Consider the following 72,089-nt stretch of genomic DNA (forward strand, 5'->3'; position numbering starts at 1 on the left):
GAAGACCATGATTGTCTGAAATAGCTACTTAGCCAAAAAGCTTACCTTGTGCATGAATAAATTATCCCTTGCACCCATGTTGAGTTGAAAGTCCGATTGATTGACTTGAACCCTGAGCCTATAATTGTAATCTCCATCTACCTTGTCTTAGGTTGTAGGAGAGCATCTTAGTTCAAGCCAAATTTGTCCCAAATTTGGGGGAGTTTGTTGGGTGACAACAATTGTGGTAAGAAGATGACAGCACACACAGCAAAATCAATAAGCAGCAAGTAAAAGCTGCTAAAAAAAGTAAAAAAAATATATATAAAGAAGAAGAAGAAGAAGAAAGAAAGAAATTCCAAAAATAAAAGCTAAGTGTGTGTTGTTGTCAAAGCTAAGTGCCTTAAATGAAAAAGGCAAGTAATTGAAGCTAGAATAAAAGAGAAAAAGGGTTGATCTAAGGACGGATGCTCTCCTAGAACTTAAGATTTTTGCATCCTAGAAAAACTACATTTTGTTTGCAGCCCATCCTCATTACAAGCCAAGAAAAGCCCTTCGGATTCAATTTGTGTGTTTGTGACTGTATGGCATGAGATGAATTGCAAAGATTGAGACTTGTGTTGGTTGTTGATTGAGAAATAGCCTTAAACACTTGTGCTAGAGAGAAACAGTGACCGTGAGGCATTGGCTTGTGAAATCTTCCTTGATATTTGTCTTGCCTGCTAGCTTACTTCATCTGTGTGCCTAATTATCATGTTGATATCTTTGAAAAGCTTCATATCTTGTGAAAAGCTGTTGATTGAAGCATTGTATGCCACTTGTGTCATATCACTGAATGCTTGGAAACAAACACAATTTTGAATAACCATTGTGATTTTGTCACTTGAGGACAAGTAAATTGTTCTTTCTTTGTTTGAGGACGAGCAAAACTATAAATTTGGAGGAGTTTGTTAGTCGTCATCTATGACTAACTTTTGTATAGAAAAGTGTTATAAAATGTTTGCCTTTTCCCCAATTTATGGTTATTTTTGTAGGTTTGTACATATTTTTAGGTTTAGCTTAATTTTGTTCAATAGAAATGCCCAACATTGTGAATTTAATGTGTTTCAACTTCAATTACAGGTAAAAAGGATGAAATTTGTGAAGGGTAGCAGCTGGTGTCTCGCTAAGCGAGGCCTATGCGCTTAGCGAGAGTCATGTGCTAAGCGAGGTACTCAGCCCGCTTAGCGAGTTGGGAGAATTTGGAGGAGAATCTGAGAAGCACATGCGTGCTCAGCTCGCTCAGCGAGGCGTTGGTCTCTTCATGTGCTAAGCGCGCCCAGCTCGCTTAGCGGATATTCACTAATTCGCGCTAAGCGTGAAAATGGCGCTAAGCGAGCCTTCGAGGTCAGAAAGCCTTTTTTAAGGCTGAAGTTGGAAAAATCAAGAGCGTGAGAAGAATAAGAGAGAGCATAACAATGGCGCAAAACAGAGCAAGGAAGCCTAAAATCTCAGCTTTCAAGAGGATTTTAGGTTTAGGAGTAATTTCTAGGTTCCTAGAGGTGGAGGGGACATCCCCACCACTGTGTAATCTGTTATTTTCTTCTTAAACCCTCATCTTGTAGCTGAAAAGTGTTGCCTTGTGATGGAAGGCTAAGTATCTTTGTTGGGAAATTCTACTGGAACTTGATGTAAATTCTTAACTATCTATTTAAAGTTGTTTTATGTGTTCATTGCTTCTATCTGCACTTAATTATTGCATATTTTTTGTCTGATCACCCATTGGTGTGTAAAGTTAGGATTTTTAGCATTGGAAAATGTATTAATCCTTAGAACTGGATAAAGCAAGGCTAAATAACTGCATTGCTAGACATAGAGTGTAGGGTTTTAGTTTTTGTTATGTTGTGATCGTAATATTGTTCAATTAGGCTAAGTTCGATGAGACATCCGAGAACGAGGTTTAATTAGAATTAGTCCATTCACGCGAGGAATCGGTGATTGGTATTTTATTCCTCAACATAGAACACAGAAATAACATTAAATAGAGAAAAATATTTTAGTTACATCAAGCGCTGAGTAGAAGGACCCAATGTTTTAACCATTTGTTTTCTCTCTCGTTTTGATAAGCGTATTTGTAGTTCTTCTAGATTACAGCACATACATTTTTTATTTAATTTTGTTTACATGGCTTTATATCAATGTCTGCTGATTGAATGAGAGTTCACCAAATGAAACAAGTTCCCTGAGATCGATACTCGATTCTTACCGTTTTATTATTACTTGCACGACTCGGTACACTTGCCGGTTAGATTTACGCACCCATAATAACAAGCAACACCGAGGCGTGAACACTATCCTTCACCAATTCCAATAATTTAAATTCTGCATTATCACCATAAATATGTCTACCTATCTTATCACCACCAATATCTGTCCCTATCCAATCATGCCATCTTCACATACCAACCAACTTAATCACTTTATATCCAAATAACCAACTCATTCTTGCACCTTTTGAACCCAACAACTTCATTTTATCTCTAAATCCAATCACGCACACTCGCACCCACACACCAATCCCACTTCCATCGACCAATGCATCAAAATCACCTCATCCAACTTCACCTAATCACCAACACCTACTCACCTTACCCCAACATCACTTATCACCGCCAACCTCTAGCCAAAACCACTCACCAAATTCAAACTCAAATATTTCCTTATCCCCACCAATAAACATCAACATTGAAATCCAACCTTCTAATATTCCACCACCCTTAAATGAAATCCCATCACCTTCAGTTCATCCTTCCATCGAACCAACTCCACACCAAATTCCATTGCAACCAATTTTAAACATATCATTTGCGCAAACACCAAGCCCAATTCAAACCCAAATTGAAATACCTCAATCCATTTCTAGCATACAGTACACATGTTTGTTCATCACTCCCTGCCAATGCAAATGCTACTCCCGCATGCTCCAAGGCTCCACTCTCGACTCACCCCATGGTGACTCCCTTTAAGAATGGAATCTTCAAACCCATACAAGTTCACCTAGCCACTGAATTGCCCCTTCCTTCTTCTGTTTAGGCAACATGTGTTACACAGGCCATGAAACACCCTGAGTGGAAAGACACCATGTCGAAAGAATTCAATGAACTCATTGCCAATGGAACTTAGACACTGGTCCCTCCACAACCAAATCATGATGTCATTGGGAACAAATGGGTCTTCCAACTTAAACGCAACATTGATGGTTCTATTTCTCGGTATAAAGCTTGTCTTGTTGCCAAAGACTTCCATCAACAGTATGCCATTGATTATCATCAAACCTTTAGTCTAGTGGTAAAGCCGCAAACTATCAAACTGGTCCTGTGTCTTGCATTATCCAAGGAGTGGTCCCTCAACTAGACGGATGTCAATAATGTATTTCTTCATGGCACCATCTCTGAGGACATCTATATGTTTCATCCCCCTGGTTTTATTCATCCACAACTCCTAAATCCTGTTAGCAAGCTTTGCAAGGCCCTTTATTGTCTCAAACAAGCACTGAGAGCATGGTATCAAGCATTCAAGAGTTTCCTCCTTCACTACAGATTCATCAACTCTAAATCTGACACCTCATTGTTCATCTACAATCAAGGTTCCATCTTGACTTATTTTCTTGTCTATGGTGATGATTTACTACTTATAGGTAACGAAAAATGATAGATTGTTCATTAAGAAATTCTAAGATGCACTAGCTTCACAATTCTCCCTAAAGGACCTTGGCACACCCACACACTTTTTGGGTGTTGAAATTGTTCTCACATTTTATGGACTATTTCTAAGTCAACATCATTATATTTGTGATCTTCTCCAAGCCCGCAACATGCATGATGCTCGACCAGTCAACACCCCTCTATTGACCACATGCAATCTCTCATCAAGTAATGTCTCCTCTTGAGATGACACTGTCTACCGTCAGCTTGTCGATTCATTGTAGTACCTCTCTCTCACATGCCCTAATATAGCATTCCTTGTCAACAAGCTCTCTCAGTACATGAAGGTCCCTACTGAAATTCACATCCAAGCAACCAAGCGAGTCCTAGGTATCTCAAAGGAACAATAGATTTTGGGCTTCAATTGTGATTGTCTCTATATCAACATCTTTGTGCCTTTTGTTATGCTGATTAGGTGGGTGATGCCTCTGACATGAAGACCATAGGTGCTTATGTAGTCTACTTTTCCCCGAATGTCATTTCATGGAGCTGCAAGAAGAAATCCATTGTTGCCTAATCCTCCACATAAGTTGAATACCGCATTATAGCTACAATGATCACTGAATTACTTTGGCTACAACGAGTACTCAAAGAACTTCACATTCCACCTAATCCCTCCCAAACAGTGTATTCTTATAACATTAGAGCAACATAACTTTATGTTAAGCCATTATTTCACTCGCATATCAAACATCTCACAATTGACTATAACTTTTTGTGGGATCTAGTAACCAACAAGCAACTCCAAGTTTCACAAGTTCCATCAAGTCTTGCATCAGAAATTATTGATGGACAAGATTGGAGTTGTCTCTGCCACCACCATCTTGCAAGGGCATATTGGACTCTTGAAATGATAATTCAAATTTTTCTTTAAGTTTGTTGCCATTTAAATTCAAACTTAATTTAAGTTAAAGATAATTTTGTAGATAATCTAGGGTTTTATTATTCTCTTGTACTCTATATATACATCTCTTATACACATACTGTGCAATTGAATAAAACCCTACTCTATCTTTTCTATAACCACAACAGGGTTCCTCAAATATTTCCTAGCAAGCCTCTCCAAAGCAGATGGCATGGTGGCGCTAAACATACCAGTGGTCCGATAAAAATTTCTTTTAAAATTTATTTAAGGCCTCACTTATCGTTGGACCGGTCTTGCCCCATCACTTGAGGCTCAAGCCCCATGTCAATCATATGATTTGTCTTGTCAAGAACAACATAATTGCATTGGTTAAGCACAACATAGCCCCGTTCTAAACATTCAATCACTTAGGACTATATAAATGTATTTATCCTTAATCAACAAATGAAATATATGAGTTTTATCGCATTCTCCTTAGTCTATTTACCTTTAGTAGTCTTTTAGGTTATTTCTAGTAGATAGAAAATAACTTTCTATGAAAAACACACACTCAATTTGGCAAGCTACATTGAACTTTACTACTCCCCTAAAATGGTTCACAACAATCATCAAGAAAAAAAAAACATAGAACCATAAAAATATACAACATTCTGGTTTGTTCAAGAAACAAACAAACAAGGAATGCAATTAAACTACCTATGTATTAGTGCATTTGTAGTAGTTAGCTACTTCAAATCATATTTTGCACCACAAACATTTACACTTGAAGAGCAACATTGAAATTTGTCATCGTGAGCTAGATTAATTTGTAACAGCAACACCTAAGATAAGGAATCTAATGAAACATTTTTATCCAAATGAAATTAATGATGTAGAAATTGAAGAAAAATAAATAAATTCAGAATAATTCAGCATTTAACAATAATTGAATTTACTAGGTCATTAAGGGGAGGGGCAATACCTTAATTCTATTGTTGTATTACTTGCAAGACTAAACAAACTGATTAAATCATAGATAGGATAAGGAGAATAATTTTAACAATGGTGGCAACAATTTGATAAGGACTTCTACAATAATTAAGCTTGAGAGTCGACTTCAAATGATACCTCAAATTTGTGTAAAAAGCATTCCAGTCTTGGCAAACATTAAAGTAATAAGAATGGACATTTGATTCGGAAATATTTTGCAAAAGACCATTAAACAGTTTAGCCACTGATAGGTCCAATAACAGAAATGGGGCTAGAAACAAAGAAAAGCCCAAAAGAGAGAGAAAAGAACCAGCCAAATTTAAGGATTTTATGATGAAAAGAAATTTGTTTGTCTTGTTACCATTGCTTACAATTGTGTCTCTATGTAGGACAACTGGTTTTAGACCGTTCAGAAAAAGCTCTTGTTTTGTCCTCTTGTATATATGGATTGTTCTATAAAAGCCACTTTTGGGCCCAATAAATAATACAAATGAATATTTTTTAAATAGAGGAATTTTCTATAATAGCTTGAGTAGTTGCTATGCAAAATCATAGAGTTACAGTCGTCAGTGATAGCATCACACTACCATTGGTGCTTTCATCATGCTACCATGCCTCCCAGACCTGAGATACTCTAGAAAATCTTGTAGGCCTTTAATGATCATTTTGGGGCCCTGCAACTACAAAATGATCAATGATTTTGGATCAACTCAAGACTTAAATGAACACTCGTTGTGGGGCTATCAGTCATTCATACTTTAATGGCAAAGTGGGGTTTGTTCCCCCACATTTTTCACCACAACCACTGCTTGGAGTGGACGATTCTGGTAACAACGGTCAACCAGGTCAACCTCCTTCTATGTTTTACATCTCTTCTGACATCACCATCCATAATATCATGCCTATACCAACCCCTCGACCTGCTTATACACCAATGCCAACCCTTCATTTCCATTCCGCATGACGACACCCAAATTTCCATGCCAACACCTCTTTTCCACCTGCCAATGATGCTAATTTCCCCATCCAGAACCATATTCGCCTTCCCAAACTACAACTTCCATTTGAGGGCCAGGATCCCTTGGAATGGATCTTTCAAGATGACCAATTCTTTGGATTTTATCAGGTACCTTATGACCAGCATTTGGCTATATTAACGTTTTACATGAAGGGGGAAGCCCTTAGTTGATTAATTCAAATGAATGCATTTGAACAACCAGTTCATGGATTGTTTGTGTGTTGGAAGTTTGTTTTGGTCCTATGTCAGACAAGAACCATTAAGTTGAACTCTTTAAGCTACAACAAATGGGGACAATTGTGGAATATCTACACCGCTTTGAACAACTCTTTAATAGGGAGTTGGGGCTTAATGGTGACACTCTGCTAAATTGTTTCATTTTTGGCTTATTTGTGGATATTCGCCACGAGATTGCTATCCATCGACCATACTTAGTTCATCAAGCGATCATTTTGGCCCATTTAATTGAATCCACAATTTGTCCGCTTCCAGCAAGTGCACCAGATCGCGCAAGTAGTATAAAATGGTAAGAATCGAGTATCGAACTCTCGAGGAACTTGTGTTACTTGGTAAAGCAATTTCAATGAATAGGTGTCTAATGTGAAAAGAGATGTGTTTACTATGAACAGGTGTGTAAACTAACTATTAAAAGGAAAAATCACGTGAGAAATGATGCATAAAAACAAGTAGATGACACGTTGGTCTTCCTAATAGGTGCCTGATGTTAGAAGGATATTCTCTACTTAACAATGCTCATGCGTTCTATGGTGCCTCCTGAAATGCTAAACTCCGATTCCTCATGATAGTCTAGCCTAATGTTGATCAAGCATCATCCGCGGATTCCTCTTGTTGGACTAAACTCGGCCAGGACCGCATTAAGACAAACATACAACAACTAGGTTACCATACCCTGATTCCTCGTGAAAATATGACAAACTAGCCCTGTTCTATCAAGTTCTAAGAATCAGACCAGTTTCCACTATTGAATGATCCTAAAAACACATGCATCTATGTGATCAAGGCAAAATCATGGTAGAATGAAGTTTTGATAGCACAGTGAACACACAAAACATCATTAAATAGATAAAAAGATATTTACATCAAGTACCTACAAGGAAGATCCAACAGAAGATTTAGCTTTCCATAACTGGGAAGCTTCCTTACAACGAAGAGAAGAGAAAGATGAAAGATTGCAGAAATACAAGTAGTGGGGATGTCTCTTCCACCTCTAGGACCTCACAATCACTCACAAACTCATCTCAAGCTCTTAGGACGGCTTCCTCTTCCAACTTTGGTCTCTACAGATCTTCACACAACAAATTCTCTCAAACTCTCCGGAACTTGGACCTTTCTCTCTCTAAAACTCTCCAATTATGCAGAAGCTTCAATAAAAGGCCAAACTCCCCTCAAAAATCTGATTTTAGGCTTAAATAGGTGGCTTTGTTTGTGCTCGTGCGCTTAGTGCACTTCTTAATCGCTTTGCGCACATTAGTGAATTTTGGCTTAGCGCGGCTTTTCTCACTCAGCGGATGAACTGAAGCGGTGTGCTTAGCGGGATGGCCCTTCGCTTAGCGAACAAGCACAACTCATCCTTCTTCCAGATTCTTCCTCGTGCTTAGCCGAGGAATGTTGCGCTCAGCGGATGGCTTGCTAAGCCAGCAGATTGGCTTAGCGAGAGGGTGAAAATTAGCACTTCAAAACTTGTCTAATTAACCTGAAATTGAGAGAAAAATGATTATTAAACACACAAAATGGAAGTACCAAATATTTATTACCTATCTTTAACAAAAAGTAATTACAACACTACAAAATAACCATAAATTGGAGGAGTTTGATACAAGTTACACAGGTTTTACACATAAAAGTTAGTCGTATTCATCGACTAACAAGATTCGCGACACTAAGCCGTGATTTCCTCCCCGACAACCCATGAACCCGAGACCAATTTCAGCTTCTTCTCGTAACATTTTACTTCCCAGCTTGGCTAAAAATCTAAACCTCGTTACCACGCCTACTCCTTCTTTTCCAATTATGGTAGGGAATAGGGACCATATTTTTTGTTCTTGGTTATGTTCAAATGTGCCTTTGATTATTCAATCTCATGCTTTTAAAGTTCTTGTTTATTTATTTCTCATTCTGGGGGCTGAACTCATTTTTGGGAATTGTTTGGTTATGATCTTTAGGACCCGTCACTTTTGATTTTTCTGTTCCATGTATGACACTGGCATTGGATAACCAACTAGACACTATCACAGGCAAAAGAGCCTTATTACCAACATATGCCTCATTTCAGCAATTTTGTTCCATGGTAAGTCGTGACACCATCGCTGCCTTCCATTTGCTTTCTTTTGAATCCCCTTTACATTCTGCAGAAAAGACCATCTCAGATAGTTTTTCCCATGTCAACCACTCTGTTCAATCCCTCTTACACCAGTTTTCTTCCATTTTTGACAAACCTCATGGTTTACCCCCACCTCGGGCTCATGACCATAAAATACCTTTACTAGTAAATTCTCAACCACTCAAGGTTAAACCTTATAGATACCCACATGTGTAAAAAGATGCTATAACCCAATTGATTCAAGAAATTTTAAGGGAGGGTCTTATTACTCCTAGCCATAGTCCCTTTTCATCTCTAGTGCTTTTAGTGCAAAAAAAGATGTCACTTGGCACTTTTATGCCGATTATAGAGCCCTCAATGCCATTACTATCAAGGACTACTTCCTTATTCCAGCAGTGGATGAACTATTGGATGAGCTCTGTTGGGCCTCTTATTTTTCGAAGATTGATCTCAAATCAGGTTATCATCAAATTTGTTCAGCACCAAAAGATACTCATAAAACGGTTTTTTCGCACCTTTGAAGGTCACTACGAATTGTTGGTGATGCCCTTTGGTCTCATAAAGGCACCTGCCACTTTTCAAGCAACAATGAACGATTTACTTAGGTCATTCTTAAGGCAATTTGTTTTAGTTTTCTATGATGACATTTTAATTTATAGCAAGACTTTAACTAATCACTTAACTGAAATTTTTAAGTTATTGCAAGAGCATAAATTTTATGCAAAGTAGGTTAAATGTGTGTTTGTAGTTAACAACATTGCTTATTTGAGCCACGTTATTTACCAGCATGGTGTCCAGCCTAACCCAGAAAAGATTGAGGTCATCATTGTGCGGGCCACACCAACAAACATCACTGAATTGCATGGTTTTTTAGGCTTAACCGGATTCTACAAGTGGTTCGTCCAACACCATCCTCACCTTGTCGTGCCTCTCACTAACTTATTATAAGGAACTTCTTTTAATGGACTTCAAAGGCCCAACAAGCATTCATAGCATTAAAGCAAACTATGACTACTACATCGGTTTTACATTGCCCAATTTTACATTGCCTTTCGACTTAGAGACAGAGGCTTCTTCTTTTGTTGTTGGGGTAGTTTTGTCACAACAGGGTCATCCCATTGCCTACTTCAGCAAAAAGCTCTGCTTAAAATGAAAACTACGTCAACTTATGCTCAGGAGATGTTGGCAATCACGGACTTCGTAAAGAAATGGAGACACTACTTAATTGGTAATAAATTCAGAATCAGTACTTATCAAAAGAGTCTCAAACACTTACTTTCACAGGTGTTTCATACATTGGAGCAACTCCGATGGGCCACTAAGCTTTACGGTTTCAACTATGAAATCTTTTATCGACCAGGGAATGAGAACCATGTAGCATATGCACTCTCCCAATGTCATTATGAACCATTGGAGACTCCAGAGCTGCACTTACTCTTTATGGTTTCTTTTTCAATTCTTGTCATCATCACAAAATTAAGGCAATACTTTCACGCTGGTACAAAAGGACAAGCAAAAGTCACCAAGTTGACAACAAATGCAGATAATATACATCATTTCAAATTCATCAATGATTTAATTATGTTCCAAAACAGAATTTTCATAACTGATAAAAATGGTTGGCACTCCAAATTGCTCCAAGAATAGCATTCTTCCCATACTAGTGGCCACTCCAAACCTAAACCAACCTTAGCTCGCATTGCATCATCTTTTACTTGCCCAGGGTTATCCATATATGTAAAGAAAATGGTTAAAAGTTGTACCTTATGCCAACAGTTCAAATATAATCTGACAAAACCTCAAGGGTTATGATAACCCTTACCTATTCCTTCACGAGTTTGGTCTGATATCAGTATGGACTTCATCACCAACCTTTTGTTGTCCCGAGGTCACACTGTCATTTGATTCGTCATAAACTGTTTCACAAAATCTACCCATTTTATAGTATTGCCAACCAAAATTTATGCTACCACCCTGGCTACTCGATTTGCGGTGGAGATTTGTAGACTGCATGTAACCCCAAAAACAATAGTCTCGAATAGAGATAGTCTTTTCTTCAGCCGTTTATGGCATGAACTGTTTAGACTCCAGGGCACTTCCCTTAATTTCTCTACCTCCTATCATCCACAGTTGGATGGCCAAACTGAAGTGGTAACTCATCCCCTCTTTGACTACTTGCAGTGTTTTGGGGGAGACTTTTTGTCAAAATGGTTCTTTTTCCTACATTGGGTTGAACTTTGGTACAACATATCAGAGCACTCTGCCATCAACATGTCTCTGTTCCAAGCCTTGTATTGCCAAAAACTTCCATCGCTTTTGGAATATGTTAGCAACCCCGACGACTCACCAAATGTAGCCAAATACCTGTAACAACGCACTCAAATATTGAACATCATCAAGGAAAATCTAGTTGCACTCGTTAACGCATGCGTGAACAAGCTAACAAACATAGAAGGGGCATCACCTTTCTCATTGGGGATTGGGCATGGTTGAAACTTCAACACTATTGCCAAACAACTCTCAAGACGCAAAGGGACTCAATTGTGCAGACAATACCATGGAACTTTTCAAATCCTTTGAAAAATAGGACATGTCGCTTATGAACAACAATTACCAGCCACCTAAACTTCCCACGATATCTTTACCAGAGGAAGTCTTAACTTCTCTTAACTCCTCTAATATATTTTGGCGAGGGAGAGGGAGGGGATACATTTTGTTTTGTGGCACAAAATAATTAAAATTTAATGGTTATGCATCAAAACTTTTTCACTATCAACTAATTAAAAATCACTATTAGTATGATTTTAAAGTAATTATTGCAATAGTTGATAAGCTTATTATATAGGGTTTAGGGTTTATGGTACTATTAGTATGAAAACATTTGCATTTGCATTTGCATTCTAATGTGGGTTAGGTCATTCCATCATGAACAATCTTATGTTTCACTAACATATTATTCTTGACCTACATATAAGCAATAAAAAATAAATGATTTTTAAATATAAGTAAATTCTAACTATTTTTATCTTATTTAATGATACTATCATAAAAATATCCTTCAATTAGTTCAGTATTTATTTTCAATGATTTTTTTATTCATAATATTAAATTCCAATGAAGAGTATGTTATGGAAAAAAATTCTAAAATAAAAAGAATTAAATATAAATTTTACAGTTATTTATTTTGTTGATAAATTTTGAACGTGGAGTTTCGGCCTGCAAACACTATCCATTACTCATTAGATTCCTAATCCATAATGAATAAATATTCGAAAGGCTTAGACTTGTATCTTCTGCCAGCTAGGAGATGCTACTTAGTAGTTAGTACTTACTACTTAGTAGTTACAAAGTTTTTTTTTTTTTTTTTGGGTGGGAAAGCTACAAAAAAGTTTAAGGAAAAACAAATAAACAGTAGTTCCAAAGTTGTGTCCGCTATATATTATTTGGGAAAAAAAATACACAACAACACATTTTAATTTTTTATTAGTTAAAAAATCCATTTAACTGTTTGATAAATAATTTTTTTAGTAAATTTTTTAATAATTTTTAACATTTTTTGGAATACTACTTAAAGTAATATTTTTTAAAACGTTAACTTTCAATTTTTAGCTTTTTATATTCTTTTTCCTTTTTATCCTTAATATATTTATCAAATTTTCTGTTTAACATTTTTAAATAAATCATGATTTTATTATTTTTCATTCATTTTACACTTTTCAGATACTTCAGTAATTAGTTTTATCAAACATTTATAATTTAATAAGTTAGTTTTTCAATTATAAGTTTTCAACTTCTAACTACTTTTTTCAAAACGTAACCTTAATTATTCATTTGGGCCTATATTTATTTATATTTTTTATTTCTTTATATTTAAATTCTATATTTTAGTTCTTATATACGTATTTTTTATATATTTTAATCTCTATCGGTGTTAGCTTTAGATTCTACAAAGTTGTTACAAAATTGAAAAGACAATAAATTTTGTGTAAAACTACCACAAAAATTAACCATAAAAGATGACATAAGTAATAGCGATTTATATCCCTTAATTAAGATTATGTTTGACAAAATTAGCTGAAAAGCTAGCTCTAAGCTCGAAAACTAACTCGTAGTTGAAAGCTAAAAAACTAACTTATTGTGTTTAGTACAACTAGTTATTGAAGTAATTGAAAAGTATAAAATAATTAGAAAATAATAAAATCACAATTTATTTAAAAAGAGTAAATATGAAATTTGATAAATATGCTAAGGATAAAAAGGGAAGAAAATATAAAAAAAACTATAAGTTAGAAGCTAACATTTTGAAAAAACGTTACTTTCAGTGGCATTTCAAAAAAACACTAAAAATTATTAAAAAACTATTAAAAAACTTGTTTACCGAACAACCAAACGAGTTTTTCAATTAGTAAAAAAACTTAAAAGTTAATTAAAATATCTTGTCGAACATAGCTCAAGTGATTTAGGGTTTGAATTATGATCTTGGATATATAATAGATCGTGTTGGGAGAAACACACACACCTCATATGCGCTCACGAGTCATCAACAAAGATTGGTCACCGTGCAGTTTGGTGCGATTTCGACTTAAAATTAGTTCAAACCAAACAAAAAAAAATTAAGTGTGGGGTGGTTTGATTTGATTTAGATTATTTATGAAATCCAAACCAAACAAAACCAATCTTTTGTGGTTTGGTTTTTGCAGTTTGAAAATTCTACAAATGGGTATTAAAAAAATGCTTAAAAGTAATCATTCAACAACATACCATTAAACTTGAAAGTAAAAACAACAGGTAATACTTGAATAACAACTAGTTCAATGATCAACAATATACATGGCCAACTTAAAGTTTCAACTTGAATAATAATCATTCAACTTAAATAATAAATCATTAAACTTAAAAGTAAAAAGAACACTTAATACTTGCTTTCAAGTTTCAATGACTAAACTTAAAAAAAAAAAACATTAAAACAACATTCATAGTACTTGCTTCCAATCATGAAAACTTAAAAAAGTAGACATCCGACAACAAAACAATAATTACAACAATAGTCTAAAAGCATAGAAACTTGAAAAGTAGATCTCCAACAACAAAATATTAGATCTCCAACAGCAACAATGTCGTACCACAAGGGAGGAGAGAGTGAGAGACTCACTGTTAAGTGTTTTAGTCTTAGATTTAGATTGAGTGTAAGTGTTGTCATTTCACATAAGTTTAAAGGTACATTATCGTATATGTATATGACTAATATGAGTCCTATATTAAACTAATAAGTGTGATTTTGTTTGGGTTTATTTGGTTTATGTGTGTCAAATCGTAAATCGAACCCAACCGCACGGTTTGGAAAAAAACACATAAAACAAATCAAACTGATATCCTTCAATTTTCTTGAGGTTTGCAATTTTTTGAGTCAATTTTCAATTTTATGCCGGGTTCAGTGCGATTGTAAACCCTCCTAATCAATACCATCATCAATAAAAAAAAAACCACAAAATGAATAAACTTTTTAAATTTTGTTGCCAATTTTAAAAAGGTTCATTGTTTTTACAATAGTTTAACACAAATTTTGGGGATAGAAAACCAAGAGTTAAAAGGGTTACTTACAACAACAACAAATTATTTAAAATGTCATTAAAACTTACATTGACCCTAGTGGTTCTTTATTCTGATCCTCTCTATATAAATTAAAATAACTATTTAATAAAAGTCTTTTTAGGAGTTATTATTCAATCCTTTTAAAAAAAAGAGATATTATTCAATGAGAGTGTTTTTATTAATTTTCTTTCAATGAGAGTGTTAATAGAATTTTTTTCTTAACATCTTATTTCTATTAATAAATTAAATTTTAATAATTTTTTAAAATTAACAATAATCATAAATAACCTTGTATCCCAATATAAATTATTTATCATATATCTAAAATAAAAATTATATGTTAAAAAAATTATCTATCACAAATTGTAATTACAATATACTTTTACATTTAAAATTATTTATTTATTAAAAAATATAATTATATAAAATAAATATTTATCTTGTATATTACACAAGATAAGCTATTAGTTATTTTTAGATATATTTCATGTTTTTATATGAATAAATATATTATATTTTATGGAGGTTATTTAATATATATTTACTTTAATTATATTATATGGATAATTTTCTACTTTTATAACAAACAATTATAATAATAAAATTTACATATCAGTTTCATTCCGTGTAATTCATAGACTAAAATATAGTAATGAAATTAAGGTCAAACACATTAATAGCATAGTATTTTTTTTATCAGTGAAGGAAAGAAAAAACAACAACAAAAGTGAAAGCTAATATCTAACAAAATAGATGACTAGGGCAACAAAACAATAAGAAAAAGTTGAGTTGGATAAGAGCCCCAAACTCGCGCAAATAGCAGAAGGAGTCACCATGTTTGGCCAATCAATTCGCACATTAGTTGGTTTCTCGGTAATTATTTTAAAAATATTACACTATGCATCTCTATAAGAAAATGTTACTATAAATGTAAAAAAAAAATATGAATTTACGTAATTTCACAAGAAGACTTTAAGGATTTACTAATAAAATGTACTAAAATAATATTATATATTTAAAGTATTCAATTAATCTATAATTTGTAATCTACAACAATTTTAATGAATATTTTATTTCTTGTCTTCACATTTTTTAATTATTTTATTATGTATCTAATAAATTATACTATTACTGTAGTTTTTATATCAGGACATTATTATAATATTTTAATTGAATATAAAAATCACTCAACTAACTATATATAAAATTCAGTTTCATCCTAAAAAAAAAAAATTCAAACACGTATATACATTTATTTATAATTTGCATCCCACTCTTTACCTTTTTAATTTTTGTGATGGAATATACAGATCAAGAACGCCTCTCTTTCTCTTAATAATAGTAAAAGAAGTATTAAATTACAAAGGCATGTTTAATATCTTAAAAATATAACAATTACATGCTTTTCTTTAGTAAAAGATTATGAATGTCTCATAATTTATTGGGCTATAGATCAATTTTGTTAATAATATGTGATTTCAACTAATTCAAAAGTTTTTACATAGGGGTGATAGTTAAACATGTGTTCTTCTATTAAATAGATTGATAATTCTTATTTATGTGAACATATTGAAATATTATTCATCAATCCATTGTATCCTAATCAAGTGATATAAAATTTAAATCGTGATTGATTGAATGAAATAAATTTTATAAGAAGAAAAATACTCAACTTACTCATATATACCACTTTCTATGAAGCTAAAAAGAAAGAGTACATACTTTACAATAAAATAGACATTTGGTGGTTTTTAAATTTATTTAACACTTAACACAAGTACTTAACGACTAGAAAAGACTTGTCCTAATAATTTAAAGGTAAAATTACATTTTTGTCCCCCTAGTTGTTTTTAATTTCGATTTTGGTTCCCATCTAAAATTATTGACGAATTTTATTCTCTTATTTTATCTAATTACGCAATCTTGGTCCCCTAGTCTAGAATTGAGAATTGGATATTGACGAGTACAATGGATGTTGACTGCCACGTGTCACGTTCTTATTAGATGATGACTATCACATGTCATGTTTTGATTGACTAATAACAACAACAATGCATTTCATCTTCCATGGAGTTGACATCCAATCAGAACATGATATTGATTATCACATGTCATTTTCTGATTGACCAATGACAACAACAATGCATTTCATCTCCCATGAAATTGATATACAATCAGAACATGACACGCAACAGTTATCCAATAAGAACGTGACACCTGACAGTCAACATTTCTTTATAACAGTTTATTCAACTATGTACTAAACCAAGATTGCGTGATTAGATAAAATAGGAGAATAATATTTGTCAATAATAATTTTTAAGGGAGATCAAAATCAAATTTAGAATTTTATCTAATTTAAATTTATTGATCCATTAAACAAATATCAATTTCTTGATTAACAGCACTCAAAATGTGTCTCCACGCATTCACTTTTTCGTAAATGACGTGTGTGCATAAACGGTTCATATATCAAATCCCGGTTTTCCGTCAAATTCACAAGATAAAACTAGAACCGTTTTTATTTTCATTAACGAGTATGATTCTCCGATTGCACAAAGAGATAAAAGCACTGACCATAGAAAACCAAACCCAGCAAACAGCACCGTCTCTTTCCATTTCAAGCCTCCACCGTCGTCCACTGCTTCATCTTCAGTTTTTCTGCCTAAAAATACATAAATTGCACCAAACTAAAAAACTGAACTCATAACATTCATCTTCAGTTTTTCTGCTTCATTTCTAACTAATTATTGTGATTATTATTATTATTGAGAAGAAAAAAAAATGGCAAAGTTAATAAAATTCTTTGAGTTGAACACAGGGGCCAAGATTCCTTCTGTTGGGTTAGGCACTTGGCAAGCTGAACCTGGTGTTGTAGCCAAAGCTGTCACCATAGCCATTCAGGTAAAACCCACATTTTTTTATATTTTTTTATTTCAATTTTTTTTTTACCTTTCTCATTTTCTCAATAGAGTACTAATTCACTCGAAGAAAATTTCAATTTCTCCACTGGTTTTAGTTTTTCTTATGATTTGAGTTTAAGTCTAATTCAACCCTAATCCTATTGTATATTTAGAGTCCCTTCCACTTATATACTTTAATTTTAATTTTGTCCTATTACTAGTTGATGTGGAATCTCCAATAATTTTTATTGCTATGTAAATAAAATTAAATTATAGTTTTTGTTGTTTATGTTTGGGCAAACATTTTTGTAGTTTTGATTTTTCCTTGGTGGAATTGATAACTAAATTTGGTGTCGGGTTACCGTTGTTCAGGTTGGATACAGGCATATTGACTGTGCTCAAGCGTATAACAATCAAGCAGAGGTAACAATGATTCAACTTCATAACTCTTGTGTAATTCAGGGATTTTTTTCCCCTCTTTTTTTATTCATACTTGCCTTGGCACTGCTATAATAATTAAAATTTGTTAATTGTGAGTTGTTTCAGCTGGTGCTATTTTATCTATTGGAGTTGCTAGTGTGTGATGTAATCTTGTTTAGAAAAATGAGGAGAAGCTCAGTTATTTTTGCAAGCAAATTGACATTTTATTTTTGCTTTTGGTTTTAATAGATTGGTTCTGCTCTAAAGAAGCTTTTTGATGAAGGTGTGGTGAAGCGTGAGGACTTATGGATCACTTCCAAACTCTGGTTTGTTTTCATTAATTGTGTGTGTTTGGTTGCTGAGTGAAAGATCCTTTGATTTGTTGGCTATATATTCAGGTGTTCAGATCATGTTCCAGAAGATGTGCCCAAAGCATTGGATAAAACATTGCAGGATTTGAAACTTGACTACCTTGATCTCTATCTGGTATGAATGTATTATCTTTACTGATCTGTGAATTCTTGTTGGCAATTTGGAGGAAGGTTAAGTGCTCTAGATTCAAATTAGAGAGTTGTAGCAAACTAGCAAGACACCTTTTTAACATTTTCATTTCCACACACTCTTATTAGTTGAAATTCATGTGAGTCCTACTAGATTGGGAATTGAGACCTACCAATGAGAAATGAGACCTATATATATAGTGGGACTCATGATTTCACCCAATAGGAGAGTCTGTGTCACTAAAATAGTCCTAGGAACCCAGTAGGAGATTGTGTGTCTCTAAAAGAGTATTAGAGGGTAGTATATTGTTAGCATTTATGGTTTCTGAATTGAATAAAGTTCACATTGGTTTTTACACATTCATATAATGCTTAGTTTAGTTACCAAGGGGCAAGGGTTTATTTCATTTTCATCCATTGCTCTCTTGAGTCTCTTCCTTCTAACAAACTAAATTGATTTGTGTTGTAGATCCACTGGCCAGTCCGCATGAAAAGTGGATCAGTTGGATTCAAGAAAGAATATCTTGATCAACCGGATATTCCCAGCACATGGAAAGCAATGGAAGCACTCTATGACTCAGGCAAGGCAAGAGCCATAGGAGTTAGCAATTTCTCTTCAAAGAAGCTTCAAGATTTGTTGGATATAGCAAGAGTGCCTCCTGCTGTTAACCAAGTGGAATTGCAGCCAGGATGGCAGCAGCAAAAGTTGCATGCATTCTGTGAATCTAAAGGAATTCATCTAACTGTAAGTATGGCATACATAATATATAATTTCACTTAAAATACATAGTATTCCTTTTAAATTATCATTTGGAAAGAAAAATATCACTTTTGGTGAAATTGTCTAGAGCTAGTTGAAAATGAATTTGGTGACTCAAATTAAATTGATGGTGCCTCAACAACCACTCTTTATTCTTCTGATATCTGTATTGTTACTATTTATATGATGAATTTCTTTTCAGGGATATTCTCCACTAGGCTCCCCAGGAGTTCTCAAAAGTGACATTCTTAAGAATCCTGTTGTGATAGAGATTGCAGAGAAATTGGGTAAGACACCAGCACAAGTTGCCCTTAGGTGGGGATTGCAAACAGGCCATAGTGTGCTGCCTAAGAGCACTAATGAGTCCAGAATCAAGGGAAACTTTGATGTCTTTGACTGGTCTATTCCAGAAGAATTGTTAGCAAAATTCTCTGAAATTAAGCAGGCAAGTAGTTAGTTACTTAGGGCATGTTTAGTTTTCTATTTTCAAAATCTGTTTTTAGTTTTCATAGTACAATTACTTGGACAGTTGGTGGAGGGTATAAAGTGGTACAAGACAGACCAGAGAGTAGAATTGAGGAAGATGTTGAATAAGATAAGAAAATGTGATTTTCAAAACTTAATAGATTTTGGATGAGAAATTAATTGTTGATCAGTAGTATCAAATTGATTTAGAAAACAGTTTTTTTTTTTTTAAAGTGCCCTTTGTATTATCTAGTTATTTTGCATTTTTTTCTCTTGATATGCATTTCCTCTACTTTTTTTTACTACACTGTATTTTGCTTTTGTGTGGCATAACAATAAAATGCAGGATAGGCTACTCATGCAGTATACTTTTTTGTTGAAAGCTTCATTGTTTGAATTAACACATGGAATTTACTCATGCAGGATAGACTAATTAAGGGTACTGCTTTTGTTGACGAGACCTGTGGTGCCTTTAAGACCATTGAAGAGCTTTGGGATGGTGAACTCTGAGCAATATGCTTCATAGAGATGTTGACAAATTCACTGGTCCTCAAGCAGATTAGTTCTGCCTTTTACCTGTTAGCATCTTAAAGCCACCAGATATAGTGATTCAAGTATGTTTGAGATTTTGAGAAGTGTTACCGTTGATAATCAGGTAACCAAGACTTATTTTTCATCTATAACTAGCATGTGTACGCACTTATCGTTCGACTGGGTGCGTGTGCATTCGGTAATGTATTAACAGTATGCAATTTAATAAAAGAAATATTTTATATCACAGAATTTTTAAGTTTAATTTGTTTTTCATTCGTAATATTGTAACACATAATTAACTCTCCTTGAGCTAGGATGGTATAAGAAACTAGGATGGTATAAGAAATGATAGAATATGAGAGCATGATAAGATAAAAGTAGAGTATGATAAGCTTTAATTCTGATGAATTTCAAAGTAAAAATAAGCATTCTAGAGTCTTTTATATGCAACTAGTTGGTAACCCGTGCATACGCACGGGTCACTTGTAATTTATTTTGTATGAATATTTATTTATTCTATAATAAAGTATTAAAATGAAAAATAATACGAAAATAAAAATATATGTAACATTAATAATAATTAGATTGTTTGCATAAAAAAAAAAGCAAGATTACTCATTGACCAAGGTAATGTTAATAAATAAAACAAACAACATAAACTTAATTTAGTCACTATCACTGACGTCCTAATCCTTTTGACTTCTAATAATAATTTCCCAAATTTGTTCATGACGCCTGTAGTAGAATGAGATTTCATCACCATGAGAAAAATTACTTTCTTTAAGGAATTTATACCAAGGTTGCACAACATATTTTTTCCCAATTTTAATATCAAGAACGATAACATTTCACTGTAACGGAGGACCTAATCTTCTAAGGATTGTCATATGTTGATCGCAGTCATTTAGATGTCTAGTTACACAGCTTGGAAGATTCTGTAAAGAGGATAAATAATAACCAAAGCCTCAAGCGGAAATGCCCAAAAAACCAATAAATTACTACTAATTAATTGATTGTTACCATTCCCATATGATGCCATAGTGAGAGGTCAGGAAATAATCTTGTGAGAAATTTTAGTGATATCATTCAAAGTGATTCCATCTAGTGCAATAGGTTTTGTTTATTGTTTGTTAAGTTACTTTGCAAGCTTTTCTTAATTGCAATATAGACTTAAAATTAAATTCACAAGTGAATTATGAAGAAAGTTAATTAATATTTATAATTAACTAATTACTATGATGGATGCAAAAAGATGGCACAACAATAATTCTCAATTGCAGGTCATCAAAAATAATAATAATAATAATAATAATAATAATAATAATTATTATTATTATTATTATTATTATTATTATTATTATTATTATTATTGAAGTGAAAAATCTGATTTATTCTGAAATTTCTTGTGCATGTGTCTGCCGAATCCCCAAAACAAAAAAGACAATTGTGGATCAATACGCACCGAGTGTAACAGAGCATGGAAAATTAAAATAAAATAAAATTGAAATGAAAAATTAGCCTTATTCTGGAATTTCTTGTGCATGTACATGCCGAATCCCCAAAACAAAAAAGACCAATAATAATAATAATAATAATAATAATAATAATAATAATAATAATAATAATAATAATCCTAGGCAACCACGCTTTGGCTTAGTACATGGACAATTTTATCTTGTAATTAAGATTTCTCAAAATATATTAGTAGAACAGCTGCACAGGTAAGCATACATGACTAATTTTATACAGGAGGCATACTTATGACAAAAACAAAAAACCTATATGGCCACGAGGGCTTCAAATTGGTTAGCTGGTCTCACTAATCAAACCACATTTCATAAACAAAATACAATAATACTGATTACTGCAGGCTTATAATAAATATTAAGATAACATTTCATATTGGATTCAACTTCTGCTATATTTTTAATTCCATTACACTATTTAAATTCCCTTTGGCGACATAGTACATTAGTTTTTGCAAACATAAGGGAACAAATTAAAGCAACATGTAGAGTCAATAAATCAAGATTCAAGAACCACAATATTTAATTCTATTTTTTAATTTCCCTTTAGCGTAAGAAGCCAAGCAAAAGAAAAGGCAGCCTCTTGTCACTAATTCTATTATTATGAAGAAGAAGACAACAACTTCATGCCTCAGCTTTGACCTTTTGTAAGTTCTCCCATGCATTAATCTTGGATATATAAAAATGTTGGAATTTCAGAAACTATGTAAAGTTCACGCAAAGATTTATTTGGAATGAGCATGAGACAATAATCATGCAGTATACCTCTGCCATAAAAGAAACATTCAGTCAAAAGAGGAGAAAGAGCTATATATGTAAGACATGGATATAAAAATTGAAACTACTTTGCCAAAAGAGTGACCATGATAGCATAGCAATGCCTGAGGTACAAACAGCAGTTACAAGTACAGAGCAAACAAAGCCATACGAAGGTGAGGTGTGAATAGCAAGTGATAGTAAGAGAAGGGTTTCTAGGCCCAAGTACCTGAAAGACTACGTTTGAAGCTGAAGACTCGTGAAGATGATGCTGCAGGATCGTGTCCAACGGTCTTGATATTTTCCATTACCTTGATATTCCAATTTTGCATAAAAAGAAAAATTCGGTTATTGTAGAATATCACTATAAATATCCTTATGTAAATAACAACATCATCAATAAGAATTTCACCTTCTTCTCAATCTGGTTGTGGAGGTTTCCCTGATCCTCGAATTCCAGGGATTTCCTAAGCTGTGTGTGTATCAATTTGGTGCTCTCGTTGAGAGGTAGGAGTAGCTTGGATGGAAGGGGGCTCTGGTAAAATGGCAACATGGAAGTATAAACTGGTTGGTTGGTGTCGTCGAAGACGATGGAATTAGGTGGAGGAAATGAAGTTTAAAGTGGTCTCAGTGTGATGCAATCCTACCCCGCAAGGGCATTGGATAGAAAACTCCAAGTAGATTGGGCCAGAGATGCAAGAGAAGGCCCTAGGGTTCTTATGAGCCTTAGGGTAGATTTCGGGCCCATGGGCTAAGTACGAGCCCGCTTATCTTTGTAAATATTAGATTAAGGTTTCATTATTTTTGGGCCTTGTATTTAGGGCTCCATAATGTAGGTAGGGTACCCTAGAAATATAGGATTTTTCAGCCCTTGTATTTTAGGGCACCTAGACTAGTTTTTGTATTAGGGGTTGTTTTGTAATTTCACATGCACTAAGTGGATATTTGATGTGTGTGGTTGGAAATAAATTTAATTGAATTGGTAGAAGCCCAATCCAATTAAATTTTAGAGGGGGAGGTGAGCATTTGCTTACTACACCCCATTGCCACATCATATAGTCACACTTTGTGCATGTCCTTCATGCTTTTCATGCCTCATGACACCTAAGCACACTTAGTGGAGAATCTTGGAATTGATCTTGGATTAGTGGGCTGAACCATAACTAAAATTCACTAATCATAATTAGTGAAATTTTGGCTCCAAAGTTTGGCTCCACAAATTCAATTTCAAATTCAAGTGAAATTTGAATTTCCCTCCAATTTTGTGTGACACTTAGGCTATAAATAGAGGTCATGTGTGTGCATTTTTTTCAACTTTGATCATTTGAATATTAACTTCAGATTTCAGAGCTCCTTTTGAGCACAAAATTTCGTGCTCTTCTCTCCCTCTCCCTTCATTCATCTCCTTCTTCCTCCAAGCTCTTATCCATGGCCTCCTATGGTGGTGAGCTTCTTCTAGACTCATCTTCTCCTTGAAGTGGCGTCTCCTCTCTCTCTTCCTTCTCCATTCCGCTGCCATTTATCTTCCAAGAAGCAAAGGAATCCATTGATGAAGAAGATCCTAGGCCTACAAGCTCCAATGGAGCTTGCATCACAGTGTCTCCTTTTAATTCGACCAAATTGCCGGCATGAAAGAACTTCATACATAGCGTGTTATAGTCGGTGAGGACTGGCCCGAGGGACTTCAACCATTGCACCCCCAGAACTACGTTTGCACTGGCAATGGGCAGCACATGCAAGTCAACAGTGAATTGAGTGCTCTGAATAACCACCGAGACATCTTCGCAGACGCGCGTGCATTCCAATTGCTGTCCGTTGCCAACCATGACACGCAGGGGACTCGTGTCACGTGTGGAGAGACCCAACTCTGAAACCAGCTGCAGTTGGATGAAGTAGAGAAAACTGTTTTGAAAAAAATTAAAATACAAAAGGATGGCAAAATCCCATCATTACAAATTTATCATCATAAAAGTGCAGTACATCAGGGTATATCTAAAGCAAAGTTTACTTGAAAGCTTGCTCATAACTGAAGAACTGGACAGCAGAATTTGGGACAATTATTAGTACCATTCCCTTTGAACAGCCCATGAAAACCTTAAGTTCTCCATATATATTTTAGACCTTGAATTGTTCCATTGTATTTAATTCTATGTAGATTCTGAACCTGTAAATGGCAAAGGCACATCACATGTATGATATTGATACATCCAAGCACAAAAGAAGCAACAAAAAAGGTAGCCTGTCAGATAAATGATCAGTATAATATGTGACTTGTAAAAAGATAGACATCTATACAAACAGTTGTCCTAAATATTTCTGGACTGTTTCTAGATCTGCAGTTAGTAATGCAAGAAATACTTTGAGCAATTTGATTAAAGTAACTAAATCAAGCTTTCCAAGAAAAAAGTAAACAAATTCTAAGTTTTAGAATTTTTAAAAACATATTTTTGTGATTTGAAGATTTTTAATGATTAGGTTCAAGGTACACAAAAAGGTTAGCTGCCAGTTAGAAAATTTTAAGTTTGAATTTATGGCAGAGAATCAAAATAACGAGAGCTTAATTTATATGCTAACAAAGGGTAAACGAAGAGCAACGATAAAGATATAGTAGTTGGTCTTCTGCACAATATAAATTTAAATAACAAAAATATGTTGAATGTTCTACTGCCAAGAGCAGTAACCAAAACATAATGCTCCCACAGATCGTTCTACTCCCCTCTTCTCCAATTGTATCTCAGCAGTGGAAAGATTCTCAACAGGCTTGGCAAGTAGTTCAAGAAAATATGTGTGTCAGACTATAAATCGTTGGTTATATTTTCTTTATTAGCTAAGTTTTTTTATGTTCCCTCCCTTTGCATTTTCATTTGAGATGATCAAGTACCACAACTCATGGATAAATACCTTGTAAAGAGGAACTTTCAGGATAGCAGCACCAGCTTTTTAGACTGCAAGAGACACTGCCAATATGGCATTTGCTCCAAGCTAAAACAACAAAAAGTTTGCATTAGAATAATATGAACCACATTCAAAATTCAAATTTCCAAACATAAAGCAAATATTGATTGTAGAATAACAGTTCCATCAGTCTTCTAAATCATAGATGCAGAATTACATGTTACTCTCTATAGCTACATTGTTCAAACACACAGCCGTTAAAACCAGGAAATACTCATACAAATGTTTACAAATCTGAGAGGAACACTTACTTCTTCAAATCCTGTGGTTGCCCTGACCTGTTCATGGTGACAAATTTGAATCACGAGAATATCCTAGGCAACACCCTAGCATAATCATGGTCACTTGACTTGAGTAATAATAATAATAATAATAATAATAATAATAATAATAATAATAATAATAATAATAATAATAATAATAATAATTGAAGTGAAAAATCAGACTTACTCTGAAATTTCTTGTGCATGTGCCTGCCGAATCCCCAAAACAAAAAAGACAATTGCAGATCAATACGCAGCGAGTGTAATAGAGCATGAAAAATTAAAATAAAATAAAATTGAAGTGAAAAATCAGGTTTGCATGAAAAATTACAATAAAATAAAATTGAAGCAAAAAATCATACTTACTCTGAAATTTCTTGTGCATGTACTTGCCGAATCCCCAAAACAAAAAAGACCAGCTAGTGTAATAGAGCATGGAAAATTCAAATAAAATAAAATTGAAGTGAAAAATGAGAGGAACACTTACTTCTTCAAATCCCGTGGTTGCCTTGCTCATGGTGACAAATTTAAATCATAGAAATATCCTAGGCAACACCCTAGCATAGTCATGGTCACTTGACTTGAGTAATAATAATAATAATCATAATAATGATAATAATAATAATCATAATAATAACACGCACAGATACATGGTTGAAAAAAAAAACTCAGCTAATACAGAAGTAAGTGTCCCTCTCATTATATTGGGCATAACTAAATAATAATAATAATAATAATATTACATTATATATAAAATATGTTAGTCTTGTCGGTATAAAGTTGATTTAGATAAATATATTTGATTTTTGAAACCTATAATTGTTTATTTAGCTTATGAGTTTATTGGAATGAGATTGGTTTTTTTAGTGAGACTTCAACGTATTTTTACAGGTTTTGATCTTATAGGTTGATTTTGAGATTAATCATTAATTAAATTTAGATTTAATAATATTTAAAACAGAGATAGCACAAAGATTTTCATTAAATAAGGACTTGAGGAAAGTAGGATGCAAAATGGTGTCAAATAATTACCTTCAAAAGCGAATTTATAACAGCACGCATCTCACTTCTAACAGATTTAGAGTTTTCAATCTCTACATCAAATACCTCAAATTTTTCATGCAATTGTGCTGAAACACCAGGATGAAGATTAGGTTTTACCGTGTTCATCCAATCATCATGCTTAAGTCTGAATTCATGCCTGCACAAATAGATTCAGAAAATAGTTACTATATAATTGAAGACTTCCATAGTCACTATATAATTATGCAAATCCACAATGAGGAATAATATTTGAAAATAGAAGTTATGACATGGCTAAGTTGTGGTTAGATCAAACATTAGAAGCAAAGTTGTTGTGTATGTAAAATAATTCCAAAGAAAAGACAACTGATAGATTGAAAAGAGCGGTATTCTTTCCAAACCAATGTTAACAACAATTGCAAATTATGATAGTATTTCCATATCACAAAGAATCTGACTAACCTTTGTAGAAATTGCATAATGTGGGCAAGTAATTTTAATGAGGAAGCTTTCACTTCGCCGTTTGGTTTCTGTCCAGAGCACCGCTTTAAGCTTGGAACTCTAGAACTTAAATAGTCCCCAAGATTTATATGCTTCAATACTTGCCCTAAAGACAATTGATGTTGAACAAAAATTAACGGAGTGCAATTTCATGAATAAAGTAGTAGTTCAAAAAAAGAAGGATCATATTAAAAGAGCAAAAGAAGAAGAAAAAAACATAGAAATTGGACATACTTCCAAACCAATATTTACAAAGAACCAACCTTCATTCTTACAACACCAAGAAATATATTGTAAACAATATTGTCTTTCTCGTTTTTGGTAACCAAACCAAATTCTTATAGCAATAAGCTCAATTTTAAAAATGATATATTTTCAAGAGAGTAAGCAAAAAAAAGAAAGATTCATGGCAAGTTCATATCTATCAAGGCATAACAATCTCAACATATGCAGTGAGCTTAAACACATTTAGAATGTTTACACATACATATAGTAATTTTCTTGGTAACACCCTCAAGTTTCCTTTTTCATACTTGACCACCTTTTAACATTAGCATCAAGAGGTTTTGCTACCATGTGCATCATTTCTATTTTTCATCCGATCAGCCTATACCAACCACACTAAAAAACATTATGAGGAATTAACACAAAAATGTGATATCCTCCCCAAGCGAATCATGGATAAAGAAGAAGATAAAAGTCACACATGAATATCAGCTAGGAAAAATTAAATCTCTGTTGTGCCAACAAACAGAAACAGAGGAAAAGCAAGCATGCATAAATATCCAACACCATCACTGGAAAAAGATTATCTTACTCTTGTCACAACCAAATGGAACACTTGACAAAATGCAAACTGAAAGACAAAGCGAGCTCAGCAAAGCCAGCAAAGAAGCAAAAACAAATTAAAAAAAATAGTCGAAAAAAGGCACACTCAACAATAACAAAACATCAATCAACTGCAAGTCTCCGAACAACAAATATAAGAAGTGAAACACAAGCATGCATAATTGACATTCACATCCAATTGGATGATACTATATCATACCGATATTGTCAAGATGGAAAATTGACATTCACATTCAGATTAAGATGTCAAAAGGGGAATGCTTGCACATATATCTAATCCACCTTCCTGCAACAACAATACATTTTAAAATGTAAAATTGCAGTATGATATAAACAGTATAAATAACAACATACTTTTGGAGGCTCCAATAATTGTGTCCTCAGTTTTGCTATTTTTGCACATAATAATAATAATAATAATAATAATAATAATAATAATAATAATAATAATAATAATAATAATAATAATAATAATAATAATAATAATAATAATTAAACAAAACAAAAAAATAACAGAAACTAAGAGAGAGTAGAAAGAAGACATGTGCTTGTTTAAAACTTCATTTTTTTGCCCCACTCAACAAACCAACAATTGATTTTCTACCTCTTTGGGTTTTGCATGCTAATACTCTCATAAGCAGTTTTAGAGTGAGCAGAGGAAGTGTGTGACACCTATTCAAAATAAATAAGATTTATAATCAATGTCCAATTTCTGAAAAAAGTGTATGACACCTATTCAAAATAAATAAGATTTATAATCAAATTGTGACACAAAGGCATTGAATACCAAATAGGAATTGCTACTACTTTGTAATGCAATTTATAAAAGAAGCATTAGTTGATGACTTCAATTACCTGGTGATATTATGCAGAATGATATCAAAGTACCAACTGCACCAAAGAGAATTATAGTCATAAAATTACAGGAAAATTGCTTCTTCTTCACCCGGAACCTAGAATGGTAAAAGAATAAATTGAAATTGAAGGCGGTCAAAGAGAAGCAACACAATCATTCAATTAAATTCATTCTGATTGAAGTATCAATTCAGTGAATACAACTATTGATTTTCCTAAACTGTTTGAATCATTGTTTCCAACAAATCATAATGTAACTTAAATTATGCAGTTCAACATGTAAATGAAAGCTGAATAAGGAAAATAATTAAAAAAAAAACAAGAGTAGTGAACTAACTCGACATTGAAGATGATGGGTGGAAGAAAGTAAATAAAGAAAAGATCTTCAATGAAGACAAGTATATGAAAGTTTTTTCCTCCTGTAGGACATCTTTGGGGGACTACAAAATAGACCAACATGAACAATATCGTAATAATCTCAAGCTGCCAAAGCCAAACAAATATTACTTAAAATAACATATTATCATTACTCTAAAATCTAAAAATTACTTCAGGGGTCAATCTAGAATAGAGCACAACAACAAATTAAATGGACAATCAATCCACTTAAGGAGAAAATTATTTTTTAAATAGAGATCTATAAAAATATTAGTGATCATGTTATTGGCAGAGACAAAAACATAACTATGAAAGATGATATTATGTGATACAACAATAATGAAAAATGGAAGATATTGACTAACATTTTAAGGAGAATGATTGCAAAAAACAAAATAAAATTAAGGAGAATGGAGTGTCTAAAAAAGATAATGATATCAAAGTACCAACTGTAAAGAGAATTATAGTCATAAAAGTGCAGGAAAATTGTTTCTTCTTCACCTGAAACCTGGAATGGTTAAAGAATAAATTGAAATTGAAGTCAGTCTAAGAGAAGCAGGCACAATCATTCAATTAAATGCATTCTGATTGAAGTATCAGTTCAACGAATACAACTATTGATTTCCCTAAACGGCTGGAATCATTGATTCCACCAAATCATAATGCAACTTACATTATGCAGTTCAACATGTAAATGAAAGCTGAATAAGAAAAATAATAAAAAAGAAGCAAGAGTAGTGAACTAACCCAGCATTGAAGATGATGGGTGGAAGAAGGTAAATGAAGAGAAGATCTTCACTGAAGACAGGTATATGAGAGTTTTTTCCTCCAGTAGAACATCTTTGGGGGACTACAAAATAGACCAACATGAACAATATCACTAATAATCTCAATCTACCAAAGTCAAACAAATATTACTTGAAATAACATATTATCAGTACTCTAAAATCTAAAAATTACTTCAGGGGTCAATCTAGAACATAGGACAACAACAAATTAAATGGACAATCAATCCACTTCAGGAGAAAATTATTGTTTAAATAGAACAATATTAGTGATCATGTTATTGACAGAGACAAAAACATAACTATGAAAGATGATATTATGTGATAAAGCAATAATGAAAAATGAAAGATATTAACTAGCATCTTAAGGAGAATGATTGTAGAAAACAAAATAAAATTAAGGAGAATGGAGTGTCTAAAAATCATGACTGTTAAAAAATAATAAATTCGAGACAGGGAATATATCACCTAAGAAAAAGAAAAGAGAGATATTATTGAAAAAGTAAAGCATGCATAGTTCCATTCTTAAATACCATATCAAACAGGATCAATGTCACAATCGGGAAAAATAACTATTAGCTAAGAAGAAAACATTCATAAGAACAAACAAAATTAAAACCTTGCAAATAGAGACAAATAGTAATGAAAAACAACAAGCATAACAACCAAAGGGAAAAAAACTTGCCTGCTAGATGCTTCTTCATCGATAGCCTGGTAAGCGGGAAAATAAAAAAGGAATAAAAAACAAATCGGAAAAATCAGTAAGAAAAAATAACTATTAGTTAAGAAGAAAACATGCATAAAAACAAACAAAATTAAAACCTTGCAAATAGAGACAAACAATATTGAAACAAACATGTACAACAGTAAAAGGGAAAATAACTTGCTTGCAGTCTTAAATACCATACCAGGCTGTCAAGATCAATGCCACAACTGGAAAAAATAACTATTAGTTAAGAAGAAAACATGCATAACAACAAAAAAAAACCTTGCAAATAAAAATAAATAGTAATAAAACAAACATGCATGACAACAAAAGGGGAAAAAACTTGCGTGTTGGATGCTTCTTGGTCAATAGCCCGGGAAAATAAAAAAGAACCAAAGATAGAGATGAAAAATCAGTAAGAAAAAAGAACTATTATTAAGAAGAAAACATGCATAACAACAAACAAAATTAAAACCTTACAAATAGAGACAAATAGTACCGAAACAAACATGCACAACAACAAAAGCAAAAAAACTCATCAGATGGTAAATTGGTAATCTTAAGTGCACTAATACAATTAAAGGCATAAAGAGAAAATGACTATGAAAACTACATAACGGAAATGAAACCTGTGTAACGAAAACACATTATCAATGCAGATTAAAAAATTTACCACAAATAATAAATCCGAGACAGACAATATATCAACCAAGAAAAGAAAAGAAAAGAGAGATATTATTGAAAAAGTAAAGCATGCATAGTTCCATTGTTAAATACCATATTAGGTAGCCAAGATCAATGTCACAACTGGGAAAAATAAGTATTTGTTAAGAAAAAAACATGCATAACAACAAACAAAATTAGAACCTTGCAAATAGAAACAAACAATAATGAAACAAACATGCATAACAGCAAAAGGGAAAAAAATTAGTCTGCTAAATGCTTCTTCGTTGATAGCCCGGGAGAATAAAAAGGAACAAAAAACAGAGTTGAAAGATCAGTAAGAAAAAATAACTATTATTAAAAAAAACATGCATAACAACAAACAAAAATAAAACCTTGCAAATAGAAACAAATAGTAATAAAACAAACATGCATGACAACAAAAGGGGAAAAAACTTGCCTGCTAGATGCTTCTTCATCGATAGCCCGGGAAAATAAAAAAGAAGCAAAAACAGAGATGAAAAATTAGTAAGAAAAAATAACTATTATTAAGAAGAAAACATGCATAACAACAAACAAAATTAAAATCTTGCAAATAGAGATAAATAGTACCGAAACAAACATGCACAATAGCAAAAGGGAAAAAAACTTGCCTGCAGGAAGCTTCTTCGTCGATAGCCTGGTAAGTGGGAAGATAAAAATAGAACCAAAAACAAAGTAGAAAAATGAGCAAGAAAAAAATAACTATCAATTAAGAAGAAAACATGCATAACAACAAAAATTCTCAAGAAATCGGATAAAAATCAGACCAACAACAATATCTTCTAAAGCATCCAATATCAGCAAGTTTGGAAGAAAGCTTTGTGCGATGTCTATCCATCATTAAGCGGAAAAATCAGGCAAAAATGGTGATTTACGCCCGATTGAGACTACCTCCTTCATAAGCACCTGTAAGAGAAGAAAATAAAAAAGTAAAATGAATAAAACTCCTCCCATAAGTTAGATGAGACAACTTTTATAAGAGTTAAGTACAAAAGTTGATCCAAACAGGATTTTAGGGCACTTCAAATAGGCTCAACAAAACTAAATGCAACAGCTCACAAAAAGCACCAACGTAGAGATAATAATGGAAATGCATCTCACCAAAACATGTAGAGATAATAATGTACAATGCACAAACAACACCAAGAAACCTGCAATTAAAAACCATCAAAACCCAATTGATTCTAAAGAAATCGGATAAAAGTTAGACCATCAATAAAATTATAAAAAAGGGAAGCAAAAGTCAAAACTTTTCCATTCAACAAAAAATGGACAACAGCAAAGGGACCAAAAACACACGAAAACGAAAACTTAACATGCATCAGAACAAAAAGAAAACATGCATGAGAAGAACAACAGGAAAAGAAAAGCAAAACCTCGTTTGCCATTGAAAAAATGCACAGCAACAAAACCAAGTACGACGGGAAGCAAAAGTCAAAACTTTTCCACTCAACAAAAAATGAACAACAGCATGACAAAAAATAATTATTATTAAGAAGAAAACATGCATAACAACAAACAAAATTAAGACCTTGCAAATAGAGACAAATTATACCAAAACAAACATGCACAACAGGAAAAGGGAAATGACTTGCCTGCAGGATGCTTCTTTGTCGATAGCTTGGTAAGCGGAAAGATAAAAAAGGAACCAAAAACAAAGTAGAAAAATCAGTAAGAAAAAAATAACTATTAGTTAAGAAGAAAACATGCATAACAACAAAAACTCAACAGAAAACCAAAGCAAAAACTGGAAGTGAAGATGGAAGAAACGAACCACAAAAATGGAGAAGAAAGAAAGCACGGAGGAAACCTCATGTAGCAAACAGAAAATGGAAAACCTCAGTAAGGGGAAAACTCAACGGCAAGTGAAGCTGGAAGAAACGGACCACAAAATTGAAGAAAAAAAGCAAACGGGAGAAGGTGGGGAAATGACGAAACACAGTTCAGAGGAAACAACGGGAGAAGGCTGGAGAAGGAGGCATGTGGAGCAACCAAAGCTTGAAGCGGAAATAAAATGACTTTCTTGTGGCTGGTTGTGTTCGAATCAGAAGAGAAGAGAAGAAAATAGAAGAAGAAAGAAAGGAAGAGGCACGGGAGAAATAGAGAGAGAAATGGAATTAGGCATAGAAGAAGAAAGGAAAGAAGAGGCACGAGCGAAATGGACAGCTGTAGGGTCACACGTCAATCTTAGAAAATTTATAAAATTCCAATTCTGTTAACTGCAGGGGGACATGTGTCACCACCTGGAGCATGGACACAATAGACATTTCCATATACATCTCATTTATAAGACTTAGTATAGACTATACTTTTTGACCAATTTATATGCAATTAAGTTACTCGTAGATCGAGTTTTGTTCATAATGATTTATCTATAATGTTGAGTGGAATTATCGATTTTGAAAAATACTTGTATTTGTAGTATTTATCATTAAAAAAAATTAAAACTAATTTTTTATTTATTTTATGATATCATTGATTAACTAATTTTTTTAGTATCCGTGCATTTGCATTATCATGTTTGATTTATGCATATTTTAAAATAATTTATAATTATTCGCTAATTATGAGTAATAGAACAAAATGAGACGCATCATAACGATATAGAAAAAAATAGTTTTATTCACAATTTTTCTAGGGAACAACAAAATATTCTTTATCCGAGGATGCTCCGGTCATTTTTGTCTTTATATTTAAAATGTCGAAAAATTAAAATGATATAAAATTAAATCATTTTAAATTACGTCAAAATTATATATTATAAGGAACATAAGGGTTTTTTTAGTGTGGTATATGATCAAAGTGAATATTGCAGCTAGATTTTTCCTTTTAAGGAGCTGCAGCTAGATTATTAAGAATTGGAATTAGTTTACTTTTAAGGTGTATTTATTAAAGCATGTCCTTTTCAAGTTTTACAGAAGAAACATTAATTATTTAAAATAAACACTATACACTAATAATGATTTGCAATAATTTGAAATCCATCAGAATGCTTATTTTTAGTTTGAATAAAACTATTATGTTTTAAATAATTAATGCTTCTCTCTGCGTTGTTTCTCATCCAAACCAACGATTGTGTCAATATCTCCTTCCTCTCCTAATTATGATTTGCTTCCCCTGTATGATACACCTCCCTCTCTGTCACGTAATTTTGGATGCAGTGAAAAAGACTAATTAACCCTTGATTTATTGGAGTGTTGTTTAACAATTGAAGCTCAATTTGAGAGTTGCATTGGTCTTGGTGATTAAGTTTCAGGGATTTTATTTGGAATCGTTGGCGGGGTAGGCATTTTCATTCCCGTGCTTACTCTCATTATTTGTTTTGATACCAAGTCTGTTGCTACTCTTTCTAAATGTAGTTAATTAATTCTCTCATTTTATTCTTCTTTAATTTCTTCAAATTGTGACTTCATTAACTCTGGAGAGTTGATTCTTTTTGTTTTGTGATAAAGTTTTGGCATTGTTGACTTGTTTCATTAGTGGTGTATCTTAGTTTCTAGAGTTAATTTTTTACCCTCCTTTATGATTTTTTTTTTTTTATAATTATAGAAGCAATTGCGCAAGTATTACTGAGTCTTTATGCATCATGATTTAGCTTTTTCTCAAGGTTTTAACCCTTGTTTAAGCATAAAACAATTATCCAGTGTCTTGAAAAATTAGGGAACATTTATCCAGTGTCGTTTGGTATATGATCAAGTGTTAGTTTTAACTTGGTTTTACATGTATACATAAGTTGGAATCCTTTTGCCATCCTATGCATTTCAAGGTAATACAAATGGTGTTTTTTTTCTTTAGGTTTGAGATTGTTATTAATGCACCGATCAAGGTAATAAAAGGCAGGAGCACCACATTCCACGAGCAATGATCTGCAACAGCTTTGACAAATTTTATGATACTGATATACATTGAACAAATTTTATTTATTTTTGGTTTGGAACTAATTTTTAACTCTTTAAAGATGGTACTTAGTAATGAATTACAATTCCTTTGCTACTGAAAACTCTTAAAAGAAGGTAGTTAGTAATGAATAAGAATTCCTTTGCCACTGAATTTGTGAAATAGAATAGGGATATTATTTTGAAAATAAATTAGAGAAACCTCAACAATTTTTTGTACACTAATTGTTAAAGCTAGGATCAAGATTGAGCCAAAATAAGTCTCTAATTTTCAACTTGACAATCAAGACCGTAAAAGCTGCTCTAATTAACTGATTAATATTTACTTTTCTCTATTGGTAGTTGTTGAAACCTTCCTCTAAAACAGTTAGTAATCTTCCATCACAACTGCATGACGAAATTACTTACCACTCACTACTTAGTCCTTCACTGCATTCTTGATGGAAAGCTACTTTTAAGAGTGTCACAGTCCAACAACAACATCGAGCTTCAATGTATTAATATCTGAAATTTATTAAAAATACGCATTTGCACTGAAGATAATTTATCTGTTCTATAAAAAGAATACTACTTTATAAGGAGCATCATCCACCTCCGGTAAAAAATCCTGCATTGTACCTTCCACCAAGAGAAAAAGAAAACAAAAACAAATGGGCTAACACAACAATTTTGTCACTCATTTAGTCCAATACACACTCCATTTTAAGAAGACTTTCTCCAACCCTTTGTCATCCTATCATAGCACAAAAGAAAAATAGTTCTTAATCAATATTAACATTCTCACTACTACAAAAAACACATTCTACGACGCACTACCGCCTTAGAAAGTGGCACGGTGACAAACTTGTAATTATCAAAGCTGAGTTTTGTTTTTTACAACACAAATTCTAAGGCGGTCATAAAAAACCGCCTTAGAATGTGTCAGGGTGGTATTTTTGTAATTATAGGAAAAAATTCAACGACGGGTTTTTACGATAACCGCCTTTGTTTTATTTCCCTAATTACATTACGGGATTCCATGCCATTTCGGTACTACCTAGCTACAACACTGTAACCCAGTCTTCACTGTTGATCGATTTCCTCCATCTTCACCCAGTCTTCGAAGACCACTCTGTGACCCAACGTCCCATTTAGTCTTCACCCAGTGTTGAAAGAGAACTCTGTGACCCATCACTAAGCTGTGTCGAAGAGAACTCTGTTGTACTCAGGCCCTGTTCAAGGTGTGTCGTGCTGCTGTCATATCGTACGAACTGGTAAGTACTCATGTCCTAGTGTTGATTGCTTCAAAATGTGTATGTTATATATGTCGTTCTTCTTCTATATTTGCTTCGGTGGTAGGTAGGGACTTTTGTTTTGACTGTGTAATGAATGTCATTGTCATCTTGAGTGTATTTGGTTTATGTTCTCACCATCATTTTATTTTGTCTTTATCGATTTTCAACACACGAACGAAGGACGGGTTGCTTACGGCTTCAATATCTGCTAACCAAACTCTAGTCATATGGGATTTAAAGGTACCGTGCCTTCTTATTTTGAACCACATGTTTATGGTTTTATATTAATATATTAATACTATTAATCAATAAAAAAAATTATGTATAAACTAAAACTTACTTTGGAGATTGAGAAGGCAATACTTTAATATTTTTCAATTTGTTTGAACAATTATGTAAGTTGTGATTTGTTCCACCACAATTTGGAACATCACAAGGACGAGCCTTCTTTGCAACCTCAACTCCTCCTTTCGGCCTTGATCCCTTTGGCTGAACTTTCGTTTTTGAAAACAATGAGATTTTCAATATCACAGTCATCGTCATTATTTGGCACATTATGTTCCTAATGAATTAAATCTAGACTTTCAAGCATCCCTTTTATCATTTGAGTAACTTTTTTCTATCTCTGTAGTAGCAACTTACCCTCGTTGTCTTCAAAGATTCAACTTGTAAACATTGAATTAGAGAGTGGAACTTAACGCCTCTAATTCAATCCTCAAATATTAAATCCTAATTAAGTTATGCTCCCACAAAACTAATTGAAACTTAAAAAGTTAGGAAGGTGAAAAACCAACTTATTAAAATATAAATGTTTGATGTAAAATCATGATTAATAAATAAATATATTAAAGATAAAAATAAAAAAATATAAAAAATTAAAATTTAAAAATTAATATTTTAAAAAATATCACCTTAAGTAGTATTTAAAAAAACATTACCTCAAAAAATATTAAAAAAAACTTATTTAATAATCAAATATATTTTTCGGCTAATAAAAAAATTAAAAATTAATCAAAATATCTTATAAAACATAATCTTAGAGAGTGACACTTAACAGTTTTTCTACATTTTTATTTTGCTTTATTTATTACTAGTATTTTCTTTAAAAGATAATAATTAAGTCTTCAAATAAAACCGAATTCCCCACGTGACACGCACGAGCGTGCTTTATAACATTTTTTAAGCCTAAAAGCCGGCAAGTGCACGTGGCAGAATATCTATGGAAGAAAGAAGACCTTCCACGACGTAAGAATGTATTCTAGTTTGTCACGGAATTTGTAAATCAAACGAATTCGTTGATTCCATATCGATTCGCATTTGCGTACACCCCTGACCCCTTGATTTCTCTCAGTTCCGTTCTGCATCATAGAGTATGGCCAGCCACGATCTTCGATTCTTCGAGTTGAACACAGGCGCTAAGATACCTTCCGTTGGTTTGGGAACGTGGCTCGCTGAACCTGGCGTTGTTGCTCGCGCCTTGGCCACTGCAATAAACGTTGTGCACTTATTTATTTATTATTACTGTTAATTTTTATTAATAAGGGATTGAACTGGTGGCTTTTTTTTTTTTTCTGTTTTTACATCAATCTTATATGTCCAAATTTTACAAATTCTGCCCACACAATCATTGCTAGCTAATTATTATTCCGCCTTTTATATATATATATATATATATATATATATATATATATATATATATATATATATATATATATATATATTCAAATTTGGGTTATTGATGTTTTTGTCTCTAAAATTTAAATTTATTTTTAGTACTTCAGTTTCGAACAAATTTTGACGGATTAGGTGGAGTACAATTTGTTGCCGTTTTTAATTGCAATTGAAGGATTAAAAAAAATAAATTTAAGGAGAAAAATAACATTGACCTAAATTTGTGGGGGGAAAAACATATTTAAATTTATTAAAATTTCATAATTTGTCTTTTCATGAAAAGAAGAGATGTATCCAAAACCTTTTTTTTTTTAAAAAAAAAAACTGTATTGTGGTTATTTATTTAATGGATTTATTTTTTAAGTGTTGATGTGTATGGTTTTGGAACAAAGATGGCTTATAGTGGATCAATGTGACAATGTCGATGCAGGTTGGATATCGGCATATAGATTGTGCGCAAATTTATGGCAATGAAAAGGAGGTGAGAGTTCTATGTTTTTTTTTTTTTTGAATAAACAGGTGTCGATTGTGTTTGATTTAATTGCTTATTATCTTATTTGCGTGGTACTTTTTAAATTTTTTATGGTGTAAGAGTTGTTTTTGTTGAACTTCTTTATACAAGTAAAAGATGAAAATAGTTGGAACTTAGAAGTATTTAATGGATAATGAGGTTATCCTACAGCATGAATCAACCGTTCCAGTTTAAGTAATGATTTGACTGAGTTTGGGTATGCAACTACACTAATATGGAGGGAGAGTTTTGTCATCCAAAAGGGTCCTACAATTTCCTGTAGTGGAGGATTGTTAGTGATTGTAAGTGAACAATGAACACATAGAAATTTTAAAATAAATTACATATTAGAATTTAATTAGAATGCACTAACATATGTTTGTGATGTTTTCTGAGTTTGGGGAGAAATAAACTATCTTTTTCTCCAATGTAAGGTTTGCTGCTTGACAGTTTTGAAATAGACTTTTGTAGTTCTGGAGGAGCAGTGCATAGGTCTACATGCTGGAATTTTCTTTGTATTCAGTTTTATGTTTTGAGAGAAATAAGGAGTGCAAGACTTTATGGTTATATTCTGCATGCTGGAATTTGGTTAGAGCACAATGCTACATACAGTTTCTAGCAAGAAGGTTTTATGGCAGAATTTTATCTTACTTACTCGAAGAATTATGTAAGAATTATATTCATACTTTATACTTCCCTTTTTCTTTTTAAGAATATTGGTATAAAAAATTACAATAATTGCATTGACCAAATAAAACACTTGAGTAGCTTTTATTAATAAAACCAAGAAAAAGATCCTTTGTAGACAAGCACTGATAGCATAGAGCAAACAGCATCTATGTCTATGCATCAAACAATTAGCAGAATTGAACAATTGTTAGTACATAAGTGTAACTTAATCTACCCTTACAGGCTATTAAGGTACTGCATGTCCCTCAAATGAAATCGTAATGAGTTGTTACTTGAAGCAATGGAATTTTCTACTTTCAAACTTGTGAAAATTGTTTTGGTTTGGGCTTAAGCCTTACTGAATAATAATAGAAAACAATAGTTCTACATGAGAGGTATAAAAAGTTAGTATCCAATTAAGTTAACTACACTAAAGTAATATCATGTTATTACAAAATTTGGAGGTTTTATCCAGATTATATGAAATTGTAAATAAGATTACACATTTTAGAAGTCCAGGCAGAAATGTGCTGCTATTCTCATTCAATTTATTTTCACATAATAGAAATGAGTTTATCTCATTTAGAAGCAGGAAAAACCACAAAAGATGAAAAAAAATCAAGGCTGATGTTCTTCATTCTTTCTCTTCACTCTAAAACTTCTTCTGCATAGTCATGCCATTAGCTGCGGTTAAAACTTAAAATGTGTGGTGCTAAAAATGGTCTAATACAAAATGTAGAATGGAATTTTCTATGCAAATCTTTTGTTGCCCTTAAGAGATACAATTGAGGGTTTAATGTGAAAGAACTAGTAAAATGGAGAAGAAAATATGAATTTATTCCTCACTAATACATCAATTGTGCAGTATTTTTACGGCTTAGCTGGAGATGAGGTGAGAATACTGTTGATAGCCGGAGTGCAGGACCATGTCTATTAGCAATAGTAACCTAAATTCTAAAAGGAATGAGAGAAATCACATGCACACACGCAAGCACAAGAGATTTAATGAGGTTCGCCAAGTGTGTTTATGTCCTTGGGAGCAAAGTCAGTCCATTTCTATTTCTTATACATAAACAATAGAATTACATCACAATATATAATATCATCCATACCACGGGCTTTACCCGCACCCATACCCGCTTTTACTATACCTGCCTTTACCTGCACCCATACCCGCTTTTACTATACCTGCCTTTCCTGCTAACATCCTGGAGATTAAAGCAAGAACACAGCTAACAATGATAGGGCACTGATAATGTGCATTTTACCATTAACTACGTTGGGTTTGTATAATTAAACTTTATGTCAGTGTTACAATTCTTATTTTTTTTTTATCTATTAGTTATTGTAAATTTTATGTAGATTGGTGCTGCCTTGAAGAAGTTATTTGCTGATGGTGTAGTTAAGCGTGAAGATATGTTTATCACCTCCAAGCTATGGTTTGTCTTTTTTATATGTACTTTATATTTGTCATACTAATTTGTTGCCAAGTTTATCTATGCAATCACTTGGTATAGATTTCTTGAGAGTCTTCATGTTTTTCTTCTTCTTAATTCATAGTTATTGAAAATACAATTTAATAAATCAGCATTCCAAAGTATTTTCATTGAATTATCTTATACAAGATTAGAAGAGATATTTAATTTGAAGTTATCAAATATTATTTACATGCTAAGTCTGCAAGATAACTCATTGACCATTTTATCCTTGTACAGAAAGATGTGAAATTCTGAGATTAGCATCATTAATGATCTTTACAGTTGTCATTTATTTTCAATTTTTCAATTATTTTAACCTCCACTAAGGTTAAACCATATTTGAATCCATACTAGGAGAAGCACCTACATTTAGTGTTTAACCATGTCTTGAGTAGGATTGCCATCTATGAAGAATATCTATTCAAAATCCCAAAAACATTGATGTTTTTCAATTCTTCAAACTTTCTACAAATACTGATTTTCTTTCCTTTGAATCTGAACATTATCTCTTCATCATCTTTTTATCCACCAAATAAGCCTTCTCCTACTCTAAAAGCCTATAGTTCTTCATCTTTTTCTGTCAAAGTACTATTGTGATCATACGTTGTTGTTCAAAAACTTGAACAATTTTATGAAAAGCAGAGGACTTTCTCAATAACAGTCTACAGATTTCTGGCATTTATTCAAACTGTTCTTGCTAGTTTGTTCTTAAACTCAATTACATCCTTTATCATTCTGATTCTGTAATTACATTCTTTATACCCAATTTAATTTGCACATGTTTTATAGGTGTAATGATCACTTGCCGGAAAATGTCCCAGAGGCATTTGATAAAACTTTACAAGATTTGCAACTGGACTATTTGGATCTCTACCTTGTGTGTAAATCATAAGAAATTCATTCATTCCTTCCTACATCAATTTCTTTTTAGTGTCACTGAATTCAAGTTCTTATGTTAAAAATTTGATTTGTCATATGTCTATATTTATTCTTATAGATCCATTGGCCAGTCAGTGCGAAAAACGGGAAGCTTACCAAACCTGACATACCTAGCACATGGAGAGCAATGGAGGCACTCTACAATTCTGGCAAGGCTCAAGCTATAGGGGTCAGCAATTTCTCTGTAAAGAAGCTTCAGGATTTGTTGGATGTGGCAAGTGTGCCTCCAGCTGTTAACCAAGTGGAATTGCACCCTTCATTACAGCAGCCAGAATTGCATGCTTTCTGTAAATCCAAGGGAGTGCACTTATCAGTGAGTGTGCAAATTTAAATCCAAACATTTATGCATGCTACATGAACAATGATTTTAAGATCGGACCAGTGATTGAAACTAGTTCAATGGTTCGACTGTAGTTGAATCGGTTTTATATTTTTTAAATATAATATAATATTTCAACTAATAAAATAATATATAATTAAAAAATTATAAATTAATATAAATGATTAAATTATATAATTCGTAAGATAAAAATTAATAATAGTTAAGAAAATAGTTGATATTTATGGGAAATATTTAAGAATGTATTTTTATTTATTTTAAAAATATTTTAAATAAAATAATAAAATTTAAAAAACCAAAAAATTTAAAATTAAAATGACCGGTTCAACCCCAGTTCTCTATACCGGTTCAACATTAGTTTTAGCTGATTTTATACTAGTTGGACTGATTATGAGATACTCTGATTTTTAGAGTCTTTAGAGCGATCACCTAACCGATTTCTGGTTGAACCGACCGGTCCGATTTTAAAAATCTTGTACACAAGTACATATCTCTGGATATAAAAAACTTAAAGGAATTGTATAGTAGACATCTTGTAGCAACTTCAGTGTACATATAGGAACTTTTTGTGATTCTGAGCTGCAATTTTGCTTACTACTCACCACTATGAATGATCTAATTCAGGGCTATTCACCACTGGGAAAAGGATACAGTGAAAGTAATATTCTTAAAAATCCATTTCTGCACACAACTGCAGAGAAGTTAGGGAAGACTGCAGCACAAATAGCTCTTAGATGGGGACTACAAATGGGCCATAGTGTGCTTCCCAAGAGCACAAATGATGCAAGGCTCAAGGAAAACTTTGATCTCTTTGATTGGTCCATACCTGCAGATTTGCTTGCCAACTTCTCTGACATTAAGCAGGCGAGTTATTTTATGGAAAATATTTTTTTTTCAAAAGCTTTCTCAGGCTAAGAAAAATTATTGTTTTTCAAATTAAGTTATTTAAAAACCCAAATCCTGAAAAAGCATTTCAACTACATGTTTTACTGATGCAGGAGAGAATAGTTACTGGAGATGGTTTTTTTAGCAAGACATCTCCCGGGTACAAAACAATTGAAGAACTCTGGGATGAGTAATGGACAGTTTCCATATTGGCCACATCCCCCCCCCCCCCCCCCTCTTGCTTAATGCAAAAATGAGCTTATCTTTATGATTATTGTAATAATCTACGATGTGTTTATAATTTTGGACTTGAGATGTGTCAAGGGAGATTTCGAGTTTACATTAATAACGTGTCATTTTGGAATTCAGTTGTTTGAGTCTTGACCTTATTGTGTGTTTGACAAAACTATTGTTAGAAGTCTAATATCGTTTAGATCGGAAAATGTTAGTTATTAATATGTTAATTTTTTGTTAGTAGGGGACTCAAACCCATGATCAATCCCTCCCTTCCTCTTACTTTTCCTCCCTCTTATTTTTACCATCAAGTCAAACTTATATCTTCGACCAATAATTATATAAGTGGGAGATAATTCTCACTGTACAAAGCGTGACATCCTCTCTTAGAGAGTTAGAACCGCTTAGCCCAAGCAAACCTGCTTAGCGCAAGAAGTCACATTGGAAGATAGTTGTCACATGCAAGCATGCTAAGCGTGCATCCTAGGGCTTAACACGTGACCACTTAGCTGGACATGCACGCTCAATGCGAGCATCGCACTAAGTGCACAAGAAAGTTCTGATTGACCAATCAATTGGTGAAGATATTTAGAAAGATGATTCATTCATTAGCATTCTTCACCATGAAGAAAGCAACATGAAGCAGAGAGAGAAGCCATAGCCATTGTTGAAGGAGATCACTTTCCAGAGTTCTGGTCGATCCATTTCATTCTATTTCTCTTCAATTATCTTCCATTTCATTCCACCTTTTTATATTTGTAAGTCTCTCATGACAATGAGAGGCCAAAACCACCCGTTATTGAGAGCTATGCAAACCAAACACTCTTAGATGCAATGATTCTAAACTATCTATTAATATGACATTGATATTATTATTTTTTTCTTGTGCTCATTCACATGTCTATGTTCTGATCATCAATTTTCATGCACTATTTTAGGATTTAGACATTGAGAAATATTTATATGCTAAGAGAACTTAGGAAGAACATCTAGGTGATCCATGTCTAAGGATAGAGTGGTATTGCCTAACCTATTTATGTATTTTTGCTTGTAATGAAATTATTTAATATAACTCTTAAGGGATTATGAACGATATTAGGTGCTTTAGGCTCTCTCACTTGAGGGATCATGATTAGAGTATGTTAGAAGATGCGGGTAATAATCATATTCATGTTAAACATAGAAAAATCAATTACAATTGCATCGAGAGTAGTTCTGGTAAGCGGAGCCCCCAACATGTTCCATAATTCATCACCAACACCATCTCACAACTCCAAGCATTTGTTTTCTTACTCTTTCATGTTCCTTGATTTGTAGTTAAATTACATTAGTTTATATTTGTACTTATTGCCATTGAAGACACCGAAAGTTGGAGACCTACCTTCAGTAAATATTATAAATTTAGATAATATTCTAAAACTTTTTTTGTAGTTGATTTTCTATCTTTTATAAGTCATTTCTTTTTTAGATATCTTCTACAAGTCATGCTATTAGTATTCCTTGTTGGCCATGCCTTTAGATTGATCAAAGCTAGAGATATTGTGTTTGAATATGGTCCAAGATGAGGATATGGACCTGATTGTGGCAGTAGAGTGTCTCAGAAGGGTTTGCAGTACCAACTTGAGGTCATTTATCCATACTAAAAAAAACCTTTTTAGTTATCACTAATGCATGGACATGCACATGACCTAGAGTTCTGTATAGATTGTAGCTCTTTTGGTAATGTGGCTAGGTTCATCAACCATAGTTATGATCCTAACCTATTTGTTCAATGTGTTTATTTTTTTTAGAATTTTTAATTGTTTTTAAAATAAGACATTCTAAGACATTTCTTTTAAAACCGTCTTTGAAAGTGTATATTTTAAGACGATTCTTAACTAAAAACCGTCTTAGAAAGACACCTTGGGTATTCTTCTAAGACGTTTTTTTTTTATCTAAGAATCGTCTTTGAAGGGAACCTTTTTCTAAGACGGTTGTTTATGGAACCGTCGTTGAAAGTCAAAACTTTCAACGACGTTAGCTTCAAAGACGACTTTGAACTGTTTTTGTATCTTGTTTACAACTGTCATTGTTTAGCCTTTTTGCAGTAGTGTGATCAAGTAAATCAATGTCCTGTAGTGTGATTCTTTCTATTGCTAGTCAAGAGTAGATGAGTTCTGGTTGTCAAGTAGAAGAAGAAATGCTTATGCACAAGCTTCATGAAGTTATGTCAGCTAATGGTCACACTAAATAGGTATATTTATCTACTTTATCTCATTTACCACCCTATGGGAAATGATTTTTAGTAGGAAGTTTATTTGCAATAATAGTATTTATTCCTAATCATCTCTGGTATTTTCTCTTATCTGATGATTGGTTGCAATTTGCAAATTTATTCATACTGCTTTTGTATCAAATTAATTTGGCAGGAAATAGCACAACTCAGATAGTTTTCATGAAATTTCTCCAAAAGATTAAATTGTAACTTGTTTTCACCATTTTGATTAATAATTATGCTACTGTAGTTGATGTTTGTTATTTCATTTCTTTATGGGGAAGTTTCTCTATCTACATTTTAAATTAATCTTTCACCTTTTTGTGTTGTTGAGTGTATGTCAAAAGCTTGAGTTTTTTTTTTAAATGAATCAAAGTCCCACTACTACTGTTCTATTATGTGTTAGAGCTAATCTCTTGGGTTGATCTTCTTTTCACTAGGCATATCATAAACTATAGTTCTTGCGAGTTTAGAGAGAGAGAAAGCTATTGTAGTGGAGACCCTTACCATGTTAAAGGGTCAGCTTACTTTGTCTATGGTAAGTTTGCTCCTCTGTAGTGTGAACTATTTCAATTCAAATTCAAGTAGTAATTGAGTAAGAGAGCATGAAATACTTGGAATCTTAGGTGATACCTGTCAGACCTTAATTTCATCCGGGTATAATACTTTTATCATCCAGATATGATGTTTTGATCATTGCTAATCAAATTTCGGTGTTTGACACCAGTTGCAATGCAAGGCCAAGGGGTCGCTTAGGGTTTGATGGTTGATTATCAGATCTAGAAACAAAAAGCCACAAGAAAAGGGGCAAAATGGTCATTTCCTAGAATTTTTTGGACCTAACCCTCATCAATGGAGTTTAGTTCCTTTGTGATATTATGTGTGCATTTATCTTCTCCACTTATCGTTGGTAATTTCATTTTATTCGTAAGGCTTAGTTCTAATCGGTCACTAATGTCATGAAATTGGTGTTTTTTTTAGTAAGACTAGAAAGTAATAAGCAAAACCAAATGAAAAAAAACCAATTCACAACCAATCTTATTAAAGAACTACGTATGTCTGATTTCTTCATCGCATTTGGGGATACGCTGGAGCAAGGGAAACACCCTTGTCGATTCGAAAATAATAATAATAAATGTAAAATAAATAATTTTGAAATCATGTTTTGCACACTCGATTAAAGGTTGTTGTCCTTTGTAATGGGCGCGTGGGTGCTAATACCTTCGCTATGCGTAAACAACTCCCGAACCCTTCTTTTCAAAATTCACAGAGCTCTTTTGGTTTTTCTAATGTTTTCCTCGAATAAACGTTAGTGGCGACTCCTACGTGTTTTCTACCTAGAAGACACATTTCTTTCTTGTTTTTTTTTTCTCTTTCGTCGTCTGGTCGTAAGTTAGATTGAGATAATACATATTACTCTTCTTATAAGCATAGGAATGTGCAAAGTGCATTTTTTAATGAGGATAGATGATTAAAAAGAAAAAATAAAAACTGATCTGACAACTCACTCTATTAGTATTAGCAATTTAGCATTTTGTTTTAATTTTTGGTGAGAAGCAATGTAGCATTCTCTTGTGCCTTACTGTTTGACATTCATGAACCCATCACTTTTTTATTTCTTAAAACTTACTAAAAAAATGTGGCTGGCCAAAATTAATTGCTTACCTAAATTTCTCTTGTTACTTTGTCATGTGCCCCCCTCCAGCTTTGATTGGTGATTTGAAATTCCAAAAACTAATTTATTGAGTAGAAACATAATAGTAGACCCTACGATTAGACAACAGTTAGCTTGGCTTTATAATACACCTTATTATATGTTAAACACTACTAGATGCCTATGCTAAAAAAAAGTCACTACTAGATGCAAACATGCACCATATATATGCTATGTTCAGTTTGTTTGCATGCCAATTCTATTACTTTAATTCACTATGCAAAACCGAAACTTGTCTCTAGCTAAGTCAGCTTTTTCCTGAGGCGCATTTTCTCAGCACTTTGTCAAGTGTGTCTTTTGGTTGGCATTTAACAGCTAGGATTATTTTAAAATTTTATTGTCAAAATTAAAGTAGTATAAATAAAATATAATTTATGAGTCTTCACTCAAATTATACAAAATCTAGGTATGATAGGGGAGCAAAAATATTTCAGGCTGACAAGTACAGGGACATGTGTTTTTTTCTTGGGTGGGAGAAGTAGAATGACAATATGAATTTCCATTTATTTTGAAATGTAACATTTTATTTCATTATACTACATTATCTTTGTTTGCTTGAAGGGGTGCATTAATTTAAGTGCTCACTCACTTGGAATGGCATTTTGTTCATTATGAAGTCATATTCTTTTAACAAGTACAACTATGGGAGTATCATTATTGTATATCTTTGATTTGATTTTTTTTATGGTTCTAGAAAAAACCCATATAACCGTATATCTGCAACTCTTCCTTTGTCAGATTTCAGAAGCTACTAACTCAAAATGAACAAAATTTATCTATCTCTTCTGGGGTAGAAAATCAAGCTGCCAAGCAGCAAAAATTAGAGGGTGGTCTCTTGTGTAAGGTTTGCAAGTTGTTTTAGTCTTTCTTCTTTGATTTTACAATACTTGAACTTGAAGAAAGTTCATATTTGGCTTCTTGAAGTATATACCAAAAATTGATCATAAAGTTGAATATGTACTGGTGCGAAATTGATCATAAAGTTCAATATGTATACTTTATTGGTGTTCTATCATTCTAGTTAGGGACAATTATACATCACTGGTATATACTATTTGATTTGACATTGCTTTCCTTGGGTCATTGCTCATTTACTCTTATTTGAAATCCTTGTTTTGGGGTGAAATTGTAGCTAAGAAGAACATGATTTCTAAAAGAATGATGGAAATAGCCAGTTTAACATACAAAATAGAATGCCAAAACTGTCAATTTCTAATTACTGATCTTTTTTTGGTTTGCAATGGAGGTAAATATGCTATCTTGACTAATATAACTGTAGATGGTTCCTGATGATACTATTGACTATGTATACGGGAAAAATGGTAGCAATTTGGCTTGTCTAAGACAGGTACACAAAGTTAGATAAGTTTATATACATATATTTTTTGTGTGTTAGATTGTTTTGTTTGTTCCTTGGTATCAATTTCTCGGTTTCCCATTTTTTTTTTAATTACGTGGATACAAATCTTACAATCACTTCCTCTTAGGATGCTATGGGATAATTGGTTAAGAAATTAAGAATTACATCCCAACTCACATTCTAGTTGTTATTTGCTATTGTAGTAGTGATGATAAGAAAAACTATACAGTTTTTATATAAAAAATTATTATATATCTCCTTTATTATTATTGTAAATTGTAAATAAACATGTTGTAGATACACATATGGAAAACATATAATCCTTTACTATATTTATAACTTTTTAATTATATTTAAATAAAGTAAAATAATTTTAGGTTTATATTTTACTTTTAATATATTATAAATAGTGGTTTTGTTTCCAAATAGAAATATTATATCTTAAAATAATTAATTTATAAATGATAAACCCCACTTTCTAAGACAATTCTTCAAAAAATCGTCTTAGAAAGTACACTTTCTGTAACAACCTATTCCTTTTGATTTTTCTTTTAAAAATAAATAAACAAATAAATTAAAAAAAGAAAAAAATTAGGTCCTCAGTTTTCTTACTATATAAAGAAACTTTTAACCTAGAGTAGTTTTTACAAAACATTTCTATTTATTTTTCTCTGACGCTCAAGAACCCTAATAAAGCAACCAGAGGAAGAACTCTAGAGAGCACCAGAAATGTCACCATTGCTAACGGAAAACACTTGGGCGACTACATTGAGGTAAGGGATGAGTTATTCACGCTTGGGCATTAGAATGAACATGCGTATGTATTCTTAGAGGATCAATTTTTGGATTATTTTGGGTTTTTTTTTATAAAATTCAATTTTGTTCTTATGTCTTTCTTTACCCGTATTTTATTTTAAAATGTGATAACTCACTCCCAGTGTGTGTTTTTGTTTGGGCTAATTGCCATTTTGTTTCAGGTGAGCCAGCCTATGATGATAATCATGTTGGAGATGGAAAGACTTAGCCTTTCTCAAGTAAATGCTTTGATAGATGTGAGATCGGGGCATGAGGCTTTTTTTTCACTTGTTATAATTCCATGAACAGTGTAGTTGTTTTATGATTTCCGCTGTTAGTTGAATTGCTTTTCATAAACTTGGTTGGTCATGTTTTGAGCCAAGACAATTAAATTTCTTTATTTGGGCAAGTTCTATTACGATACTTGAGAAGTGAATGTAAACCTTTTACCCTTGGAAATGCTTTTATATACTATGTGTTTGATGAACTTTTGATTTGTTTCACAATTACCTTTCGTTTATTACATATATGTGTGTGGGGTATAGGGTGTCACATTTAGTGGTATCAGAGCAGGTCGGACCTTTCGGCCATGTATGTTATGAACTTTCTATGTTTCCTTATGTACTCTGATGTATTGTTGTGCTTTGTTTGTTATGTTAAGAGGATTACTCTATTGTGTGGGTACATTTCTCAAAGTTTTTGCTTCTTTCCTAACACAGGAAGTAATGGCTGTGAGAAATAAGCGGGAGCGACTTCTTACCAAGTCCTTAAACAACTTGGCGCTAGTTATGGCCAATCAGGGAGGTGATGGAGGAGCAGCTACTTACCAAGGTTTGGACCACTTTCAGAGGAATGACCCACCTACCTTTAAGGGGGGGTTATTGATGTCGCTCCATTGGAGCTTGTAGGCCTTGGATCTTCTTCATCAATGGAGTCCTTTGCTTCTTGAATTTTAATGGCAGCAGAATGGAGAAAAAGAAGAGTTGAGAGGAGACGCCACTTCAAGGAGAAGATGAGTCAAGAAGAAGCTCACCACCATAGGAAGCCACGGATAAGAGCTTGAAGGTAGGAGAAGATGAGTGGAGGGAGAAGGAGAGAAAGGGCACGAAATTTTGTGCCTTAAAAGAGGTCTGAACTTTGAAGTGTAATTCTCAAATGATAAAAGTTGAAAAAATGCACACACATGGTCTCTATTTATAGCCTAAGTGTCACATAAAATTGGAGGGAAATTTGAATTTCTATTCAAATTTTACTTGAATTTGAAATTGAATTTGTGGAGCCAAATTTTCACTAATTATGATTAGTGAATTTTAGCTATGGTTCAGCCCACTAATCCAAGATCAAGTCCAAGATTCTCCACGAAGTATGCTTAGGTGTCATGAGGCATGTAAAACATGAAGGACATGCACAAAGTGTGACTATATGATGTGGCAATAGGGTGTAGCAAGCGAATGCTCACCTCCCCCTCTAAAATTTAATTGGATTGGGCTTCTCCCAATTCAATTAAATTTATTTACCAACACAAACAACAAATATTCACTCAATGCATGTAAAATTACAAAATTACCATAATACAAAAACTAATCTAGGTGCCCTAAAATACAAGGGCTAAAAAATCCTACATTTCAAGGGTACCTTACCTACATTATGGAGCCCTAAATATAAGGCCCAAAAATAATGAAACCTTAATCTAATATGTACAAAGATAAGTGAGCTCATACTTAGCCCATGGGTCCGAAATATACCCTAAGGCTCATAAGAACCCTAGGGCCTTCTCTTGCATCTCTGGCTCAATCTACTTGGAGTCTTCTATCCAATGCCCTTGCAGGGTAGGATTGCATCATTCCCTCCCCTTTGAAAAAGATTTAACCTCAAATCCCGAGGTTCTTGAAACTCTGGACTTTTTCCCTCAACACTTATAAAAAGAACAAAAACATACATATTAATGGTGTTTGGGAAGTTAAAGTAAGGTAAGGTTTGAAAACCCATTTCCTGAGCATCTTCCCATGAAGGAAAATGGTTCCTCACCCACTCAATGAGTGGTGATACAAGTATAGAAAAATATGGGACAAACCTTTTGTAAAAGTTTGTTAGGTCATGGAAGCCCCAAATTTTCCTTATACTTTGGTGGAGTGGGTCACTCAAGAATGACCTTTATTCTCTTAGAGTTCATGGGAACCCCTTGATCACTATTTAAAAAATTAAGTAAAGTAATGCAATAAAACATACCTTTTTCTGTATTTTCATGTTGATTATTCCTACCAAAAATTATGACAAACCTAAGGTGTCCCATATTAGTACCTAAGTTTGTATTGAAACTAAAAATAAGAACAAACCTACCTAATGAGTCCCTATGTACACAAATCATGAAGATGTTGGGTGCACAAGTGATTTTACAAAAGAGGGTTGCACCACTCAAAACATTCATCATACCACCTATTTTAGGGATTTGGTGCCTAATAATAACTATTTTGGGTAGCAACAAAGCACAAGGATTTAAGCTCTTGTGAACCAAACCTTCATCCAACAACTCCTTTACTTGAGGAATAAACTCAAGCCCAAGAGGTGTGGCAATGCTAACAAGTGTCTTTTTACAAAGGAGAAAATGTGGACGTTGTCTAAGAGGGAAAATTTCTTTAATATTTGTCTTTATTTCAAAATGTATTTCCTTCTTAGCTAACCTCTTGGAGGAGACACTTACCTCCTTACACTCCTCCTTAACCATTAAAGGTTGTCCTTCTTCTTGGGGATAGATTTCTTCACTAGATTCTTCTCCTTTTGCTTCTTCACTTTCACTAGAGGAAGGTGAAGTAGTAGCCTCATCTTGGCTACTATAAATGTCTTGGCCCCACATAATCATGGTTTTCTTGGTGGGACATTGAGAAGTAATGTGTCCTTTTCCAAGACATTTAAAGCATTTCATGGAGCTAGTCTTCTCTTGCATACTAGCCTTAAGGGGTTGCTTTTCTATTGTCTTCCCCTTATCATCTTTGGGCTTAGAAGGAGTCACCCCTAAGATGCCTTGACCTTGGTCTTTCTTTGGATAATAGTGAGAGCCATAAGATTTTGAAGTAGACTTCCTTTAAAGTTGTTGCTCTACCCTTATTTCCCAATCTAAGTTAGCCTCTACATTGTCATTCCCTTGGAAGTACGGGAGGTAAATGTTAGCCTCTTGAGACTTTCTTTTATTTTCTCTCCTATGGGAGTGAGGTCTAAGATGTGACCTATGCCTTCCTTCATAATAGTCACGAAGTTCTTCAGTTATACTCTTGCAAGAGTTATTTCTTCTTCCCTTATTTGTTCCCTCTCATCTTGATTTATTTTTACCCTCTCTTTTCCTTTTTCTTTTCTTTCTAGTTTTTCTTTCCATAACTTGAGGGAACTCAACTCATCTAAGATTCTAGATAGAGGTCCTTATGACCAGTACCCTTGCCATTAACACTAGATGAATGATGATTCATGTTGGTTGCTAAGTTGTGGTTCTTTCTTGTTGGGGGTTTGTAAAAAAGGTAAAAGCTAAGGTTCCAAAAGAACTCAAGATAAGCGTGATAAGAAAGAAGAAAGTACTATGCAATAACAAGATAAACTAGGTGTGGCTAATAAAGAAAATAAACTATGAAAGTAAGCAAGAAATTAAAGTGAAAGAAATGTAAACTAGGCAGATGCTAAGAGTGTTTGGATGACCTCATTTAAGGTTCCCAACAAAAAACTCACTATCCTAAGGAAAAATTGCCTAAAATTATCACACACAAATGGAAGTAGGGTGACCTATTGGAGGCTCTCAACTTACTTCCAATGAAAGGCCTTTTTGTTACAGAATTTGAAAGCAATGAAGGTAAGTAAATTCTCAATTAAAAAAATTACAAAAAGGTCCTCAATTTTGGTGGTTGTTTTCTCTTTGGTGATTCACTCAATTTGGAGTGCTTCTTAGTCTAATAGCTCTTAAGGTGGTTGGCCCCTTGCTTCTTGACTCAAATTCTTCAAGGGATGACACCAATCCTCCCTTCCAATTCCCTATATGACAACTCACAAACAAGGAAACAAAGAGACAAGCAATAACCAAAGACCAAAAAAATGAAATGAAACCTAAACCAATAGAGTTTTAACAAGACAAATTTTCAAGGATTATTCAACAGTTAAAGCAATGAAAAGCACATAAATGCAAGTTAGGACTCAAAGAGAAACCTAGAATGACTCTAGAGTAGAGTAGAAAAACTAAAAAAAAAAAACTCAAGAAACCTCTAGTTTTGGAACTTGTTTTCACAATAATTTTCAATTGAAATTTCAAAACTACGATTGGTATAAAATAGACACCAATTATAGAACAAATTTCGAGCCAAAACAACAAGCACACTTCCCTTTCATTTTTTTTTCCTGGACATTGATTTTTCTTCCAACTTGTGTGATTTTTATTATTTTTTACTTTTATCCAAATCACTTAGTTATTTTTTTATGAATTTGGTACATATGTCTAGAAAATTCATTAAAAAATTCAACTCAAACTTCGTAGTGACCGATTCCCAGTAATTTATACAAGTTCGTATGTTCAAGTTGCCAGCACCAGCGATTTCAACCTAGAAATCAAGAGTAGTGTTTATGTTGCTTAAGGCTTGGATAGTTACCATTTTTGTTTGCTTATGCTCAATTATCTTGAATAAAAAAATTCAAGAGAGCTTAACACTTATTTTGATTCACAAATCCAGCCACAACTCAACTTCATCATAGGCATCATGTAGGAAACTTAGAAAACAAAAAAAGGTTCAACAACAAGATTACTTCTAGGAATTGATTTAGAACATGTTATGAACTAAATAACATGCATGAATTAGACTCAAAATTCAAAAGATAGGCTAAGAATGACAAGAATACATGAACAAATGTATCTAGAATTCAATCAACAAAATAAAAATTCAACACAAACATAGAACATAATGTGACAATTATTATGACTAAACATGACTCTAAGACACATGGATTAAGTGATTTACACTTAGATTTTTGTGTGTTTTTTTTGTAATCAATATTTTGGAAGAAAATTTAGATCTAAAGGTTCAGCACAAAAAGATTATGACTGAAAAACCAAAAATCAACACAAAAACATGATTCAGGAGTAGATCTATAAAATTTGAACCATAGAAATGCAAGAACAAGTGTAGATCTAAGATTTAATCAGTTTATTTTTTTGAATCTACTCTAAAAATCACCAAACAACAAAACAATGGAGGATATACATGGAGAATAAGATGAAGAACAAGGAATTATAGTGAATTGACCGAACCAAAAGATAGAGGAAGCAAAAGAACATCACCTAGATGAAGATGCTCTTGATACCACATGATGTAACTCCATTGGAGCTTGTAGGCCTTTGATCTTCTTCATCAATGGAGTCCTTTGCTTCTTGAATTTTAATGGCAGTAGAATAAAAGTTGAGAGGAGACGCCACTTCAAGGAGAAGATGAGTCAAGAAGAAGCTCACCACCATAGGAAGCCATAGATATGAGCTTGAAGGTAGGAGAAGATGAGTGGAGGGAGATGGAGAGAAGGAGCACGAAATTTTGTGCCTCAAAAGAGATCTGAACTTTGAAGTGTAATTCTCAAATGATCAAAGTTGAAAAAATGCACACACATGGTCTCTATTTATAGCCTAAGTGTCACACAAAATTGGAGGAAAATTTGAATTTCTATTCAAATTTTACTTGAATTTGAAATTGAATTTGTGAAGCCAAATTTTGGAGCCAAAATTTCATTAATTATGATTAGTGAATTTTAGCTATGGTTCAGCCCACTAATCCAAGATCAAGTCCAAGATTCTCCACTAAGTGTGCTTAGGTGTCATGAGGCATGTAAAACATGAAGGACATGCACAAAGTGTGACTATATGATGTGACAATGGGGTGTAGCAAGCAAATGCTCACCTCCCCCTCTAAAATTTAATTGGATTGGGCTTCTCCCAATTCAATTAAATTTATTTACCAACACACACATCAAATATTCTCTCAATGCATGTGAAATTACAAAACTACCCCAATACAAAAACTAGTCTAGGTGCCTTAAAATACAAGGACTAAAAAATCCTACATGTCAAGGGTACCCTACCTACATTATGGAGCCTTAAATACAAGGCCCAAAAATAATGAAACCTTAATCTAATATGTACAAAGATAAGCGGGCTCATACTTAGTCCATGGGTCCGAAATCTACCCTAAGGCTCATAAGAATGCATCTCTGGCCAAATCTACTTGGAGTCTTCTATCCAATGCCCTTGCGGGGTAGGATTGCATCAGTTATGATCCTAAGGGTGTTGAGGCTTGGCTGAGGGAGATTGAGAAGATCTTTCAGGTGGTGGATTGTTAAGACCAGTAGAAAGTGTTGTTTGTTACTCACATGTTGTCACTGTTGTCCATGTCTGGAGGGAGCAGGTGGCGCTGCTATCCAACAGGGGACTTTCAGAAAAATTTTTCTCAAGAAGTATTTTCCAGTAGATGTGAAGAATAGGAAGGAGATGAAGTTCCTCAAGCTGAAATAGGGGAGCACGATAGTGGCAGAGTACGCAACTAGGTTTGAGAACTTAGTCAGGTATTTTCCTCATTACCAGGGGGAAGTTAGGGAGAGGTCCAAATGTGTGAAGTTTATCAATGGCCTTCGACCAGAAGTGAAAATGATGGTGAACTGCCACGACATCCACAACTTTGCACAACTGACCAACATGTGTAGGATCTTTGATGAGGATCAGCGGGAGAAGCTCGCATTCTACAGGAATGCCAATGCTAATCATGGGAAAGAGAAGAAGCTTGTGACTCATAGTTGTGCTAAGCCATATTCTGCCCCTCCTGGGCAATATGACAACCATTTTGGGGGATAGAGGACCGGTGGATTCAAGCCCACTAGTGGACGACTTCACCCAACTGGTGGGAGTTCTCAGCCAGTTAACAAGGTGTCTTAATCTGTTGGTAGAAGTGGTGGTGGTCCTGCTACTGTTTCTACACCACTTCGGTGTGGGAAGTGTGGTCAGCTTGGGCATATTGCTCATTAGTGCATAGATAGAGAGGTGACTTACTTTAACTGCCAAGGTATGGGCCACATTAGCACCGGTTGCCCAAAAATTGATCCTCTAGGGATTCCTACACATGTTTATTCTAATCCCCGAGCACAAGTAACTCATCCTTTATCTTGATGTAGTCGCTCGAGCGTTCTCTATTAGCAATGGTGACATTTCTGGTGCTCTAAAGCTCCTCCTCCGGTTGCTCTTTTAGGATTCTTGAGCGTAAAAGGAAAAGGAACAAAAAATGTTTTGTAAAAATTGCTATGGGGATAAAAGTTCCTTTATATAGTGAGAAAACAAATGACCTAACCTTTATTGTGATTTTTATTTATTTATTTTTTAAAAGAAAAAACAAAAGGAACTGGCTGTTACACTTTCTAAGATGGTTCCCCACACAACTGTATTAGAATCCTTGTTTTTTTTAAAAGACATTCTATACGATTTTTCAGAGAATGGTCATAGAAAGTCTTTTCTAAGACAATTTTTCCAAAAATCGTCTTAGGAAATTGACCTTCTAAGATGGTTTCAGAACCAATATGGAAAGTCAAGACTTTCCACAACAACGGCTTCAAAGACGATTGAAAACTGCTGTAAAAAACCCCTCACAACCATCATGGAAAGTGTCTTTTTAGTAGTGTTCGCAAGGTTTTCATACCCTTTGAATGCAATTGTAAAATTTCCAAGTCATTTTGAAATCATCTATTTTAGTTTTGAATTTTCTTACCAAAAGTGAAAATTTGTCAATTTTGCTAAAATAATTTTAATAATTTTTATGGACCTTCTAACAAACTGATTTGTGCGCCTCTTGCCCTAGTGATGAGGGACATTCCCAAAAATTGGTTAATACTAATTTTAAGAGGAAATATTTTCAATATTAGGAAAGATCAAATCTGAAATTGAGGACAAGACTTTTATTGGTTGAAAAATAGATTTTTGGATGAATGAGGGCTATGGAATTTTGGTATGCTCTTTGGAGTTAGTGGAGGGTGTATTAATATTCTGGGAATCTTGAAAAGTTTGATTCTATTTTTTTACTAATTAGTTGTTGTAATATAGAATTTCTAAAAGTAGTGAATTTTTATTATTTTAAAAATAGTTGTGATTAGTTTTTGGCTTTGAGAAAATTATATGTTGTTGGTAACATGTTCAGGATGTTACATTTAATGGGTGTAGCTCAGTTGGCAACACACTCAATTTGTGGGGAATGACTTGTGTTCGATCCCTACAGAATACACTCTTGGAGAGGGATGAGAAGCCTTAAGTATGACTAAGTCCCAAATCAAATGATTAGAATAGTTGTTAATAAAAAAAATAGGTTGGGAATTTTCTGTACCAAAACTCATGAAAATTTATTTATTAATTTTAGAATTTCCAAAATAGTGACTTTTTGGTGTGTGGAACTATTTTGTTACTTTAAACCTTATGTGGAATATCTCTGTCAAATTTTGTAACACTCTAAATTGAATTGCATTTTTCTAAAATTTTGTGAGTTAAAAATTATATTAAGCCTCGTGAACTTTGAAAATGTCAAGTTTACCATTTTCGTGGAATATTGATATTTGAGTTTGAATGAATGATTCTTGCCTAAAAAGGGAGAACCCTATTGATAATATGATTATCGATGAATTGTGTAACGAACCGTGTTTTTTGTTTTGTGAGACTAAGACCTAGGGGGTGTGAGCCTTGGACACTTTATGAAATATGCATGTGTGTGTGATTTACATGTGGAATGAATGTTGATCTGTGGGACAGAGATTCTCAATTCTTGCGGGGACGAATGAACTCCATATGGAGTGCATTTGTGAAAAAATATAGACTTTTTCGATAAATACAACAATTTAACTTAAACATAATTGACAAAATCAAAGCATTAAAAAAATTTGAAACTTCTCTTACCATAAACACCTCCAAGCTAGGATTGAGAAAAGAAGAAGGAGGTCTTGAGCTCAAATAAAGGGCTTCCTCAAATCAACAATGCCTCATCATACCCATGAAGCACAACTCAAAACAACACTCATAAGGTTTTTGCATCAATTACCCATTATGGGTAATCTCAGGTGACAAGAAAGAGAGCTCACCATCTATTAATGAAGTCTCAAGCTCATACAAAGAAAGAAGAACACATGTCTTGAGGGGCTCAAGCCCCCTAACTTGGGACAGTTCCATGGGGAGGAGAAAAGTAAGGGAAGAAGAAGAAGAAGAAGGAGAAAGAAGGAGCTCAAGAGAATGAGAGAAAATGCATATATGAAAGGAAATAAGGAATGGGGTTATAAATGAAAAGGAAAGAATGAATAAGGTTATAAAGGCTTCAATATGTTTTTAGTTCTTTAAATTTGGATAATTGTTTTTTTAGTCTTTCAAAAAATTGTTTTTATTAGTTCCTCAAATTTTTGAAAAGTATTTCTAGTCACTCTTTGTTCATTGAGTTCATTATTTCACACTTTGTGGTGGTTTTTAACCACAAAAAATTATTTTAAAAAAAATCAATTTCTGATGATTTTAAACCGCCAAAATATTTTACTCATATGGTTTGGTGAGCATTTTTTACATTTTCTGGCGATTTTAAAAGAGAAAAATAAAAACATGAATGTGGAATTGTTTTGATTTTTTCCATATTCTAGTGGTTTTAAATTGTCATACTCACACAACATTTTAAAGAAATTAAATTAAAAAAAACATTTCTAATGATATAGAGCCGCCACAAATTGTGACACTATTGACACAAAAAATGAGATGGACTAAAAGTAGATTTTTAAATATTTAAGGGACTAATAAAAATAATATTTTTTGAATGACTAAAAAAAATTACCCAAATTTAAAGGACTAAAAACTTCTTTAAGTGGGTCATAGATAAAGAATGAAGGAATGAATTTTCTCTCACTAAGCCCACAACCCAACACAAAACCTCACACACACTTAAGTGGCCTCTCCGTGACAACATAAAACATCATCCACTTTATTTATATTTTTTTAACAACATAAGATAAATTTAATCATTCATCCAATTTAATTAAAATAACTTAATCATACAATTAAAAAAATCACAATGTTATAATTTACTAACAAGTTACTCATTTCGTCCCTAATTATAAGGTTGTTTTTAGAAATTTGCTTGTCTCTTTTTTTAAGAGTCTTTTCTAATTTTTATGATTCATTAATTATTTTTTCTCCTAAATATTCTCACTTTTCTTTTAAAAAATTAATAAAAAATAATTAAGTGGATAAATAGATACGAAAAAAATAATTTAAAAATATTAATACAAATAATTAATATATTTAATGTGATTAAATAAATTAATCATTTTTATTAAAAATATAAATTAATTAAAAAAATCTTATAACTAAAGACAAAATGAGTATAACAACTAACAAAAGCTACATATCACCATTTAGATTTGTTGTACATCACACGAGTGCAAAGATTAAATATAAAATATAATTTAAACAAATGTTATAAGAGTTTAACTTATATGCACTATGGTTATTATAACTTTTAAAAATAATTTTTGTAGTAATCAATAAATTTATTATATATAATAATTTATAATCAAATAATATTGTAAAAATTATTTATACACAGCGTACCAAATATTTACTGTTGTTAGTATTTACACCCAACATAAATAATCGCATGGGTAGAAGGAGTACACTTGTTCACAGTTTCCCATAACTCCTACTCCACGGTACGTCCAGTCACTTATGAAATTTACAGAGCAGATTGCTCAGATTTCACCATCCCAAAGTTCCTCAACAGATTTGTAGGCACCGTAAGTTTCATGGACAAAGAAGTCACCCCTGCGTATTCTTGCCTGCAACAACCACCACCACTCATAAAAATGTTAAAAGTAAATTTCACACCACAATATCATACTCTCAACGAATTCCCACTGGCCATCTCCAAACTACATTCCCTTCCTTTTTAATTATAAATTTTTTTCAATTAATTCATGTTTTTAAAAAAATAATTAATTTAGTTAACCACATTAAATATGTCAATTATTTATACTATTATTCTAAAATTATTATTTTCTTATTTTTCTATCCACTTAATTATTTTATATTAATATTTGAAGAGATAATAATTAAATAAGAAAAGTAAAAATATAATTAGGAACAATAGGGAGTAGGACTTGGACAAATAAGTGTTTGCAAAATGAATCAGAAATCAACTCTTGTATATATTTGATTACATTGCATGGCAATGGGAGGGAAGAAGAGAAGAAGACGGTGAGTGCCTTACATTTTTCCTCCCTCTTTTCTTAGTTCATTGTGATTTTAAGTTAATTTCTATTGTTAGGGAGTGAGGGACAAAAAGCCTAGGTTTGCATACTCTATATGATTGTGGTGCATACATTGTTTATGATGCAATGTTGTGTGAAAATTGGATTAAGTGTGTGGGTTTGGACAGAGTTTTTGGTAGAAGTCAGAATAGCTTATTCTAAATAACTTTCTTTCTCTTTCTCTATTCTAGTGTTGGAATCAAGTTGGAAAGTCATTAAGAGTGTTTAACTTATTTTTTGCATTTATACATGTTATGTTATAATATGCAAAACCTACTCCAAATTCTGAGGTTAGTTATTCAATTTTTATTAGCACTTAAACCAGGATTTCTAATTCAGTTACACGTAAAGAAAAATTAAAAACAATTTGATTTCATCTTTGAATAGACCAACTTTTATTTGAAATCACAATAGTTAAAATATCAAAAGGTGAAAAAGAAAGTGTTAATGACATAGTTCTTGAGTTAATTTTTTCCCCTTTTGAAGTGCCATGAATTTTTTTTACACTGTCGTGGACGTAATCTATGCATGATCTCTAACAAATTAAATAGCTCCACACCAATTAAGAGCAACAGTCAATCTGCAAAAATTACTGCAAATTTTGAGAATGTTAGTTCTTAAACTAATCATTTATTTAATTTTGATTTCTTAAAGGATTGACTCTTATATTTCTTCTATCAACTGCTTTATCTTCTCTTCTTTCTTCACTTTCACAGCTTAAGCTGCAAGTTACAAATACAAAAGAGATGTAATTTTCTGAATTCCTTGATTTAATGTTTTGTGTCCTGTATTGTTTTCTTAGTTTCCAGAAATCAGAATTTTCAGCAAGTTTCCTTAATTTTGCATCTTCAAAGGTCAACTTCTCTCAACTCTCCTTCTTTCTCTGGGTTTGGGCAGATTTTTCGGTAGAAATCAGAATCAGTTTGTGGATTGCCACTGAGGCTAGTAGGTGCAAAACAACTATGCTGATTATAGTTTGATTACTAACCAAAATATTAGAAGGTATATGAAAATTCTAACAGTTTCTAAGTGGTCTGAAATGAATTTATAGAGAAATGTAAATGCCTATCATATGAAAACAATTGTGAATGGATGAGACATGTGTTAGTGCAATTACATGGGTTCAATATAATTAAACAACAAATAGTTTAGTACACACGCATATAATGAAGGATTTGGGTCCTACAATGTGAGGGGTGTGTACTTTTAAAAATAAATCGCACTAAGTAACAATTGTTGATTAGAAAATCAATGATTGAGATTGTAGTTAATTACAGATATTGTTGTGCATGTCTTTGATTTTATCACAATTCTGAATCATTAATTTTCTAATCACTAGTTGTAAGTGCACTTTATAGTTTATCCTCTAAGTGCACTCCCCTCACTTTAGAAGAGTTGGATCCTGTAACGAAAATACACAATGCTGGTTCTGAACACAGTTGGAGAGGAAGGGTGAAAATATTTTTTTCTACCTTACACCTCATTTTACAAAATACTTGCATGACATGAACCTTTTCTGCAACTGACAATGCAGGTAAAACATCGAAACAATTTGCATTTCCAATGCTTTTAAATGATGAACAAAAACTATAGCAATCGTGCATTTCAGATCTTTTCTTTTCTTTTTTCATGAAGCACAAATACACCTTATTCTTGGACAGGGTATCAATTGGTGACATAACCTCAGGCTGTTCATAGTTCTTTCCGCAATCAAATATTATAGTGTCATCTCCAATTATTTGAAGTGGAATACCACCACTCAATCTGGCAAGTTCTTGTGCATACTCGTGTCCTTGACCAGGTTTACAAGGCTTGCAAAAGACCTTAACAGTCTCATGTTTCTTGTTCCTTGTTTCTGTGCATGATGGTAGCAGAGCCTACATCAAGGGGGCCTGATCATTTGAGTGTGTCTGGATGCACATAAATTGTCTATAAGAATAATGTCTCACACCAACCATGTTTTTAAATTGGTCTGGTTGGAAATTTCATTTATTCTCTGCCTGAACTTCGTTGGTACTTATGCAAGGCATCTCAAAAAAGCTCCTCTAAAGGGAATTTGTGTCTAAAGTGAGCAAGGGTGTATCCACCCTTCAATTTAAGTGAGTTAAAATACACTCTAATTTAAATTAAACCAAAGGGTGGATACACCCTTACTTAGAGGAGCCTTTTTATAACACTTCATTTTTCATAAAATAAATTAAAAATAGTTTTATTTAAAAATAGAGTTTTAAAAAAATAATGAGATTTTTGAAATTAAATAAATAGGAAGAAATAGTTTTATTAATTAAAATAATGGTTTTAAGGTAAATAAAATAAATATATGTTCTTAAAAAATAAAAAGGATGTTTTATTTATTCATTTGATAGGAAGTAAAATAGAGTTATTTTTTATAAAATAATAAAATAAAGAAAAAATAGAGTAAATAATAGGCTGAGAGTACCTTAGCTATAAATAGAGACATATTAGATCAGGTAGGATACGTCTCTACGCTCTTCCTTTCTTTCAATTTCGTTTTTCCTTCTTCCTCTTCCAAAATCCTCTTTTTTCCCGCATACATGTAAACTTGTCCAAATAAAACTACAATCCCAGACTCGTTAACCGTTGGATAGTTATGAAATTTGAACACCAGTTCGAAACTCATTTTTGCACATCCCACTGTTGAGATTTGCGAAATAATGTATGTGGAGAGAGAAATGTCCCTTGCACGGAGATAGTGAAATGGAGGCTCCAATCCCTTCTTCTTCTTCTCTCTAACGTTTGGAAATCTTAGTAGAGAAACCAGAGGAAAAACTTGGGGAATATTAAGGAACCACTAGAGATGCCGCTATCATTGTCAAACTGCACACGTAAACCTACTTAGAGGTAAGAGATGAGTTTATCACAATTGGGGTTAGAATGGACATGTGTAAGGATCCCTAGAGGATCAAATTGAGGTTTGTTTTGGGATGTTTATGTTGGACAAGTGGCCTCAATAACAAGGGGTGAATTAAGTTTTAAAAATTTCCTACTAACAAATTTTTGTCCCATTTTAAATGATATATGATAGGCTTAGAATGCAGGAGAAGAAGAAGCAATCAATTTAATAATGTTCTTTTAAATGAGCAAGATAAAGTAAACTGCAATAAAATAATCGAGATAAGGGAAGAGAGAAATGCAAACTCGATTTATACTGGTTCGACCACTTCCCGTGCCTATGTCCAGTCCTCAAGCAACCCACTTAAGATTTTCACTATCTTTGTAAAACTCTTTTACAACTTCTGAACCACCTAGGGATCCCTCTCCCTTGTGTTCAGGATTCTCACAATACAAGAGACAAACAGTCTCTTTGATCACAACAATTCTTTTCAGAAAGTACAAAAGTTTTTCTCTCTTTTAGAGAAGATGATACAAGTTGAAGATCTTAGAAGAATACTCAATTGATATGCAAGTGTTTGGCCAATGATTTGTTTTTTAGAGAATAAGACAATAAGGTTATGAAAAACTCTAAAAATTTTCGTAGACAAGTCACATATTTATAGGCTCTTGATAACTTTTCAATTTTTTTTGAAAAGATGTGACTTTTCAGAATATATTTCAAAAATTATCTTACTGGTAATCAATTATAACCTCTTGGTAATTGATTACATAGTTACATATTGAGGGGTCATGACTTTTCAATTTGAATTTCTGAAGTTTCGTTACTGGTAATCGATTACAAGAAAGTGGTTATCGATTACAACATTTAAATTTCAAATTTCAAACTTCTTTTTGAAAAGTAATTTGTCTCTAGTAATTGATTATTAGTGAAAAAAAACCCTTATTTTAGCAATGATAAAATATTTTAAAAACTTTTTGTAATCATTTTGAAAATCATGTTTTGAGGCCAAACCTTTTCAACCAATAAGAGATTCTTTTAACAAAAATAAACTAAGTCTTATCTTATTTTCTTGATCTTGAATTTTGACTTGAAGTACTCTTGTGTTGCTTACATCTTGGCATCATCAAAACCTTCATATACATACATTCACAATTTATTGTATTGTAATTCTTCCTTTACGATTATAGTCATAAGATTGTTGTGTTTGATGGACCAATTGATGCCCTGATGTGAATTGGTTGATAAAATTGAGTGCTCTTGGTGTTTTCATGTTTTTTATCTATGATTTTGATATGATTATGTGAAATTGTTTGAGGGGTTTTACTCCCCATGTTGTGAGATGTTAAAATTGTGCACATGAAATTTGGTTGTGAATAACTGTGTGGTTCATACTTGAGGTGATATTACTTGTGTTGAGTTGTGAATTTAAAATAACCCAACTGGTGTTTACCTTGAGAAAAACGTTTATGCGTGAGGTGTTAAAAGGAAAGTATAGGGTTTCAAGTTAGGAACCTGAGGTATTAAATTGTAGTGCAATGCACGAGGTGTTATAAGGAAAAATGTAGGATTCTAAGTTAGGAACATGAGGTGTTAAATTGTAGCGCATTGTGTTAATTGTGTTTGAAAATAAGTGTGAGGTAATGGGTATTGTATAATTTATTAGCAATGTCTAAATGCAAAATTTGTTTTAGGGGTTGGACCTGAATTAGGAAGGTGAGGCCGTAACGGATTCTTTGGAGTCTTGGCCTTAGGGGTAAATACACTCGGATTGAATGCTCCTTTAAGCCTACATTGATCCTATATGGATGGAACATTCTTTCAAAACAAAGTGACTTTGACTAGTCACCTTATGATTTCACTTAGTGAGAGTGACTTAACATACCCATTGTATGGTGTGTCTTGTTATATACTCCTAGGCGCCCTAGTGTTGTTTTTCACTAACATGATACCACATTGCATATAGGATTGGGTCTTAGTGTTTTGTTGCAGAACGCTTGTATAATGATCATTGTGACTTGCTAAGTGATGGTGGGTAATGAATTGTGTCAGTGTGCGATGTTGTGTTGTACTTGAGATTTTTTGTTCTGAACACGTGATTAATGTAAATGTGTGGAATGTAATTTTGTGATTAAATCTTTGGGACAAGTGATGTTACACGATGAGTGGTAAAATGATGTGAATTGTGCTAAGTTGAGCTTGTTATACTTATACTATATATATGTGTCTTTGTTTATCTCTGCCTTTTTAGGAATATGATAACTCACTCTCTGTGTTATTTGTGTTTGGATCCTGTGATGATCTCGAATCTTGTGTTTGCGGGAGCAGATGGCTAGGTGGATTGTCGCTCTGATAGGATGTGACATTAGGGCATGAGTTTCTGTTTCAATTGCATGATGTTCCAAACATGCCACTTTATTTTATTTTATTCTGCTACTTAACTTGAGTTCTTTTGTAAACTTAAACGACCTTATTTTGAGCCAAAAACATTTTCATACCCTTATTTGGTAAGTTTTTAATTTGATGATTAACATGGATGTGAACCTTTTACCCATATGAACTCTTTAATGTTTATTGAATAAAATCTCTTTAATTAATTTCACATTTTCATGTATGATATTATATAAATATGTATGTCGGGGTAGATGATATCACACTTTCCATGACTCCCAGTGTTGGATATGTGTCTTTTATGCTTTACCATTTGAACTTCTTATTAAATAAAATTTGGCTTTCTAACCTTTGTTAGGTGGTGGTTTATGCTATAGTTACAATTGCAAGTTCTCTTGCTACACTTGTAAATTCAAATTCAAAAGTTCTATCTCTAATCTAGTTGCATCTTGGATTCCATTAGAAGACTTGGATTTTGGGGTGAACAGTGCTTATGTTGTTGGTCAGAAATAACTTTTAGATGATTTTAGTCTATGTTCTTACAAGTTATATTCTTGAGGCTATCAATATGAAAGGCTTCTTACATTTCTTTTTAATATTGGCATCTTATATTTAGAAGATGATACATGTTTGTTAGGAAAAAAAGCAAGATAATTAGTTAAGATAATTAAATAAAAGAATATGTGCAATGTGCATGTCTTTTTATACATTGCAAATTTTTATTCCTCCCACTCCCACCATTTTTGTCTTAAGCCCATCTTTCTAAAGGAAACCATAAAAAAAATCCTTTTTATTAGTTGGTTATGATCTAATGATCCAACATATATTGTTTCTATTGTTGCTGTCATATGTACTGCTGCTTTCCTTCCTTGACTAGGTATATATATCCTCATCCTTTTTTTCGTTTTCTTTTTTTGAGATAAACAGAGCTTAATGACAATTTAACTGCCAAAAGTCATGAGCAGAGGCTTCACGAGATTAATACGCTTGAATGGGATGACCTAGTGGTTTCTGTAACGACCCGCCTCGTCGCTACGGTATCCACACTCTAATATTCAATTTATTTTTATTTTTTTTATAAAAAGAACTTCCTTAATTTTTTTATTATGAAAATAGAAGTGATTTTGTCACAACATAAATTCATCCAACAACACGCCATTACTTAAGTGAATATGCATAATTTTATAGAACAGTAACTTGGTACACGTCATACACATAACGAAAATTAAATCTGTTCATAAGTATAATTAAAATCCAAGTTTTACATCTTTAACCCAACAAAATAGAACTTGAAAACCAACTACGGAGGAGTTGATTACAAAACACAACTCTCTCCCAAAATAACGCCAACGTCATCACGTCAGCTCGGCGGCCCCTCACCAGAATCTTACTTCTTGCACCCTACTGCTGTCATTCTGCTCCCTCAAACAATGTTCGTGATCATCATATGTATCAACCACACGATACAAAGTTGCAAGGGTGAGTTCATTATAAAAAGAACCAATACCAATTCCTAATAACCACAATTAGCAAAGAACATAGGCAAACATGATGAGCATACACAACAATCATTATTCAACACTCATATCCAATAAATATTCATCATCCACATCCAACAATTACTCATCATCCATCCATGGACCCAATCAAGACTGCACAAAATGATGCATGCACCTGACTCAACACTTAGATGCAATGTGGTACGTACCAACAACAACCAAATCTCAGGAAATAGCCTAAGTGTGTCCACACGACACTCTCACTTAGGGAGCTGTGCTGAGTTTGTCGAGACCACCCGGTTGTGCACGTAACAGCCCCCCTCCCATAGGTGATCAGCCCAGGAGCCCAAAGGTGTTCCCTACCAGGTGACAGCCCCTTAGTACAAAGTACACTTGGCCACAGTGACTCTATTTCCTGTGTTGTATGAGCTATGATCACGGCTGTCATACCCTAATTTCGTCCAGGGATTATAATTTGATGATATACAATCATTGATTGGCCGCTTCGAGATATTTGGCACCCTTTGTTGCACAATATGTGAAATCCCGAGACGCGCCGAAAATCAAAAGGAAGCAGGCTTACGTGATCCGTGAAAATTCCGTGATGTGACGGAAATCGAAAGGAGGTATTTTTCGCAATCCGTGAGTTTTCGTAACTTCTTCGAAAGCTAAAAAAGAGTAAATACATAATCCGTAAGGACTCGTAACCTTGCGGAAGGAAAATAAGTATCGTTACGAAATTCATAAACTTTCGTAACGTTACGGAAAAAGAATTACCAAAAAAGGTAGAGGGGGGGTGCATTTAGTAAAAAAAGGGGTACAAATAGCAATCAGGCCCACTTTGGCCTTCCAGATTCTTCCTCCAGAAGGCTGTTGCTTCTGGAGGAAGCAACCTTGCTCGCCTGGGCGAGCTGGGTGGCAAGCTCCTCCCCTATTTTGCTATAAATAGGGGGAGGAGTGAAGGGAGAAGGGGTTCAGCCTTCTTGGCACTTCTCATTCTCTCGAAATTGCTGAGAAAAATTATTTCCGTGAAGAAATCCAAGCCGAGGCGCTTCCGTAACGTTTCCGTAACGTTTCCGTGAGTAATTACGCGAAGATTCTCGACCATTCTTCAACATTCATCGTTCGTTCTTCGTTTTCTTCAGTATCAACGGGTAAGTACCTCAAACCGAGCTTTTCAATTCATTCTTTGTACCCGTGGTGGTCCACATTTTGTTTCATGTATTTTTATTCTCGTTTTCATTCGCTTTTTATACCCCCTTTTGACGTGCTTAAGTCATTTATTTAAGTCATTTCTCGCCTAATCTAAAAATAAAATAGATTTCCACCGATCGTTTGAATTGTATCATCCGTTAATTTCGGTTAAAATGAATTCCGACTGTTCGGTCGTGCCGTAACCATGTTGGAAATAAAAAAAGAGGTAAAATAATAATATAATAATCAAAAAATACCTTTTTAGTAAAATAAAGCGAAAAATCAATCGGACGTTTTCTCTTTGGGATTTCTCATTCTTAATTGAATTGACTAATAACTAAAGCGAAACTAAGGCTAAAATCAACTCGCCTAGTCAAGCTCGTCCACAAAAATAGGGTTTTGGAAGTTTATCATTTCAGTTTCTTACCAAGTAAAATGGATCATTTTTAAGGTCCAACGCCTTAAAATGATCACCTTTCAAGTAAAAAGAATCACTTGATTCACGCATAAGGAAGAACTACGTAGGTCTAATTTCCTCTTCGATGGAGGGTACGTAGGAGCAAAAGCCCCGCTTTTGTCGACCTCAAAAAATAAAAAGAAATAAAGTTAAGGTAACACAATTTCCACAATTCTAAAAAATAGGCTGTTTTCCTTTGAGACAAATGTGAGAGATGCTAATACCTTCCTCAAGCGTAAATACAACTCCCGAACTTAGAATTTTCATTTTGACTGGTTTCCTTTGGTTTTTTTTCTGACGTTTTCCACAAATAAACGTCGGTGGCGACTCCGCGCATCTTTCCTCCTTTGGAAAGCGCACCCGTGAGCCTCGCCTTCGCTCGCCCGCGAAGGGCACGTTGCGACAGTTGGCGACTCCACTGGGGACTATTTTTGTGAGTTAGGCCTATTTTAAGGAATTGTGGATTTGTGAAACTTCGTGTGTGCTTTTGTTGAACTGTGTAAAATGTAAATAACTGTTGTCTATTTCACATTCTTTACACTGCATTCTAAGCACCCACGGGTTTGAGTAAAAAAGGGGCCCTATACCCGGGTTCATGGGAATTTAAGGAGTGGAGGTGAATCTATCATCATGCTAGGTCTCCGACTTGCTTGATAATAGTGAAACTTCATCTAGAGCTTTCTCTCTTTATAATGTGTTGTCGCTGGTATTCCATACCGCCACAATATTATTATTTTGAGTGATGATACCTCTAGAGAACGGCCATGTGAGTTATAAATTGTTGGGAAGTAGTTATTAGAGACCCCTAGATATTGTCCTATAGGTTCCCAAATAGGGGCAAAGAGCAAACACGCTCTGTGCCATTCGTCCTCATGCATTTTTTGGTAAATAGCACCAGTTTATAGTTTTGCTAGTGATGTTTGGTTACTTTAGAGTAATACGTAACCTTTTTAATGCTATGTCGAGGCGCCATCATGCCCAAACGTAGCATTAAAGTTGGATCCCTGCGGTCTCGTATGTGTAAATTACCCCTTTGTGTTGTTTTCTTTCCGTTTCATGCATACGCATTGCATCATTCATGTCGGAGTCTTGATCCACCCCTTTTTTAGGTAAAATGATGGGGACAAATCAAAACGGCAAAAGGTTTTATCAAGTCAAGGTTAAAAGTCTAGATGTCACTAGCCTCAAGGAATTGGGACGATTGATGGGACCTCTCCAAAGGCAAGCCTTTCGCAAAGTGTACGGGAAGATTCGAGATTTGACCGCAGCGGAGGTATTTACGGAAGCTGTCGTATCCCTCACCCAATACTATGACCAGCCGTTGAGGTGTTTCACGTTTGGGGACTTCCAAATGGTACCAACTATTGAAGAGTTTGAGGAAATATTAGGATGCCCTCTTGGGGGGAGAAAACCGTATCTTTTCTCCGGCTTTCTTCCTTCCTTGAGCAAGATTGCAGCTGTGGTTGGAGATTCAGCAAAAGAGTTGGATCGCATGAAGCAAACTCGGAACGGCGTAGTGGGCCTGCCTCGGAAATACTTGGAAGGCAAGGCAAGGGATATGGCGAGCCAAGAGAAGTGGGGCCCGTTTGCGGATATTTTAGCTTTGTTGATTTTTGGGGTTGTCCTCTTTCCGAACATGGACGGTTTGGTGGACTTAGCCGCCATTGACACCTTCCTCGCGTATCACCACAGCAACGAGAGTCCAGTGGTGGCTATCTTGGCAGATTTGTTTGATACCTTTGATCGGAGATGTGAGAAAAACAGTGCACGAATTGTCTGTTGTTTACCCGCTCTCTGTGTGTGGTTGGTTTCACACTTATTCCAACAAGACACAAGACACTCGTGTCCGCTTCAAAGCTATCACTAATGCGTCAAAAAAGGAAGAGTCGATTGAGACCAACATTTGGCTGAGATAGGGGGCAGCGCAGTCAATTGGTTTCCTCGTTGGAAGGAAGGCAAGGAAGGAGTTCTTTTCTCGTGTGAGGACTACCCTAATGTTCCATTGATAGGGACTAGGGGTTGTATTAATTATAATCCCGCGCTCGCCATAAGATAGCTAGGGTACCCCATGAGGGGAGCACCAACCGAAGAAAGTCTCTCGCCTTTCCTTGTGAGGGATCTAGGCGCGCAAAGTCTCAAGGTGATACAAAGAATCCACAAGGCGTGGAGGAGTCCATTGAGGAAAGACAAGGAGCTTAGGGGCATCCGTAATGGCGTCATCGGAGGTTATCATGGATGGCTAAGAATTCACACGCGAGGGTTAGATTGGCTCTCCAAGTTGAAAGTTATCGATGAGGAGAACTTCGAAGCTCCGGAGGAAGATGAAGAAGTCCGAGCTCTAAAATTAGAGCTAGGGAAGGCAAGACTCGCCAAGGAGAAGTTCAAATCAGCTGTTACACACATCCGGAAAGAGTGCACCGAGTTACAAGAGGAAAACGCGGCCACTGCAAGAGCCCTTGAACAAGAAACCAAAAGGGCCCGCAAGGAGGAATATGGCCGAGAGAAATTCCGAGGAGCATTGTGGGGTAGCAATAATGAGCTCAAGCTCTGAAGAGAGGAAAGAGATCGGTCACGGGTGCATGGCATGATCTTAATCCAAAAGGAATTTGGCTCAACACTTGGAAGCCACGGAGCAAAGCATGCTAGCTATCATAGGGCAATACAAGGAAGAGTTGAACCAGTCTGTGGCTCATGAACAAAATCTAGTGGAGGATTTTGCACAAGTGTACGCCGAAAAAGAAGCAAGAGGGAGGGTGATTGATGCATTGCATCAAGAAGCGACTATGTGGATGGATAGGTTCGCCTTGACCTTGAATGGAAGTCAATACCTCCTGCGTCTATTAGCCAAAGCAAAAGCCATGGCCGAAGTGTGTACGGCCCCCGAGGAGATTCATGGGCTAATCAATTACTGTCAACACATGATAGATTTGATGGCCCACATAATTAGAAACCGTTAGGTTC

General features: G+C 33.7%; 3 protein-coding genes across 4 annotated transcripts; 2 read left to right on the forward strand and 1 right to left on the reverse strand.

Moving 5' to 3' along the window:
• The first annotated feature begins 17,006 nt into the window (after positions 1–17,006).
• LOC100781684 (NADPH-dependent aldo-keto reductase, chloroplastic) lies at positions 17,007–20,333 on the forward strand. Its single transcript, XM_003520919.5, has 7 exons — positions 17,007–17,411; positions 17,783–17,833; positions 18,080–18,156; positions 18,229–18,316; positions 18,800–19,075; positions 19,293–19,535; positions 19,979–20,333. Exons 1-7 carry the CDS (start codon positions 17,292–17,294, stop codon positions 20,063–20,065), a joined length of 942 nt encoding a protein of 313 aa, XP_003520967.1. The 5' UTR covers positions 17,007–17,291; the 3' UTR covers positions 20,066–20,333.
• Positions 20,334–22,456: 2,123 nt separating this feature from the next.
• LOC121174558 (translocon at the outer membrane of chloroplasts 64-like) lies at positions 22,457–28,226 on the reverse strand. Its single transcript, XM_041013915.1, has 5 exons — positions 28,162–28,226; positions 27,075–27,219; positions 26,622–26,790; positions 24,010–24,248; positions 22,457–22,496 (listed from the first exon to the last, which is right to left on the reverse strand). The coding sequence occupies exons 1-5, from the start codon at positions 28,187–28,189 to the stop codon at positions 22,457–22,459; spliced, it is 621 nt and encodes a 206-aa protein (XP_040869849.1). The 5' UTR covers positions 28,190–28,226.
• Positions 28,227–37,816: 9,590 nt separating this feature from the next.
• On the forward strand, positions 37,817–43,528 carry LOC100809492 (aldo-keto reductase family protein). Of its 2 annotated transcripts, NM_001255028.2 has the most exon segments (8): positions 37,817–38,056; positions 38,663–38,713; positions 40,278–40,304; positions 40,775–40,851; positions 41,680–41,767; positions 41,888–42,142; positions 42,794–43,033; positions 43,168–43,528. In NM_001255028.2, coding segments are annotated over 8 exon segments (942 nt in total). In that variant the 5' UTR covers positions 37,817–37,933; the 3' UTR covers positions 43,249–43,528.
• The last annotated feature ends 28,561 nt before the right edge of the window (positions 43,529–72,089 follow it).

Source organism: Glycine max, chromosome 3 (assembly GCF_000004515.6).
Source record: "Glycine max cultivar Williams 82 chromosome 3, Glycine_max_v4.0, whole genome shotgun sequence".
Classification (NCBI taxonomy): Eukaryota; Viridiplantae; Streptophyta; class Magnoliopsida; order Fabales; family Fabaceae; genus Glycine; species Glycine max.

Excerpts from the sequence above, each read along its gene's own strand:
- LOC100781684 (XM_003520919.5), top strand. The coding sequence starts at position 17,292 with ATGGCAAAGTTAATAAAATTCTTTGAGTTGAACACAGGGGCCAAGATT. Across the intron at positions 18,157-18,228 it reads TGGATCACTTCCAAACTCTG|GTGTTCAGATCATGTTCCAG; the intron begins GTTTGTTTTCAT and ends CTATATATTCAG. Across the intron at positions 18,317-18,799 it reads ACTACCTTGATCTCTATCTG|ATCCACTGGCCAGTCCGCAT; the intron begins GTATGAATGTAT and ends TTTGTGTTGTAG.
- LOC121174558 (XM_041013915.1), bottom strand. The coding sequence starts at position 28,189 with ATGTCAATTTTCCATCTTGACAATATCG. Across the intron at positions 26,791-27,074 it reads ATTATGCAATTTCTACAAAG|GCATGAATTCAGACTTAAGC; the intron begins GTTAGTCAGATT and ends CTATTTGTGCAG. Across the intron at positions 24,249-26,621 it reads TTATAAATTCGCTTTTGAAG|CTGGTTTCAGAGTTGGGTCT; the intron begins GTAATTATTTGA and ends ATCCAACTGCAG.
- LOC100809492 (NM_001348765.2), top strand. The coding sequence starts at position 37,934 with ATGGCCAGCCACGATCTTCGATTCTTCGAGTTGAACACAGGCGCTAAG. Across the intron at positions 38,057-38,662 it reads CCTTGGCCACTGCAATAAAC|GTTGGATATCGGCATATAGA; the intron begins GTTGTGCACTTA and ends ATGTCGATGCAG. Across the intron at positions 38,714-40,774 it reads TTTATGGCAATGAAAAGGAG|ATTGGTGCTGCCTTGAAGAA; the intron begins GTGAGAGTTCTA and ends AATTTTATGTAG.